At 34.4% G+C, this 72089-nt stretch overlaps 3 protein-coding genes across 6 annotated transcripts in view; all 3 read left to right on the forward strand.

Annotated features, from left to right (window-relative positions):
* LOC142353969 (broad substrate specificity ATP-binding cassette transporter ABCG2-like) overlaps positions 1-263 on the forward strand; it is a 21842-nt gene extending 21579 nt beyond the window's left edge. The window contains exon 4 of the mRNA XM_075406206.1: positions 1-263. This exon is cut by the window's left edge and continues 800 nt beyond it. Coding sequence (XP_075262321.1) covers positions 1-96 — 96 coding nt within the window. The 3' untranslated portion in view covers positions 97-263.
* A 45406-nt stretch (positions 264-45669) lies between these two features.
* LOC142354586 (acetylcholinesterase-like) lies at positions 45670-56753 on the forward strand. 4 transcript variants are annotated; one of them, XM_075406914.1, is made up of 6 exons: positions 45670-46042; positions 48098-48430; positions 51826-52260; positions 54351-54596; positions 55264-55429; positions 56143-56753. In XM_075406914.1, the coding sequence occupies exons 2-6, from the start codon at positions 48238-48240 to the stop codon at positions 56636-56638; spliced, it is 1536 nt and encodes a 511-aa protein (XP_075263029.1). In that variant the 5' UTR covers positions 45670-46042; positions 48098-48237; the 3' UTR covers positions 56639-56753. The 4 variants fall into 4 exon arrangements, with proteins under 4 accessions (XP_075263029.1, XP_075263028.1, XP_075263030.1 ...); XM_075406913.1 differs by having other exon boundaries at positions 45670-46012; positions 48069-48430; XM_075406915.1 differs by having other exon boundaries at positions 45670-46012.
* Positions 56754-67630: 10877 nt separating this feature from the next.
* Positions 67631-72089, forward strand: part of LOC142354751 (venom carboxylesterase-6-like) — a 17880-nt gene continuing 13421 nt past the window's right edge. The window contains exons 1-3 of the mRNA XM_075407133.1: positions 67631-67804; positions 70850-71040; positions 71342-71788. Coding sequence (XP_075263248.1) covers positions 70857-71040; positions 71342-71788 — 631 coding nt within the window. The 5' untranslated portion in view covers positions 67631-67804; positions 70850-70856. The remainder of the gene's footprint in view (positions 67805-70849; positions 71041-71341; positions 71789-72089) is intronic.

The raw sequence follows: 72089 nt of genomic DNA on the forward strand, positions 1-72089 counted from the left end.
GAAAAGTGGTTCAACCTTGGAATGGTCGTGGTGATTTGGGCTGTCATCATTATTATGTCATTCGGCAAACTTCTCACTTTAAAGAAGAGAAAATGATGAGTTACAAATTTTAGAAACAAAATTGCAAATGTTTATTGAAAAACAAAAATTGTGCGATCTTCATATTGCCACCGCAGCTAGCTGATCAACTTTAAGGACAGTAACGTTTGAATTTATTCGTCACATAAATATATTGCCTTATAACACGTACTTGAGCAGAACTTGATCACATCGACACTAAAAGAAAGTAAAAGTATTCGAAGGTCAAGTTGAGGTTAACAGTTTTTTTTACACAAATCCTATCCAATAAGACCTTGCAAGATTGTTGCTACAATCAAACAGTTCCTTGCGATAATTTGTTCTGTTTTTAAACCTACGAAACCAACAATTTTAATGTGGCTGAACTCGAAAAATACAAAATTTTCCTTTGTATTGAACTCACAATACTAAATTGACATTCTCGCAAATATTTCTTTTTTTTTTTCAAAATTGTTTTATTTTGTTTTTTTTTTTTTGATAAATTTAACCAGGGTTGACAAATCGACTGGTGCAGCAAATTTTTTTAATAAAATTATTGGCGCATGCCATGTTCATTTGGTTCAAATTTGAGCATTTGCCTTTTCCCGTCTGCGTTTTTTAGAAGCTATGGCTTGTCAAAATTCACTGGCAACATCTTGGACTTCCTTCAGGGTTGTTCCCAGTTCTGAGGAAAGCCGTAACAACATCTCAGCAGTTTCTGTCTCAACTATTTCGCCATGCAGGCTGGTGTAAAAAGAGCAAATAGGAACCATGATAATGTTTTAGCAGAAAATCACATTTGATCGTCTGAGTGAAGATTTAATTAACATAAAATGACTAGCAGTGCTTCAGTTTAGCTTTCGGCTTTCTGATTGACGGAAAAGCGTCTCTATAATTTTGACAGACAGTTATGTCACTCAGATTTTCTTCAATATGCATTTCGTGAAGATCCACCAGACCCACAAAACTTTAGTTCATGTTGGGTTATGGACTTTCGCAAGCGGAATAAAAAGCGTTTTTAACTAAGTAAAAGAATTAATGTCTCAAAAATGAGAGAATAACAAAATGATATTTTACAGTAGAATTTAGAGATTTACAGGAGAGATCTGATTATTAGATCAAGATGGTGATTTGAATTTGGCGATGAAAAAGGACTCAAAAATCAGCTGTATATATACCCATTATCAGTGTGAAAAAGTCAAGATACAAAACTAATCTTAGCACGGTGATTTATAGTGGGGGTTGCAAAGGTTACCCAATATGTTTTCCTTCTGCAAATCAGTCTCAAAGGGAGCCATAAATGGAATGCATTTGCACTTTTCTAAGAATTCATTCACACTTCCGGAGATATCATCATCATTTAATACATGCTGGGAAGATTTTACATCAATTAATCTAACTCTAATAATAGTTATCTAGATTCACCATTTTGAACCGAATATTGATTCTAAGCACCATTTCTTGACGAATCATATATATAATTTCTTTGATCGAAGTCATATTGCTTGCCTTTCTAATCTGGTAAGTCAAACTTTCTTTCTAATTCTCACTAAGTTTAAGTCTATAGTTTGATCGATATTCTAACACCCCCACTCAGACTTGAGCTGATTGCGTAGAGTCTGATCCCATCAAAACTTTGCTCCGAATGTTTCCACTTTCGAAACGGGTAAGGACTTTGTGAAGATGTCCGCTGCCAATTTGTCTGTAGGGACGTAATGAATTGAAATAGTCCCATCCTCCGTCTTGTCCCGGATGAAGTGAAACTTTGTTTCGATATGCTTGCTTCTTTTGTGCATGACTGGGTTTTGGCAGAGTCTGATACAACTTTGGTTGTCTTCTCCAATTGCTATTGGACATTTCTGTTGGATGCCAAAATCCTCTAGAAGTTGTTTCAGGTAGAGTGCTTCCTGAACTGCTGCTGTCATGCCCTGATATTCTGCTTCTGATGGAGAAAGAGCAACTGTGGCCTGCTTCTTGACACCCCAGCTGAGTGCTGCGCCACGTCCGTTGAGCTTGAAGTAATAGCCCGTTGTTGATTTTCTGTCGTTCACGTCTCCAGACCAGTCTGCATCACTTTCCCCCACTAAATCATAACTAGCCTCTTTTGTGTAATTAATTTTTAAAACTTTTGAGCCTTGAAGATATCGCAGAAGTCGCTTTCCGCACATCCAGTGTTGATTGGTAGGTGCATTCAATTGTCTGGACAGAATGTTGACTGTGAACATGATGTCTGGCCTCGTCTGTTTGGCCAGATACAGAAGGGATCCAACCAAGCTTCTGTAGATCCTCTGGTCCACTTCTTCGTCTCCGTTCTGTGCTTTCTGAAGTTTCAAATTCAAATCAGCTGGAGTTCTTGAGGGTTTGCATTGATCCATTTGAAACCACTCAAGCATTGTTTCTATGTAGCGTTCTTGGTCGACTGTGACTTTGCCATCATCTCGTCTGATTCGTAGACCCAGAAACCAGTGTAGTCTCCCTCTGTCTTCCACGTGAAAGGTTGCTTCTAGTGCCTTCTTGACATCAGAGACCACTGTCATACTTCTTGATGCTACTATGATGTCGTCAACCCAGACCAAGATGAAGGTGTGATCCTCTGCGTCTGATCTTGCGAACAAGCAGTGATCGTTCCTGCTTCTGGTGAACCCCTGTCTCAGTAGGAAGTTTGCCAGCTCTTTGTACCAGTTGTTAGCAGCCTGTTTCAAACCATAAATTGATTTATTTAGTCGACATACTAACTTCTTCCCATCTGATCCGCGTTTTACAAACTCCTGTGGCTGTTCCAGATACACTTCTTCCTCGATTGGTGAGTGCAGGAAAGCAGTCTTGACATCAAATTGGTGCATCACATGGCTCTGCTTCGTTGATAGCTGAAGTAGAATCCTGAATGTCTCTGGCTTGCAGGTAGCGCAAAAGTCTCAAAGTAGTCCAGTCCTTCCACTTGTTTGAAGCTTTTTGCCACATAGCGCGCTTTGTATTTGTCCACTTGACCACTGGGTCTCAATTTCACTTTGTAGACACACTTGCCCGGTATGACGTCCCTGTCTGTGGGTGGTCTCACTAGGTTCCAAGTCTCGTTGTCTTGGAGTGCCTTGACCTCGTCCTTCATTGCCCGATGCCATTGGTCCCAATCGTCACCTTGCTTGGCTTCGTAGACTGTTTTGGGTTCCACATAGTCGCCCTCAGTCACAGCAAGATGGGTCCTGACTTCTCCAAAAAATTACGGAACATTCCTTGCTCGTGTCCCTCGTCTGGGCTCTGCTCTATCCGCTTGTTCCAGTGCATCATCATTGAAGCCAACTGTCTCTAACTGTGAGAAGTCTTCTGTGTCACTGTCTTCCAGTGACTCTGAGTCTCTGTGACTCCCTCTTGTTGCAGTAGATCCTTCATCTAGTGCTGTTTCTCCAACATCCGAGGCCTTTTGTCTCAGTGTTGTTTCTTGAGTTTTCACGCTCCCTGCGTCATGCCACTCCTCCTTTATTGCAGTAGATGTGTCCTGTCGTTCTCTGTTGTCATCGTCTTGATGACCATCATCTCGGAGCCAGATTCCCAGTTCCGACCCATCATCTATTAGGTCAGCCGTTTCTTTGTTGTCAGGGATTGAGCCCACTTCAGACTCCTTGATGATCACATCTCGAACTGCCATCACCTTGTGTGTGTTGGGTATGTACACCATGTAACCCACAAACTCCCCTTCCAGTTCCTTGGGTTCAAGTTTGCTGACTTCTCTGTCCCTCTTCCTCATGAAGACTGTGCAACCAAAAATAAATAATTTACTAATTGGAAGCTTACGTTTTATACCTCTCTACAGCTCTGCTGGGCATTTTTCTTCTCCTCGTCTCACAACCAAGTTTCTGATCCTTGCTGCGTGAAGAATTGCTGCTCCCCATATCATCTTGGGAAGTCCTGAGTCAATGAGCAAACATCTTGCCATCTCCAGCAGTGTCCTGTTGCACCTCTCAGCTAACCCATTCTGTTGTGGCGTCTCTGGTATGGTATTCTCCTGTAGAATGCCTGCATCTAAGCAGTACGTCTTGATCTGCTCTGAGAGAAACTCCTTCGCATTGTCTTGCCTCAGCTTTTTGGGCGTCCCCACACTGAGAACAAAATTCTTCAGGCTGGCCAATGCTTAAATCTTTGCCTTAAGCAATTCCACAAACACAAACTTCGTGTACTGGTCTGCAAACACTATGCAGAACCGGAACCCTGACAGTGACTCTACTCTGAAAGGTCCCATCACGTCTGTTAACACCCTCTCCAGCTTCTCTTCTGCTTGGGTCTCTGCCACTCTTGGTACTGGAGTCTTTGTGATCTTGGCCAATGCACACACATTGCATACATCATCGAGTTCCCCCACTGTCTCTGGTGCTTTCCTGACCACATCCGCATGATTCAAATGACCCAATCGTCTGTGCCACTTCCTTGCACTGTCAAGTTTCACGCTGTTGGTACTCGTCTTGAATTCTAGAACGCTGCAGGGTAAGTAAAAAAAATATTTTCTTGTGTTAGTTTTACCCGAGTTCCCTTCTGGAGTTTCATGCAGCTGTTTCCTCTCTCGAAAGTGAAGCTACGTCCCCACTCCGTGCATCTTGAGACTGATAGGAGGTTTGAAGAATAGTCCGGCACGCACAGAACATTTTTGAGTTCGCATTGGAATTCCCCTTTGTTTGAGGGTATGCTGATCCTCACACAGCCTCTGCCCACCACTCTGGAAGCCTCTCCGTTGGGATTTCTGACCACTGATTGAATGGGCACAACGTCCAGGAACGCATCGATGTTCGTCATTATGTGATCTGTACAACCACTGTCCACTAGCATACCTGCTGTCTTCCACTGGGTAAGAGCTGCCCAGCATTCCTCGTCTGGTGTAGCCAATGTTGGACCCATTGCCACTGACTCATGTTTGCCTCCATCTCTTTGTCTCTTGCATGCCCTGTCTAGGTGACCCTTCTCACCACACTTGCTGCATTGTGCTGTCTCCTTCTTCCTGCAGTCCTTGGCAAAGTGTCCAGGGATCCCACACACAAAGCAGTTTCCTTTCTTGGGTCCCTTCTTGAAGTCACGCTTCACTGCCAGTGCCACTGAACCCTTTTGTCCCATGTGTCTCTGCACCGTGCTCTCATGAAAGTTCTGCAGCCTTTTCCTCAACTCTGTGAAAGTCGTTGCCGGGTTGAATTTTTCCTTTATAACAAAACTTTCATACCTCATTGGCAGACCATTGAGGACCAAGGCGTTGAAGAGGGTCTCTGAGACTGCTTCCCCTGCTTCTTGTAGCCTTGTGAGCAACTCCTGTCCTCTGATGATGAAGCTGTCCAAATCCTCAGAATCCTCGAGCTGCAGTCGGGCAAGCTGTGCCACTAAAGTCACTACTGTCGGCGTCTCCACACTCTGAAATCTCTCTTGCAAAAGCTTCCAAGCCTTTGCTCCATCTCCAATGCCATCATCTCCCACACAGTCATGTCTCATCAGCATGAGGATTGTTGCAACTAGAGTCAGTGCCAGATGGCACCACACATTGTTCCGTTTCTCCCTGATGTCTGCAACTTCCTTCTCATATGCATCCTTCGGCACCTTGTGGTTCTTCTTCTCATCATTGGTTGCCCCATTGGCCAGTGGCGCAGGCTCATTGGGTTGCTCCTCTGTCCCCAGTAGTGATTTGTAGAGTCCCTTCGTCTGCATCGTCGCCACAAATCTTGTGCTCCAGATTGGAAAGTCCTGTGCTTTTCCTGTGTAGGTCAGCAGCTTCACTGTCTGTTGATCCACTGGAGTTTGAGCAAGCAAAACAGTTGTGAAAAGAAAAGGTACTAAGAAAAGGATTATGACTGTCAACAATAAATTAGTTTTGTTTTGGAAATTAATTTGATGACTTAGAAAATTGCTGGGCCCATAACCTGTTGGGTTATGGACTTTCGCAAAAAGAATAAAAAGCGTTTTTAACTAAGTAAAAGAATTAATTTCTTCTTTCTTTTAACTAAGTAAAAGAAAGAAGAAATAAATGTGAGAATAACAAAATGATGTTTTTCAGTAGAATTTAGAGATTTACAGGAGAGATCTGATTATTAGATCAAGATGGTGATTTGAATTTGGGGATGAAAAAAGACTCAATAATCAGCTGTATATATACCCATTATCAGTGTGAAAACGTCAAGATACAAAACTAATCTTAGAACCGTGATTTATAGTGGGGGTTGCAAAGGTTACCCAATATGGTTTGCTTCTGCAAATCAGTCGCAAAGGGAGACATAAATGGAATGCATTTGCACTTTTCTAAGAATTCATTCACACTTCCGGAGATATCATCATCATTTAATACATGCTGGGAAGATTTTACATCAATTAATCTAACTCTAATAATAGTTATCTAGATTCACCAATTTGAACCGAATATTGATTCTAAGCACCATTTCTTGACGATTCATTTATATAATTTCTTTGATCGAAGTCATATTGCTTGTCTTTCTAATCTGGTAAGTCAAACTTTCTTTCTAATTCTCACTAAGTTTAAGACTATAGTTTGATCGATATTCTAACAGTTCATGTTTTCTCAGTTTTCCAGTGGGTTCATAATATCCATATTTGTTGAATTTATTGTATAACTACACACTAAATAAAGTTAAGGTATCACTACCTTAAAAAACACCCCAACTCACCTTAACTGATAAGGTAGATTAGCCTTTCCTTAACTCACCTTAACTACCCTAACTTTACCAGAACTTTACCTGAAAAGTTAAGGCCTCACTACCTTAACTAAATAAAGTTAAGGTAATTTTACCTTAACAGAGTTAACGTAAATTTTTACCTTAACTCGAGTTAAGGTAAAAATTAGGTAAACTTTAAAGTTGAAAAAAAATAATACAGTATATGCCAATGAAGAAAACATTCTGCAAAACTCGAGGAAATTAAACTAAACAAAACCTAAATTCAACTAGAGATCAATAAATGCAAAAGCTGCTCGCCTCAACTAAAATAACAAAGAAGTACAAAAGTTTATTAAAGTCAGTTTTTAAGTCTTTCGATGACTTCATTGAAGTGATTGGAGAATCTTCATTTGTTAGGTTTGATACAGCGAAAATTAAGAGAACTAGCCTTCCTGAGAACTGTAGCAAAATATAGAAGAGAACGGAAACTGTGAGCTTCAGCCTTGTGAATATGTTGTCCTTTTTCTCGTAACTACTCTCAGAATTTTCTCTGAGTTCTATCGTCTAATTTAAAACAATCAAAAAAGAGCGGGATTCTTTTTACTGATATCTCTCTCTCTCTCTCTCTCTCTCTCTCTCTCTCTCTCTCTCTCTCTCTCTCTTTCTTGCTCTCTGTCTCTCTGTCATTGCTGCCGTTTTTGGACCTCCCGAGATCTAAGTTTCCACTTAATGCAGAAATTAATTGAAGAGTCTGTCTAGATAGATTGAAATTTCTAAAAAGACAAAACAATTCTAAAAAAAATCAAAGAATTAAATGAAGAGATTCAAAATCTTTCACATGACCAGCATAGCAAGGCAAACAGATAGAAAAAAATCAAAAAATTACTGAAAAATACAAATTGATAGCATTTAAATTCTAGATATATTTAATTTGAAAAATTAACAAACAATGTCTCCTATTCTAAACTTTCAAACAAGGCGACTCGGTAATGTGCGATCGCACATAAGGTTCCGACCCCGTTCATCCACAAAATTGGCTGGATTGTCTGCCAAATGAGGAACATAGAAAATCCCAAAAATTCAAGTTTTTTTTAAAAAAAATGGTGTATGAACGAAAGGAAAATCTCCAATGCAAATAACTGTGGTGGAGTACAAATGGCACATTAGATTGACGAGATGTGCAAATATTAAGATAGAGAGTCAAGACGAACAGCAGAATCAAACAACAACAAAAATTAATTTTATCAAATAATTCATGTCCGTTTTAGAAAAACAAAACTTAATAACCTTAGTCAAAATAGCGTCAGATGAAACTGATATTAAACAAAATAACTTCTAATTCACCAGAAAAGATAAGGGAGTAGTCAAAAAAAATAATTGGTAACAATTAGACAATAAAGAACAAGAACAGTAAAGTTGAAAAATTCGCTTTTTTTAAAACAATTAACAATTAATTTCGAAGTAATGAAAATCATTGTAAATCAACTAAAAAAACCCATAGGTGTACGAATACCAATGCTTCTATAGAAGGAATTAAGAACTGCCAGTATTCAATTGTTTATGCGGTTACAAAAAGAACAACAAGTAGACAACAAACAAAAAGTCAAATAAAACTTGGCAGAAAACGCTTTTGAAACCGTAAAGCCATACTATGGTCACTAAATGTGTTCCATTGCACTTTCTGCGACAACCGATAATGTATTATGTGACCTTTCATTAATGAAGCTAGGTAACAATTTGACAAAAATGAAAAAAAATGCAAAAATAAGTAATACTTATGCAAAAATAAGTAAAAGTAATACTTGCGAAGCCCTTGAGAATTCCACTTAACCAAAATCCAAAATATGTCTTATGACTACCAGAAAAACGTTAAACATGACAAAAATCAAAAATTAATTTACTTTTGTTCCGTGTCGAAACCAGTAAAGTCAACCAATTCTTTGAAAGCATTAGATTGTGTGACACAAATCAACTTTTCAATACTTACCTCGACATCAGTATTGTCATTTTTTGACTGTAATTAACGAGACTAGATAACAAACAGACAATAAAGGGAACAAAATTGCGAAGTTAAAAAGTATTTTTTTTTAATTTGGAAAACAATTGTTTTCAGAGTCATGAAAGCCATCAGCTATCTATTAAAATCAGAATATCGGCACATCTGTTCTTCCATCAAAAACAAGTGACACCGGATCATTGTACAGGAAATTTCATACGACTAGAAAGACAAAGTAAAAAGGGCAGTTAAAGACAAAATTTAAAAAATTTAAATATATTCTTTGAGAAAGTAGTGTCGAAGCCGTTGAAATCATAATCTTTATCTTCAAAGATTTCAATAATATCAATTGTGCCTTATATTGAAAGCCAATAATGTGATATATGAACTGTCAATAACATGATAAGTTGACAAAACTGGATAACTTGAAAAATTGGCAAATACATAAAATTTAAGAAAATGTGAAATCTAGTTGTATCAAAGCCATTAACCATAAGTTTAAGCGTAAAACCGCAATAAAGATTGAATTCAATAGAAAGAAAAAGCACTCTTTCATTGCTGACAACAAGCTACAAGTTGACCAAATTAAGAGAAAAATACAGCAAAGTTCTATAAGTCATTATTTGTTTTAAAATCAAATACTTTTAAAAGTCAAAACGACCGTAAGTTTTCACATAATCAACTAGATACAATAATGTGGAGCTAATTAGGAACCCAATTATACCTATCATTAGTGAGCTTTGGTTTGAAATGTTCTGTTATTTAATTACTGTAGAAAAGATCGAATTTTTTTATAAAAAAGACCGACTGTTTACAATCCGAATTATTTTTGGATTATACCTGTCCAAGATTGGTACAAAACCAGCCCTGCTATTGTTGTTTGTTTATTAAGAACACTTAATTATTCGAACTTTACAGATATTGATTTTTTGTTTGTTAAAAAATCAAAAATAGATGCTGCCTTTCTGATAATCAACGAATAATTTTGGCAAAAACGGCGAAGTTTTAATTACAGAGCACTCTCAACGAAATTTGAAGTAGAACGAGCCCTCTTTTGAGTCCAAAAAATTGTGTTAATGGTGTTAGGGTCTGTACTCCCTGTAAATTGAATCAAAGTGGACTAAAGAAACTTATTTCGTGCTGTTTTTGAAGAAAAAGTCTAAAATTTGAAATATTTAACAAGAATTTTTGACAAAAAATTAATAAAAATAGCCTACAAATTTTTTTTTGTTTTTACAAATAAAAATCAACAACACTTTCTAAAAAAATAACAAATTTTAGCAAAATCGGCGAAGTTTTATTCAAAAATTCCGGAAAAAGTGAATAAAATCTCAGCGGAATTCACTCTATTTTCTCAAAATTCAAACCTCGATAACTCCCTGTAAAAAACGAATATAAAAAAATTCATATTTATTACATATTCTGCGCTGGACAAGCTTTCTAATGATACCAGTCTTAACTCTCTACGATGAATATATCTATTCAAAATTGACTGAACAAAAAAACCATTTGAGTATATAGTTCCTTCTCCCTCAAGAGGGGCTAGATTAATAAAAAATCCTGGCATTTAATAAATGTCTAGTATGACCTGTAAGAGACCTTCAGAAGCAGGCAAAATCAAAAATGAGAAAAAAGGACAAACTAAAGGAAACTTGAAAATCTGAAGAGTTCATAATTTCTTAGCTAAATTGAGACTTAGTATTCAGAATCAATTCATGCTCAGGGAAATAAAACAGCTCGTTGAACCCACTGCTTTCAAACGAACAATGAAAAAATCAGATAAAAATACAAAAATGGGCTAGAAAATTACCATTTTGGGCTAAAAACTTCAAAAGGGCACTCCCAACAATATCTGCGGACTTAACGATTCAAAACTTCGATGAATTACTAAAAAAGTCTAAGAACATTAATTCTTTCTCTGTTTTACACCTTGTTTTGGACAGCTCAAAATAGGTTTTAGACGTGCGAATAGAACGATCTACAAAAACACAGGGCCTAAGAGAACAGGAATTCATTAGATTGCGACAAAGTACATGATTTAGCTGATAGCTCCCACATTGACCCATCGCAGATTTCTATGTTTACACTATGTGTGTTAATCCCAATGCTATAGTGACTTTCAAAAGTTGCATATTGCTCCAATTTAGTTTTCTTGTTTTCCTAACAAGAGCAGTTCCCTTCATTTCTGTAATGTGGCATTTTCAAGTTTCCTATATGACTTTAGTTGGAAGCAGTTTTTTTTTCAAAATGAAATATTTTTGAACAATATTCGATTTTTTTGAAAGTTATCAATCAGTTCCACATTTGTTAGACAAATAAATGTGGTCGAGTTGGGTCATAGCTTTATATATGAACGCATTAACGAAACTCCTTGTTTTTTATAGAGTATTATTGATTAGTCTAAACGTAAGAAAACTTGCGGTCCAAATAGTTTTAGTTTTAGGTATCAAATAAAGAACTCCGATCGATCTTCTGTAAAATGAGTCTCCAACTGTGGGAAATGTTTGGTGTTTCTTGTTGTAACATACTGACTGACTTTTCTTACAATTTAAGCAGTTCAAAGTAATTTCGTCTGTTTTTAAACCAACGACGCCGACGATTTTTTAACTATTGAAGTCAAATAAAACGATGTTGTCTTGCCTAACATATCAAACAACCATTCTTGCAAATAAATTTTCTTGAAACTAAATTTGTTTTTTTATTTCACATGGCTTCAGAAATCAACAGGTTTAGCAGTTTTAATTCGAATGCATGGCTTATGTTCATGTCTATTTGATTGAATTTTGACTTTTTGTTATTTCCTGTCCGCATTTTATGGAAGCTATAGCTTGTCAAAAATCGCTGGCAACATCTTTGACATCCTGCAGGGCTGGTCCCAGTTCTAAGGAAAGCTGTTTTAACATCACAGCAGTTTTCGTCTCGAATAATTCGCCACAAAGGCTGGTATAAAGTGAGCAAATAGGAACAATGACAATATTTTAGCAGAAAGTCACGTTTGATCGGTTGAGTGAAGATTGAACTAATATAAAAAAGCTAGCAGCGCTTCAATTTTACAGTTTAAATTTAAGTTTTTTGCTTTGTTGGTTGACGAAAAAGAGTCTCTATAAATTTGACTGACAGCTATGACACTAAGCACATTTTCAATCTGCTCTTTTTATATATCCATCAGTCCAACAAAACTTCACCTCAGAAATTGTCTGTTTTCCAGCGTGCTCACTCCAGCTATTTATTGAATAACGAGCCACACAAAGGAGCTACTAGTGTATCATTTGTAAAGATAAACTGAAAGCACGCAAGGGGTGAAAGATTAAAATGAGAGTTGCAATCTTGATTTGCGCAACTTTTTTGATGATTTCTATGCTGCCAGCACGTTAGTAATTTAATCTGCTAAATTGATCTTTCACCTATATTTAATTTTCTCTCTGCTAGAAAAAAAATGTCAGAACATTATATGGCAATAATGACAAAAGTCATGCAAACTCGAGAAATTTGATTTTAATTAACTTTCAACTAAACTAATTTTCAACTAAATTAATATACAGATCTGCAAAATATGCAATAAAAATTTACGTCAAGTAAATTGATAAAGATTTAAAAAATTATATTGAAGTCAGTTTCCAAAGCTATCTATGACTTCATTTAACTGATTGCAGAAAATACATTTGTTAAAATTGATACAGAATAAGATAAGAGAACTAATTACCATGAAAAATGATGCAGAAGAGAGAAGTGAAACAAATCATCAGACATGTGTAAAAATTATCTTCTTATGACTTCTCTAAGAATTTTTAGAGTTCGGTGGTTTAAAATGAAATAACCTTGCAAGAGTCGAATCCTTTCTGCCAGTTCTTCTCCACCTCAATACAGCCATTCTTTTGACACCCCGAAATAAGTGTTGCAATTAACGGAAACACGTATCGAAATTCCTACAGAATCACAAGAAACTGGTCCAGTCCTGAAAAATATTTCAAAGAATTGAATGAAGTGCTTGAAAAAATTTGAGCTGGCCGGCCCTCCAGTTGAACATTGCAAGTCAAACAGACAGAAAACAGTTTTAAAACTTTAGAGAAGAATAAAAATGGATATCATTTAAATTGGGGATACGTTCACGTAGAAAGAAATAAAACATAATGCTTCTTATTCAAAACTAACAAAATATGAAAATTATGACATCTCTGAATTAATTTGCATAACATCTAAGAGACCCTCGGAAGCAGGCAAAACAAAAAATGTGAAAAAATTTTAAAAAAAGATCTGAAAACCTGCAGATATCATTGCGAATTTTTAAGTAATTGCAAATGTAATACTTCAAAGCCAATCAATTTTTGCTCACTAGGTTGAAACGAAGACTGGCCAAAACAAACAAAATGCAAAAACGATATTATTTAGAACTACCATTTGAGCTGGAGAATTTCAGAAAGTGGCCTTTTCGTCTAGATTGGAGGCTCTTGAAATAATTTATGTACACTAAACAATTCAAAAACCTCTAAGACTAGCAAAAAACTTCTAAACTATTTAACTCCATCCAGGTTCTACATGCTGTTTTGAAAGACCAAAGTCATCAAAAAAATGAATTCTTTAAAATATCTCTAACTATGTGAAGCAAACTTACACTGAGATCTATTCCTTGAGTTCAACTTTATGTGACCTTTGATCTATTCTCAATCATCTTATTGCAAGAAAAAAGGTAATTATTAGACAACGAAATGTTCATTTTTGGTTTAGCATCAAAACATTGAGTTCTATTTTTAAAAAAGATTCTTGTCACCGTTGCTCAGTATCTTTTTGAAAACCAAATTGAGCCATTGCTTAGTTGCTTGAAAAAAAAACTCTTGCAAAAAATGTTTCGTTTTGTGATCGTGTAATTTTTCATTTCCTGTGCATTTATAATACCATAGGTTAACATAAAAGGTCTCTTAAAAATAGTTTCACATTTTTTATTAATCACACCCTTTTGAGAAAGCTTGTATTTCGCAAAAATTTGCTCTTCCAGAACTAACTACATCTTATGAAATTTTTTGGAATGTGAAACCGGATGCAACAAGTCTTACGTTATTTTCGTGCATGATGCTTTTTTAACACTGCTTGAGAGTTTCGTACGCCTCTAGACCAGAGGCTGAAAAACATGAAAGCGCTACTTCATATTTGAGGATTAATAAATTCCAAAAACTCCTCAAAATTCCAAAAAATTCTGTTCATTTTCTTTGCTTGAAACCTTGTTCCTTAGTTCCTATGAGAGCGGCTGATCCGCATTCTAGATCTGGATACTGTGCGACTGGCTGTAGATATCTTCTAACAGCGAGAAATAATTAATCTTTGTTTATTTTTATTTTGTGGTTTACAAATTGTCGAATTTGATGTGAAACTTTGATTTGCTGTCTCACACATTACCAAAATATTCAGAGATTTGCTCAGCTTCATTTTTTGTCAGTGTAAACATGCTTTTCCAAGCCATTCATTTTTTTCGAAACAAAGTAAATTTAGTTTTCTCAGAGTTAAGATTCAATTTTTTCAGCCTTTCGGCTAGACTGCAGAGGGCTTTGTTATTGTGGTGGTTCGTCAAGAAACGAACCTCTAAATCTGAATTCTGTGAACATGTCATCTGCATATTGGACTATCCCGAGTTCTAAGGAGAGATCAATGCATTCGAAATTATTAATGTGTATAAACGAACAGTTGTGTTGAAATAACCTTTCTGATAGCCAAACTGAATTGATTTTGTTTCGATTGTTCTCGACCAGTTGAAAAACTTTTTTCCTTCCAAACATATAAATGAAATCAAAAGACAATAAAATGTGCCACAACAAGCAGTATTTTCAACTTTTTTGAAGTAATATGTTAAGATCTCAATTATCGAAGGGTTCCTTCTAGCAAAAAAGCGCTCTTTGCATCCGTCAACGTCAGTGTTGAAAATTGAATTCTATTTTTAAACAATGAGGCTCGGTAATTAATGTGCGTTTGCTCATAATGTTTTCACCTAGCTAAACCACGTTTATGACTTAATTGTCCACCAAATGAAGAAGAGATAGTAAAATTTCAAAATATACTTTTTTTCGAAAATAATTGTTTCATTCATTTGAAAAATCACTTTAAGCTCTAACCACTATACAAATGGCAATAATAAACTAGAGAGCCGATCATAAATACAATTAAGGACTCTAAGAGACAAGACAAACATTAATACCAAATAAAAACTGCCAGCAATAGTTCCGACCAAATCTAATTGTCTATCGATTTTTTTTTTTTGGAAAAACTTAAGGAAAAAATGAAAATAGCATAAGATAAAACGTAAATGAACTAAATGACATTCATTTCTCCAAAAAAGAACAACCTTTTTTAAGAACAAATAACCAGTACACAGAAAACAAAAGGTCAAAATTAAGAAATACGTTTCCACTTTTTAGACACACTTTTTGCAAGGAAACAGTGTCAAAGCATAAAAGATCAAAATCTATTCACTAAAAAATGAATAAAATCAATTGCAACTTAATTCAATGCCATTAAGTAACATCGACTTCTCATTACTGTTCCATTAACGTGTTTATTGGACAAGGCAGCAAAAAAGAACCTCGAAAATTGGAAAAAATAAAAACTATAAAAAAATATAACAAATCGCAGTATCAACGCTAGAAAACCAAAATTTAAATAATGAAACAGCAATTAAAACTATATTATAATTCGCTTCAAAAGAATCATGCAACCTCTCTCTTTAGGGAGAATACGCTAAAAAGTTGCAGAGATAAGACTGAAAGAGATAGTTCTATCAAAAACCCAATAAAAACCAACAATATTTTTCTAAAAAATTGTAAAACAGAAAACCGCAAGTGTTCGGCTAAAGAATGGCAACAAGTTCAAATTTTTACTGCTCAGGAAAACCACTTGTGAAACTAAGTGAGAAGACCACATATTACCACTGAATACAGGCAGAACTCAAAATTTCCCGAACCTATTTATGCAAAGTTTGTTGTAGCCAGAAAATCATATGCATTTTGCTGAAATTGTAATGTAAGCTCATTAGCCTACCCTTGCATGTAAAATTAAACTGCCTAAATTTGAAATTTCAAAAAATCAAAAGTATTTCAAAAAAATGTATAGAGCACCCCACTGCAACCTGAATAATTTCTGATTTGTGTAATTTCAAATCTAGGCCAAAACGGTTCTTGCTCTTTGGCTTCTCCCTGAAACAAAAAAGTACCAAAAGTTGGCGAAATTGCTGTTTTGACCAAAAAGTCTTTGGAGTTATGTTTCCAAAAAAATTATGCATCAATTGAAAGCATCGGATGGTCTCTTAAAAAGCTCCTGCAGACAGAATTAGAAATTTGATTAATTATACTCAGTCATAGGACCACCAAAAGAACATCAAATGCTGGCAAACCTCAAAAGTCTAGTTAAAACCTACGAAAACAGTTTACCGGAGCCATGAAAACTAAAACATTTACTCTTGAAACCCAATTTTTCTTAATTTGAAGGCATTGAGGGACCTCTTATTAATTGAACCTTCAAATGAGAAATGAGTTTTATGAAGAAATTGGAATGAAAACAATTGAAGAAAGTTATTTCAATATGGACAGTCCCAACATAAAAGCTGAATCCTTTTTATAGCAAGCCTTGCTATCTCTTCGCAACTGTTGAAAAGCGCAATTGCTCTGAAATGTTACAAATATCGGTTTAAGTTAGCGAAAAACGGCAAAAAATTGTTTTCAGAGAAAATTTTGAGGAACCGGAGGTACAATTAACCCATATATGAGTAAATGAAGATTGTGTCAGCAGTATTTATGTCTGCAACAACGGTCAGACTGGATAAATTTAGGCAAATAAGCATATTCGATTCCGTTTTGTATGAAAAAAAAAGGAAAAATTGCTGAAATTTTGCAGAGAATTGTTGACTCAAACAATTTACCAAATCTCTTCGATAATCAGAATTATAATCAAGGAGACTATGGGTAGCAATTTTATCATATGTTGGCAAAAATTGATCAAAAATTAAGCAAAAGTTACGATAAATTTGAACAAAACAACAGTTAGAATAACGTTCACACAATCTTTAACGCCCTTGAGCGATATTCAAAACAAAATTTAATTTGAAGCTCTACGCTTGTCACGCTTTCCAGTGATACTACGCACAATCCTGTACGAGAAATATATCGGTCGGCGAAAATTGACTGAGCAAAAAGAACCAGTTGACTATATAGTTTCTCCCACCACTAAATTGAGTCGGCACAATGAGTGCAATTGTTGCCGGTAAACATTCGTTATGTATTGCCAGTAAGCTATGAAATTAAATTTATCCACGTTTTGATAATTTCTGTCAAAAATTACACTTTCACAAAAGTTGCGCCGAATTGTTAAATGAAAGCTTCTGTGTCTAAAATATCTTTATTTTGTTGTTTTTTCTATCTGATCTTCCGAAAATTACACTTTGTATCTGAGTACTTGTTTAATTGTCTGATAGTTTGGTTTTCAAACAATATTTTCAAGAGAGTCATTAATTTTTTTTATTGATTGCAGGGCACAGGCACCACTTGTTTTCAATATTCTGTAATGATTTTATTGTATACTTGAAAAACATCTTCTGCAAGGATGCCTCGCATTCTAATGCTTTTTGATGAAAAATCCCTTTTTATCTCTTAACAACTAACAATTTGTGCTTATTGTGCACTGTAGGGATTTATTTTGGATAAACTCTCTTTATAAGATTGGGAGCTTCTGTTTAGGTGGTGCTTTACTTTTTTGCGGATTTTTAAACTCATTATCCAAAATCTTTTCCCCTTTTCCTTGAGATGTTTATTCACAAAGAATTTTATCTCATTTTTCAATTAATCGTTAAACTGAAAGACTAAAAGCGTTTTTATAATTGTTAAATTTAATTAAAGTTTTCTGTCTGTTAACAGATGAGCCAGATGAGGCAAGTGATTAGTTTTCATTTGATGTATTGTTGCGTGGTTATGTGTCATTTTTTAACCAGTTACTACCAATATTTACCCCTAAAAGGCGTTCACAAAATGTTTCTTTATCCTCAGTACATTAAAATTGCACGCTTTTTTCTGCTGCTTCTTTTGTAGGCCGCTAATTGCAGCACAGTTTAAGCCCGTTTCAAGAGACAGCGTCTAATAATTTTATTGCCCCCTTTTTGAAAAAAATGCCTTAAATTTATAGTATGAGTCATTATGAATATCGCAGTTGTCTTGCTTTAATTTTTGTGTTATCATTTGCTCAGTTAGCTGGCTATGTAAGTGCGTGACAATCAAATGGTACATGTGAAAGTTTTCATTTCAATTGTTTTCAGTTCGATGGAATCAGCATTATTTTGTTATCGGAGATTAAGAACTCCTAATCTCTTTTTGCGCTCGGAGGAAAAGATATTTTTTTTCAAATTTCCTTAGTTAGAAAATGTTTTCTAGTAAGATCTTACAAGAGAAACTTTTTGGCCTCAACTAGGGTTGTTTGAATTTTAGAATGAAACGTTTTTTTTTTGTGACAGTCATTGGCAAGCCACGTCTCTGTTAGACTCGTTAGACACGTGGTTACAGGATGACCTCCCAAATTAGCTGTATAGATTTAAACAATTCGTTCAGGTTTTCAGGTATGAATCGAAAAATCTTATTTGAGCAATCTCATTGGTTAAATGTGCTTCGTAAGTTAATCAAAAAGCTTTCATCGCTTTCTTGGAAAAAAAGGCGCATAACTCAGTGGTTGGCCGGAGCTGAAAAGGTTCCAGGGTTGCGAGAATACAGTTTTTGCCTTATAATGGAGCTTCGCATATAATAGAGCCCTCATGTATATTTAAACTATGAGATCTTGATCAAATAAAAGTCCAGAGAATATATGAATCCCTTTGTGAAAACTTGAAAATCGGAACCAAATCTGACTCCTGTTTCTTGGTTCAAACTTTTTCAAAACTGAGAGAAGAAAATCTTGTCCATGTATTGTATAACTCAACTGTTTCAGGTTTAGCTGGGTATCCAAATGATGGTCTACATATGCAGGGAGGTCAACGAGCAAAACGCGAATGGCCTCCAGTTATAGCACGTACGTGCATACTACAATTTGATGTTCCAACAAAAATTTAATCTAATAATTGATCCCTGATTACGCTATCCTTACGTTTCTTTTGAAATTTGGTCACTGCTCACACTGATTTGCTATTATATTTTGAGACTTGTTGGAGAAATATGGCGATTGATTAACAATCTAGGCAGCGCTTCAACTCAAATACGTTGGAACGCATTGCAGCGAAGCAGCAGAGATGTGATATAGGAGAGATCGGATTTGGGCAAATGAGCCCGGAAATACTTTCTTAGTTCCGTTTTTCAGCCGAAACTTTAAATTTCACTAAAGATTAGTACAAAGACACGTTTGACAACTTATTGGTCATTTTTGACCTTCTACAACCATTTTCAGCTTTTAACACCTGGCGAGTAATGGAAAAATGAGAAAAGAAGATAGCAAAACAGTAGGAATCAATGTTGACCAAAGTAAAACAAACGTAAAAATTTTTCACCCAGTTGAAACTGGAATTGACTTCAACCTGACGGGACCAAAAAATGACATCATATATAGTAAGTTGAAGTTGTTCTTCGTGCTCAACTTACGGAGAAAACACCACAGAACACCAATAAGGATATTTTTTAGATGAATAACTTTTGTATTGAAAAAGTTTTATAAGAATTATTTTCTGATTGCTTAGAGAGCTGCGTCTCTCTTCTTTTTTAAGAAAACTTGCGACTGTATGCAGAGAATGATATGAGGGAATGAGGGAATAGGGGAATACTTATGCTATGCTGGTTATTTCACAAGAAAGCAACCTCTTCAATTTCAATTAAATTTGTTGTTCCCAATTTAGAGTTTTACGAAAAATTACCTCAGTGGTTTTTATAAGTCTGTCATTTAGCCTCATTAATTACAGATATTTCATGCTGCATAATGATAATCTCAAGTTGCTCTTTTAAAAATACTGTGATTGCGCTTTTAAAATCAAGTCTAGCTGTTTTAAAGACGTTGACAATAATTTTTTTATATAAAAAAGCAGGTATTTTTTAGATTTTTCCAGTTTTTGTAGTTGTTTTAAGTTGATCAGACAATTAGTTTCTTGAATGATTTATCTCAATGGTTCTCTAAAAACATATTTAGGATTCCTTGCTGACAAATACCAGATTTCACAAACTTAACAACAACTGTTTTGAAAAACTACTGCTAAAACAACTGCTGTTTTGTAATTAATGCTCTCCACTTGAAGACACGGAAAACTTTACACCACCCAGTTATTTTCTGTCCTTTTAGATCTACTCAGATGTTATAACTCGGTTTCAATTTAAGGACGAAAAACCGTTTCTCAATTGGCTTGAATAACACCAATGTCAACACTCTGCTAGTCTTTGTTAAAGCCAGTAAAAAACTGACTCTGTAATTTGTAAAAAAATTATCTTTCCTAGCATTTTTGTTCCTCAAAACAAATTGAGAAATTAAAAGTTGAATTCTCTTTTCAACGAGTAACAAATTAAGTTTAGTTTTACATCCACAAAGATGAATTACAGAAGCAAGGAACTATAACAATAATGTACCAGTACATGAATTCTGCTTCAATAGGCACTGAAAGTTGGTAGTTCGATTTCACGTTATAGATTGAGTTTCGTTTGATGAGAAGTTATTACGTACTAATACTTACAACGAGTTATGATGAAAAACTTAAGATATCATATTGAGCATATGGAATGTAACATTAATTTTCATTTATTTCTAACTAATGTTCCTTTTGGCCTGGTGATGACATGCTTATTTAACAAGCTCAGTCTTGACATCATTTTTGGGTTTTAAAAATTTTTGAAGTTGTTTTTGTAGTTTTGTTACTTAGTTACCAATGGCAGGTCTTACTGGCTCCATAATATGTCTTTCGTTTAACTTATTCGTAACTATCTGTCGTGATGACTTTGACGAACCAATTTTGTAAAAAGAAAGGATGAAAATTTAGTTTTTGCCTCTTCTTATAGATGAGTTGTTAAATTTTTCCGTAGTGCCTTTAGTGGAAGCTCTTTTAGTCATCTAAAGAAGGTTTTTTGGTTATCTCAGTATTATAAAATTAATGGCTTTTTACAGTGAAAACAAACGTTTCAAAAAAATTTTCAGGTGTCAAAATTATTTTGAGGTCCCAAATTATTTTCCAGGATTCGTATCTTGAGGTTTTAAATAGTTGAGGTTCAAACTTGAGGTTTTTTCAGTTGATTTTGAAGATTGTTTCGAACCCAGTTGTCAGGGGGAAGAAATATATACTCAAATGGGTTTTTTTTTTTGTTCAGACAATTGTGGCCGATCGATATTTTAATCGTAGAGAAATGTGAGTGTTATTATTGAAAAGCTCGTCCGGCGTAGATTTTGATACTAAAAAGTTTTTTTAATTTCGTTTTTTCGAAGAGTTATCGAGGATTGAACTTTTGTTTGAACAGTGGATATTTGGCATGATTTTGTTCACTTTTAGTGTAACTTTTCTTCTTAGTGTAATTAATTATTTTTTATGTACATATTAAAACAAAATTACATTTCAGGCCACAAATTGATTCAATTTTGAGTTCCTAATATAAGAAAGACGATAAAAAAATACTAGTTTTGGTCTCATAGGGAAGTTAACTATAAAAAAAATTTATTTGACAGCTCTTTATTTAGAAAATGTTTCATATCTTTTTGTTTTCTTAAGTCACCTGGAGACTAGTCTTTTTTCAGATCGAGACTCCGTTAATAAAAAACCTGGTTTACAGTCTAATGAATCCCATTGAACAAAAAGTTCGTTTTCAAGCAATCGCTAGTATTTTTTTCTTTGACTCTGAGTTTTCGTAATTTTAATTGAAATTTTGCTTTTCTTTTTGTAATTTTACTAACAACTGGAGTCAATGGCATAGACTCGTTGACTAAAAAACAATAGGTTGTTCAATGAGTATTAAATTAACCTATCTAGAGCTTTGAGTGGACGGCTGATGGCTGTTAAGACTTTGGAAATGATTTTTCGAGAATATTCTTAACATTAACCTTACAACTTTATTCCCTGAACTGTAATTCCATCTCAGTAATGATCTAACCCCCTTCCTTTTTACTTCAACCATAATCAATCTAGTGAGCGGTTCTATTAACTATTGGTGTTAAGATTTCTATGCACTAGTTTCTTTTTATTAAAAATAAATGATAATTTTTTCGTGTTTTGTTCTTTCTGGAATGTTAACACATTATCCTAATATTGGTAGTTTCATTGGCTTCCAGAGGGACTTTAATGTATCATACATAAAGTTCTCAGAGAAAAGCTTATGGTTTAATCGGCTTCGACACTTTCTTCTCGCACTTTTCTACCTAATTTTTGGACTTTACCTGCATTTGTTGTTGTTTTCATAGTTAATGATTTATTTTAATGTCTTATTGATGACTTAAAAAAACAAACGTCTCTGTCATTTCATTGAGCCATAAATCAGAGGCGTAAATATTAGCTTCGGTTGAAAGCTATTGAATTTATTGGCGTTGATACTACGAGATTTCTCGAAATTTTTGTGGTTTTAAAGTATTTAATCATGTTTGTTGATTTATTGGAGTCAATTTGTTAAAAAGAAGAATCACACTGCTGTTTTGACTAAAAAATTTTTTTAATGGCTTCGACACATTTCTCGCTAAATTTTTTTTTTTTTTGAATTTGCTCTTTTTGCATGTTTGTTTTTTCTTTAGGTAGCCGTGATTGCTGAACGATCTCATAAGATTGTAAGTGAGGGTTAAATGAAGGATGTTAGCCCGAGGAGAAAAATAATAGCAAATAGTCTTAAAGTTTACGACATTAAACACTTTTTATATCAGTAGGGTTTTTTTCAATTTTCTCAATTTTAGTTGTTCTTTTAGTCAACTTGTAACTTATTCTCATCATTGACAGGTCCAATACAATTCCTTGCAATTTAATATTTAACATGTTTGCTGATATTATTACAAAACTGGTGTTTTGTTTGCTGGACATTATGTGTTTTCATAAAAAGATATGTGAGGGCTGTATTTGGGTTCCTTGTTCTCTTCCTTTGGAACAATGGCGTGTTAACAATGATTTTCAAATGTGGCCCAATTGAACTTATTTACTCATTCATTATACTTTCAATTGAACTAGTATAATTAGAAATTGAAATAATTATATATAGTATTCAGATAATAGCTAATGATTTTAATGGTTTCACTAATTTGTGTTTTTGCAGTTTTTGTAATTTTTTGTTCGTATTTTTTGAGTTTTTCTGCATCTTTAGTCCCTTTCTATTGCTTAGTCTACCCAAAAGCAGGTCATATTGGTTTCATTATGATTTTTAGGTGAATTTATCAAGAAACATTTGTTAAAAATTACTGATTATTAGGACTTTTCGAAACTCATTGGTTTAAAAAATGTTAATTGATTTTTGAATTGCGCATAATTATTTCTTTTTTTTCTGTCAATTTCTTACCTAGTCTCATTAAAGCAAAATCCCATCTGCGGTGTAGTTAGGAAAAAATAAGTTTGTGTAGTTAGGGTTTTGTCTGATTGTAATTTGACGTTGTGACTTGGTTCTTTTAAATTTAGATATTGAGTTTTTGCCGTGAAATTTTTTGATTTTGCTTTTTTTGTTGTTGTTTTTTTCTCGTAGTCTCTTTAATGGAAGACTTCGTTGTAATGAGGCATGGCTTTATTCATTTCAATTATTAGTTTGGTTGTGTGACAATTTTCTTTAATAACAAACGTCTATTTTCTATTATATATTTCAAAAATGTAAGTCAAAGGACAGTTAAGTCAAAAATGTAGATGAGCGCAGGTCGGAACATCATGTGCAAACGCACAATAACGAGCCTCCTTGTTTCATCATTTAGTCTCACTAGAGTCAGAACCCATTGGCTCTCTCATGAGTCACAATTGTATGAATCTGATCTTTTTTTCATATCTATTAGTTTTTATCTTCAGTTGCGTGTCTTAAAGACTTTGTTTGGCGTCATTTCTTTTCAATCCTTTAGTATAGAATTGGACTTTCAACAATTGTCAGGTGTAATTTGTCTCATTGCAATGATTGTGATTACAAAAAGTCTTACAAAGATCTTATAAGAAGAATTTTTATCGTGTAAGATCTTATAAGAATAGTTTTTATCGTGTAAGATCTTATAAGAGGAATTTTTATCGTGTAAGATCTTATAAGAGAAAGTTTTATCGTATAAGATCTGAGAAACGTCTTATAAGATCTTATAAGAAGATGTATCCCCTTACAGGCTATTAGCAAGATGGTTTTGTCAGCACTTTGTCAGATCTTACACGATAAAAATTCCACAATCACTGGGGTGGGTATACATACTGCCTTTTAAGGTTACTGTTATGGTTTGTTAATTTTCGTATTTTATTGATATATGGTTTGTTTATTATCAAAAACTTCGCTTCTGACGAGGCTTGAACCTTGATTTATGTTTGATTTAATATGTTTCTTATTTTGTTACACTAGAGTTTTTTTTGTATTGCCAAATTTTGCGAATTCTTCAAACTTTTTTTGAAAGATTTTGAGTTTTCTGGTCTGTTTATAGCCTTCGTCCATTCTGCTCAAATTGAGTCTAATATCAAGTAATCAGCAATTCCATTAAAAAATAAAGGGATTTATAATTAAAAGCCATAATCCAAAATAAAAACGGGTGAAACCCATCGATCAATCGTTCTAGTTTCACCGAAAAACCTGATTTTCGACTGGATTCAGTAATTCACGATTTCTTGTCTGGAAACCAAGAATAAACAGGTTGAAATGTATCTACTGGACAGTTCCTCGGACTGATTTTCAGTTTTTTGTCTTCAATGCATTAGGCATTTTAAACCTCGTCGTTCTTGCAGTTTTTTGTAGCTTCTTGGCTTATCGTGCTATGACGTCATACAATGTTAATGTTGAAACTTTGTGTGCAACGCAGAGCACTAGGCGTGCCTTCGCCAGATGTACATCGAAAGTGGAAAAATTAAAACAAATTTAAGAATTGAGGGAATTTATCAAAATCTGAGTGATGGTCGCAATCTTAGAAGTTAAACTGGCTTCCGAATGATGTTTTTCTATTTCAGAGTCGTCACAAAATCCTGGAGAGCCAAACGGCAGACAGCGTCAGATCCAACGAATGAAGAGGCGCATAATAATCAGGAAATAGGCATTGTGTTCAATGGTCTGAAACAAAACACACTGGTAATGGTGGAGGAATCTCACCTGTATAAAACACAAATAAATTGTAATTAATCATCATTATAGGCATTACACAAAAACCATTTCTCATATCTTGTTACTTACAAACATTATTTATGAAGGTTTGATTGATAGAAATTTTTAAACACTTCAATTCTAAGAAATATAATGAACTATTTCCCGGACCTGAGTATCGTGATACTTCGGTATACTGAATCATATAAACCTCATTATCTTTTTGGCTATTGCCAGAGTTCTGATCATGGCACTTTATAGACATTTCATGATAAAATTCAGGGCAGAGTTCTGAAGATAATGAGTTTCAATTCTGTATTTCATTTGGGGCAAAAATTATTCCGGGTCTTTCCCATTATAGTCCCCCCACTAATTTATAGCCCCCATAATGGTATAACTACCATGACTTGGGGCTCGAGGTTACAAGACTACTAAGGTTGTGGGAAAGGACATTGGCATGTGATGACCCGATACAATCATTACTAATCGTGAAGATATTGAGGCTGAGAATGTCACAAAATTTCCAAATTGAAGAAACATTCAGAAGAACAATGTCCTCTACTTAATTTCTGCGAGGCTCAACAGTGAGGGAACAACAATCACAGAAGATTAATCAAATAAATTAAAACAAATTTTTCAATTCGGTGAAGCAACCGCTACATTGTTACTCAGCTATTTCCCCTTTTTCAATCTTGTATGCACAAAACAACTCTCTGTTTCGATTGTGGGAAAGTATCTCCTGTGTGTCTCTCTAAGTGTGTCAATTCACTTTATTTTCAACCAACCCGCTCTTATCTTAAGCATCCTTAGCAAACAAACATTAAACTCTTAGGTAAATATTGCAACTTGCATTCGACATCTGTCAAATTCAATAGGAGGTCTATATTTACAGTTCAAACAAATATTCTCTGTCATTTAGCTGCTACCAACCACTGTTTACCTTTCACCTTATCTTAATTAAACGACCTTTGGACTCTTATGTAATCAAACCCACTCTGCTTTATCGCACATATGCACATGTAATCTCCATTAATGTTTGCTTAGTAAACTTTGAACGTTGTTTTGAAAAAGCTCATATCGTTCCATTTCAAAAAGCCCTTGTAAAACTGCACTAGCCCTTGAAAAACATTATTTATGAAGGTTTGATTGATAGAAATTTTTAAACACTTCAATTCTAAGAAATATAATTAACTATTTCCCGGAGTTGAGTATCGTGATACTTCGGTATACTGAATCATATAAACCTCATTTTCATTTTGGCTATTGCCAGAGTCCTGATCATGGCACTTTATAGAAATTTCATTACTCCAGATCTTTCCCATTATAGTCCCCCCACTAACTTATAGTCTCCATAATGGTATAACTACCATGATTTAAGGCTCTAGGTTACAAGACTACTAAGGTTGTGGGAAAGGACATTGGCATTTGATGACCCGATACAATCATTACTCATCGTGAAGATAATGAGGCTCAGAATGTCATAAAATTTCCAAATTGAAGAAACCATCAGAATAAAAATGTCCTCTACCTAATTTCTGCGAGTCTCAACAGTGGAGGAACAGTAATAACAGAAGATTAATCAGATAAAATAAAACAAATTTTTCAATTCGGTGAAGCAACCGCTACATTGTTACTCAGCTATTTCCCCTTTTTCAATCTTGTATGCACAAAACAACTCTCTGTTTCGCTTGTGGGAAAGTATCTCCTGTGTGTCTCTCTAAAAGTGTCAATTCACTTTATTGTCAACCAACCCGCTCTTATCTTAAGCATCTTTTGCAAACAAACATTAAACTCTTAGGTAAATATTGCAACTTGCATTCGACATCTGTCAAATTCAATAGGAGGTCTATATTTACAGTTCAAACAAATTTTCTCTGTCATTTAGCTGCTACCAACCACTGTTCACCTTTCACCTTATCTTAATTAAACGACCTTTGGACTCTTATGTAATCAAACCCACTCTGCTTTATCGCACATATGCACATGTAATCTCCATTACTATTTGCTTAGTAAACTTTGAACGTTGTTTTGAAAAAGCTCATATCGTTCCATTTCAAAAGCCCTTGTAAAACTGCACTAGCCCTTGAAAAACATTATTTATGAAGGTTTGATTGATAGAATTTTTTAAACACTTCAACTCTAAGAAATATAATTAACTATTTCCCGGACTTGAGTATCGTGATACTTCGGTGTACTGAATCATATAAACCTCATTTTCATTTTGGTTATTGCCAGAGTCCTGGTCATGGCACTATATAGACATTTCATTACTCCAGATCTTTCCAATTATAGTCCCCCCACTAATTTATAGTCTCCATAATGGTATAACTACCATGATTTGGGGCTCTAGGTTACAAGACTACTAAGGTGGTGGGAAAAGAAATTTGCATTTGATGACCCGATACAATCATTACTCATCGTGAAGATATTGAGGCTCAGAATGTCATAAAATTTCCAAAATGAAGAAACATTCAGAATAACAATGTCCTCTACCTAATTTCTGCGAGTCTCAACAGTGAAGGAACAGTAATAACAGAAGATTAATCAAATAAAATAAAACAAATTTTTCAATTCGGTGAAGCAACCGCTACATTGTTACTCAGCTATTTCCCCTTTTTCAATCTTGTATGCACAAAACAACTCTCTGTTTCGCTTGTGGGAAAGTATCTCCTGTGCGTCTCTCTAAGTGTGTCAATTCACTTTATTGTCAACCAACCCGCTCTTTTCTTAAGCATCCTTAGCAAACAAACATTAAACTCTTAGATAAATATTGCAACTTGCATTCGACATCTGTCACATTCTATAGGAGGTCTTTATTTACAGTTCAAACAAATATTCTCTGTCATTTAGCTGATACCAACCACTGTTCACCTTTCACCTTATCTTAAGTAAACGACCATTGGAATCTTATGTAATCAAACCACTCTGCTTTATCGCACATATGCACATGTAATCTCCATTACTGTTTGCTTTTGAACGTTGTTTTGAAAAACTCATATCGTTCCATTTCAGAAAACCCTTGAAAAATTGCATTAGCCCTCCAAAAACCATAAAGATGCTGCCAATACTCCAAGAGCAGTTCAAAGTCTAGTTTCTGCTGCACCGTCGTGTGGTAGTTCCATGGTGTTTGATCTGACTGCAAAAATGGATTCCCCGTTTTGAAATTAGTCTATCCAATAAATTTCATGTCAATCCAACTTCAAGTTTCCAGCAACTTTTATTTCAAAATCAAGAGCTTACAACCCTTAGTTGAAAATACCCTAATTTTATCTGCATTAAACAAACAAAAAACCCACATAGAACGTTTTGTCTTGTTAGTAGAATCAAAAACACAGCATGCTATTTGCTTTGAACCTATTTTTGAAGATTTTTTAATTCGAGTGGTTTTTCTTTAACCCAAAAATTCAAAAACCTCAAATCACGTTTGTCCGGTGTTAATAACCCGGGGTAGATGTTCGGATTGGCCCGAGGATTGTACCAGCCCCATAAAACTATTGGGTGTTCATGCCTTTAAAATTTGGTAATGGTCCGCTTAATGTAACTACCCAAAGGCCTTTTTTTCATAAAACTATTAGATCAGTTTATATCTCTTAAAAAATTCCTTCGCTTCAAATCCAATTTCATTTTCTCTTCAAAATAACTAGTTCAGTTCAAAATCTAAGTTTGTTTTCAAGTAGTTTTCTAAATTGAAGCGTTAGTCTGATCTCACAATTAGACTTTGACCCGATGCTTATGTACAACCTTTCTTATGTCTTTGAAATATATTGACAACTCAATATGCTTGTTCTCATCAATCTGTTTGATTAAAATATATCACTCAACTCCCACAGTGGCGCCTTGGAAAGGATAACACTTTATTACAGGAAGCTAAACTGAAATAGATAATTTAAATTGAATAAACTAACTTAAATTTTCTAACTCACTCGCTTTATCTGCTTATGCCAATTTTAACTTAAATCTATGCTTTCTACACACAGAATACAATAAAGGCAATCAATCAAATCTGATGATTCACTCTAGCTACAACTCTAATATATTCACGCCTCCTCTATCCATTTAAAAACATCCAACAATACGATCCTAAATACATCCAGTAGATTACTGTAAAGGCATTCAGTAAATACGTCCAGTAAAAACTCGACATTCTAAAAACTCGACTTTGTATACTTGTCACTGAGACCTGATGTTCATTTCAATCTTCTTCTTCTTCATTAATACGTTCTAGCATTAAGTTTGATCTCTGTCGATCGTTCTGAATACTTGTGTTCAAAATGGGACATCGCCACATCCAGGATGGCTGCAGGTATGAAGTTTCGGGCCCCATTGGTGCATGGGCAATACTAAGTATTGTTTATTGAACACTGTCTCACTTCAGGAGGCGTATTGGGGAAATTATAATACCTCCTTAATAGTATCCGGGCAAAACAGTCCCCTAACAGTTCCGAAATTGCAAAATAATCCCAGACGTAACAGTCCCAGACAAAATAGTCCCACGAAAGCTGACAAAATAGTCCCGACTAAATATTGAAAAACAGTTCAGAAAGTCCCGAAAAAACTGTAAATAACCTACAAACAATTTACAAACATAATTGATGAGTTAAGCTTCTGAGTGCATTATTTTTAATTGATATGAAATAGGTTTAAAACTTGTTTAAACCACGTCCAGAAGTTTCTTGAAGATTATTGAGGAAATCATCATTTGAGAAGAAAAAGTTTTGCAAATGGACCAGACTGTGACATCAAAAGAAACATTTTGAAAATAACGATAGCAACAAAATTCCATGTCCCAGGCTGTGGTGGGTGCCTGACTCGGGACCGTTTTGATCACTTTGATCACACACCCAGGTGTTGCACTGCAGATGATGTATACAAAAATCAATTCTCATCAAAATGACTTGAATCAAAGCTCTGGGTTGCGCACTGGCATTGCAGATCCACTTGAGTCTCTTAGTTTGGTTTCATACCAAGCAGAACCAAAGAAGATTGCTCTAATCACGATCTTCTAAAGCATGAACTAGACGTTTTATAGATTTTATTTTTTTATAGCTGCGAAGCTGTAAGCTGAGCAGAGCTATATTGCGGTGCTCCCGGTTTTTTTTACAATTCAAAGAATTTGAATTGTATTGGGGCGCTGTCTTTTTTACAATTCAAAGACTTTGAATTGTATTGGTTTGCTGTCTTTTTTTTAAGACTCGAAGAGGAGTATTGGAGAAGTCCTTTTTTTTAAATCAATTTTATTGGACTGAATTTTAAGCGGGAAATGAAACGCGTGAAAAAATTTGGAGTAATTTTGGTGCTGAACAAAAGTGAAGAGCGAAGCGAAAAGGCGAAAAGAGAGTGGTTTTTGTTCATATCGCTGTTTTTGAGAGGGTGAAAAATTGATGTGTGAAAAAGTTTTCTCTAAGCGAGCGGAATTTTTTCTTTCACGTTTGGCTTTTAAAAGTTTTTTTCGGTTAATTATGATATTGTATTAGTTTTAGGCTTGTTTTGATAGGAAATGAAGGTTTCAAGTTGTTATTTTGAGTTACATGCCAATTTGGAGGTTTTTGATCAGTTTTGCTGATTTTTAGAGGAAATTTAATGGTTTTTGCCTGTTTTTTTGTTTTAATGCTCTAAGCGGGATTTAAATAGAAGGTTGTTATTTATTCAGAAGAATATTCAGATACCAATTGACCAAAGTGTTCTTTGTATAAATCATTTTTTCTTTGGAAAATTGACAGAAACTTTTTTATTTTTTCTTATTTTCTTATTTTTCAGTTTTTCTCTTTTTAATCTCAGACAAGTTTCTTAGCCTATTATGACTTGTCCATTGTTTTTCAAATTTTTCACTGCTCTAATTGCAGAGGATTTTTTTCGGCTTTACGTTTCCTTGTACTATCTAAAAAGCCCATTAAGTTTTTCTAGTTTTGTTTTGTTCAATTTTTTTAACGCCGTTTCTATTTTTCCTCAAACTTTTATGGCATCTGTGGAAGTTCAGGGTTCACAATAGTTGTTCTAGTTGTTTAGCCATGAGTATAGGCAATTTTCTACTGCGATTAGTTTCCGGAATTCTTCCGGCTATGTTTTTTTAAGATCTGTTCACACATTTTTATGATTTTTGAAGTCAAATTGGGGTAGTGATTTTGGTCACGCCGAAACAGGATGTGGAGCAAAAAAAAACGACTGGTTTTGCAAAAAATACGACTGGTTTTGCTGGTTTTTCAAACTTTTCACTGCTCTAATTGCAGAGGATTTTTTTCGGCTTTACGTTTCCTTGTACTATCTAAAAAGCCCATTAAGTTTTTCTAGTTTTGTTTTGTTCAATTTTTTTAACGCCGTTTCTATTTTTCCTCAAACTTTTATGGCATCTGTGGAAGTTCAGGGTTCACAATAGTTGTTCTAGTTGTTTAGTCATGAGTATAGGCAATTTTCTACTGCGATTAGTTTCCGGAATTCTTCCGGCTATGTTTTTTTAAGATCTGTTCACACATTTTCATAATTTTCGAAGTCAAATTTGGGTAGTGATTTTGGTCACGCCGAAACAGGATGTGGAGCAAAAAAAAACGACTGGTTTTGCGCGGTAAAATGTTTTTGCTCTTTTTTTGAAGTAGAGTGAGAAAACGGTGTTTTAACAAAAATTCGTTTTCTTGCTAGTGGTTTTTGTGTTCACATGCGTTAATTTCACTTTGATTTCTACTGTTTTTTTATTTTTTGAATCTGATTTTTTTTAGAAATGTCTTTCCCAATTCACTCATAGTCCGTTCTAGCTCTAGTATTTTGTTTAGTCAATAAAAATCTTTGAATTGTACGTCAGGACTTGTCCTGCTATGCTTTTACAATTCAAAGAATTTGAATTGTGTTGGGGCGCTGTCTTTTTTTAAGATCTGTTCACACATTTTCATGATTTTTGAAGTCAATTTGGAGTAGTGATTTTGGTCACGCCGAAACAGGAAATGAAGCGAAAAAGCGAGTAGTTTTGCGGCCTGAAAATTTTTCGTTATAATTTTAAAGTAGAGTGAGAAAACGGTGTCTGAACAAAAATTCGGTTTCTCGGTAGTGGTTTTTTGTTCACATGCGGCAATTTCACTCTGATTTTCACTGTTTTTTCGATTTTTTAGATCGGATTTTTTTTCTAAATGGTTTTCCCAATCCATTCACAGATCATTCTAGGACTAGTTTTTTGTTTGAATTAAATTTTCATTTCTCGCTAGTGGTTTTTTGTTCACATGCGGCATTGTGACATTGATTTTCTGTTTTTTTCTTATTTTTTTATCTGATTTTTTAAAAAATGGTTTCCTCAATTCAATCATAGTCCATTCTAGGTCTAGTTTTTCTGTTTAGTCATTGAAAATTCTTTGAATGGTACGTCAGGACTTGTCCTGCTATGTTTTTTTGTTTCGTCTTCTGACGCTCTTTTTTCGTTTACATTTGTTCACAACTCAAAGCTGAAAAGTCAAATTTTCTGAATGACTTCTTCATCTCACTAATTGCTTTTGCGCGCGTGACGTCATTTCTCACTCTCTCTAGCAAATTTTTTTGCGTGATTCTATTTTGATCAAAAGTGACTTACATCACTCAATAAAATGATGAAACTGCTTAAACTCGGGGCTCTGGTACCCCTTAGACAATACAGACCATGATTAGCCTGGATCTACTCCTGCTGTCAATACAACGTGACTGTTGCTTGTGCACTGATCAGACTACTCAGACTCTGGACAGAGCTTGAACAAATCCTTGTCTGTCAAACCCAGACTCTGTCAAACTATCGAGGTTTACCTCCTGTGTGCAATTTTATTTCGTCTTATGGAGGGTGTTCTTGGGTCCTGTACTCAGCCTGTTGCGCAAAATTTTGTCAGCCTTTTGAAATAGGTTTTGAGATTAAAATTCTTAATGGCTATCGCATGATAAGATTCGGTATTATATAAAAGATTATAAGGGACTTTAATGCATTTAGCAAACTATGAACCAAAAGGATCTTTTTGTAAATTTAACGCCGTGCAACTAATTACTATTAGATACTAAAAAACCTGAGCTTGAGATTAAAAAAAAGAGGGATACTGGTAGATATATTTGACGGAAAATTTTTCTAACTACTGCTCACTCCTATTTAATGTGCTTGCCCAAAGAGGGCATTACGCGGCCAATGTCCGAAAAATCTAATATACAAATATGAATTTGCCAAAATTTTTCATGACCCATGTTTTAAGATTAGATTTGTAGGCGTGCAAGGGAACGAATGGCTTTAGGCTAATTTGGTTCAAATTTTTTCTACGATGACACCTTTCCTGCTCATACAAAATCTAAATACCGAAATGAAAGATAGATCAATTTGCGAATAATTTTAGAAGTAACCAACTCGATAATAAATGTGGATAGAGAAGACAATTATTGGTTTTGAATTTACCCATAGCACTGTTCACAACAACAATCAAGTCTTTGGATTTGGTCTGAAGTTATTGCTAATAGTTTTCTGGCAATGCATAAGTTTTCCATAAAACGCAAAAATTTATTAAAATTTGCCATTGGCGAACATTGAGCACTTAATGGTCAAATCTTGAACAAATTGTTGAAAAAATCAGGTTTTAAGAAAGGGTCTTTGAAAACAAAGAATAAACACTTGCTTTGTAAACAGTGGAAAAAAAATTTTTCTATCTTGATAAGAAAATTAAAACTTAATTACATCCAATCCGTTAAAACAAGTCCGAAAACGAAATAGCAAAGCACTAAATAGCTCTAAAAACGCATCATTCGCATTTTTATTCTTTCATAACATAGAGCTAAACTTCAAATTGTTTTTTTTATTCTGGTAAACATTTCCAAACGAAGAATAGAATGTTTTTGGATAAGAGAATCCAAATTGTAGAATCTGCATTTCCTACAGCACTTGCATTTTCTACAGCACTTGCTACATCCAACCTCTATTGCAGCAATTGCCAATATGAAAAAAATGAAAGTAAAAAAAACTCTTTTTCTTGTTTGTTTATTTTAAGTCCCTATCTGTTTTTGAAAATGACGTTCTTGTCCACATAAATTTTATTTACGTAAAAACAACACAGAAGCCAAGAGAACGAAGGTTTTCAGAAACTAAAGAGAAAGCACTTTTTGATAAACAGAGCAAACAAGTGAATAAAGGTTCCTTCCTCTATCTTGACTCAAAATTACCTCTATTTGGTACAAAATTTTTTCGAAACTAAACTATCAAATAGATTACAGAAACAGACAACTTTATTAATACATTTCATGTCTGTTTGTTCAAGATCATTCGGAAGATAGCATGTTTTGTTTTGAAAAAAAGTGCATCAAAACATAAACTAGCATGATGTGAACAAAATGCTGTCCAGGAAAAAGAAAAAATTAGAATAAATTACAAGAAAAGCTTCTTTAACTCTGGTTCCTCTATATTGAGAAGTAACCGTTAAATTTTTATCCCATCATTTGAGATCATTCATTTAAATGGAAAAATTACTTTTGTATGTAATGGAGAATCCGTAATGTGTATACTGATAAAACTGGAAAGTACGAATCCAAAAATTGATACTTATATGTTCATTTCAATTTAAGATTCATTTTTTCTTGGTAGGTCCACTCACAGTACGGCAAGCAGTTTTGATACTGTAACATCTCCAAATAAATTGCGTTCCTCTTGTTTGTGTATCTCATGCCCATGTCTGTTTTTTTGAAAATGACTATAAACTAGTTCAAATAATTCTTGATTTAAAAGAACAGCACAAAAAACAAAGGAATGAAGTTCGCAGACATCAAAGAGAAAAGAAACTTTGGTAAGCAAAGCAAAACTGAAAAAAATTCCTGTATATGGATTTCAATTTTTAAAATAAAATTACATTTATTGATCCAAAATCTCAAAAGTGATCCAAAAAGAAATATCAAAGATTTAACGGAAGTTGAAAACTCTAGAAATATATCATCTTCTTTTCTGATTCGATATGAATTCGGACACAGTTTCTTTATAAACAAATAGGCTTCAAAACGAAAACTACAAATTTGGGAGCAAAAGAGCGTGCAAGAGTTTGAAAAAAATGGATAAAGTTGAATGAGTACTTCATTAGCTCTCAATATATTTCTTCTATAATGTCGAACTAACAATCAAACAGTTTTTCTAATTTGGGAAACGTTTCAATCAAAAAAGTTGAATCATATTTCATTAGTAAGAGACATCACAATCTAAAAACTGAATGAATAGAAGATTTGGAGTATAATTTTATGGAACGAAAGAACTTCTCCAATAAAATTGACATGGAAGAACTTGTTTTTTGTTGTATTTCTCGAACACAGTTGGTTGATCTAATAATTGCGTTGTATTGGAAAATTATATGACAACGAAATTTTGAATTATTACGAGCTTCTTTTGTTACGAAAAGCAAATTTTTCAGCTACTTCACTTCAGGAATCATATTGATGAAAAGAACATACGGAGAAAATTAAAAGTAACAAAAAATAAACAAAAAGGAATTATTGGCCTTGAAATTACCCATAGAGCTGTTCACAAGAACAATCAAGTCTTTGGATTTGGTTTGAAGTTAATTTTAAAATTATTCTAACAATGCAAGAAATTTCCACAAAATTTGCAATTGGCCGTCTTTGGGCACTTAATGGTCGAATTGTAAACAAATTCTTGGATAAATCAATTTTTAAAGAAATCGTCTTTGAAGCCAAAGAGAAAACAATAGCTTCGTAAACAAAATAAAACGAAACAGAAAAATTTCTTCTTTGTCTCTCTGAATTAGAAAATTAAAACTAAATTACATAAAATTCATTAAAAGAAGTCCGAAAATGAACCAGCAAAACACTAAAGAGCAGTAATCACAAAACTTTTTGCTTTTTGATGCTTTTATTGTATCGAGCTGATTTTCAAATTGTTTCTCTTATTCTGGTACACAACTCCATTAAAAACTAAGAATAAATTTTTTGGATAGAAGAAGCCAAATGGTAGAATCTGAAAGAACTGAAAGGAATTTTTTCAGTACGAACTTCAAGTGAAACCTCTCAAATACTATTTTGATATTAAAAGTTGCATTTTATACAGCACTTGCTACATCCAAACTCTATTGCAGCCATCAATTGCAAATATGAAGAAGAAGAAAGTAAAAAATAGTCTTTTTCTTGTTTGTTTATTTTAAGTCCATATCTGTTTTTGAAAATGACGTCCTTGTCCACATAAATTCTTATTTACATAAAAACAACACAGAAGCCAAGAGAACGAAGGTTTTCAGAAACTAAAGAGAAAGCACTTTTGATAAATAGAGCAAACAAGTGAATAAAGTTTCCTTTCTCTATCTTGACTCAAAATTTCGTGTATTTAGTACAAAATTACTGTACTGATCAGACTACTTAGACTCTGGACAGAACTTGAACAAATCCTAGTCTGTCAAACCCAGACTCTGTCAAACTATCGAGGTTTATCTCCTGTGTGCAATTTTATTTTGTCTTATGGTGCGTGTTCTTGGGTCCTGTAATCAGCCTGTTGCGCAAATTTTTGTCAGCATTTTGAAATACATTTTGAGATTTAATTTCTCAATGGCTATTAGGCTATCGCATGATTTTGTAATTTTGTATTATACCAAAGATTATAAGCGGTTTTAAAGCATATAGCAAACTATGAACCAAAAGTATCTGTGTGTAAAATTAACGCCGTGCAACTAATTACTATTAGATACGAAAAAACCTGAGCTTGTGATAAAAAAGAGGGATACTGGTAGATATATTTGACGGAAACTTTTTCTGACTACTACTCACTCCTTTTTAATGTGCTTGCCCAAAGAAGGCATTACGCGACCAATGTCCGAAAAATCGAATATATAAACATGATTTTGCCAAAATTTTTCATGACCCATGTTTTAAGATTAGATTTGTAGGTGTGCGTGGGAACGAATGGCATTAGGCTTATTTGGTTCAAATTTTTTCTTCGATGACACCTTTCCTGCTGATACAAAATCTGATTACCGAAATGAAAGATAGATCAATTGGCGAATAAGTTTAGAAATGCCCAACTCGATAATAAATGTGGATAGAGAAGACAATTATTGGTTTTGAATTTACCCATAGCTCTGTTCACAAAAACAAACAAGTCATTGGATTTGGGCTGAATTTATTGCTAATAATCTTCTGGCAATGCATAAGTTTTCCATAAAACGCAAAAATTTATTAAAATTTGCCATTGGCGGACATTGAGCACTTAATGGTCAAATCTTGAACAAATTGTTGAAAGAATCAGATTTTAAGAAAGAGTCTCTGGAAACAAAGAATGAACACTTGCTTTGTAAACAATGGAAAAAAATTTTTTCTATCTTGATAAGAAAAATAAAATTAAATTACATCTAATCCGTTAAAAGAAGTCCGCAAATGAACCAGCAAAGCACTTAAGAGCTGGAATCACAAACTTTTTGCTTTTTGATGCTTTTATTTTATCGAGCTGATTTTCAAATTGTTTTGTTTTTTCCGGTACATTAAAAACTAAGAAGAAATTTTTTTGGATAGGAGAATCCAAACGGTAGAATCTGAAAGAACTGAAATGAATTTTTTCAGTACGAGCTTCAAGTGAAGCCCCTCGGAAAACTTTTTCAAAATAAGATTTTATTATTTTCCACAGCACTTGCTACATCCAACCTCTATTGCAGCCAACCACTTTAAATCTGAAAACAAATGGGAATAGATAACATTGTTTTTCTGGTTTGTCTATTTTAAGTATATCAATTTTTGGAAATGACGTTCTAGTTCACATTAACTATGATTTACATAAAAATAACACAGAAGCCAAAAGAATGACGTTCTCTGAAATCAAAGAGAAAACACTTTTTGGTAAACAGAGCAAAGAAGTGAATAAAGTCTCCTTCCTTTATCTGGACTCAAAATTACATCTTCAATTATACATTTTTCGTCTGTTGTTTTTCATTTGAGATGATTTGGAAGACAGCTTCTTTTGTTTTGACAAACACAGCAACAACACAATAACTACAATGATGTGAACAAAATGCTTTCCAGGAAAAAGAAAAAAATAAGAATGAATTGCAAGAAAATCTTCTTTAACCTGGTTGCTCTATAAAGAGAACTAACCGTTAAATTATTTTTCATAATATGAGACAATTCGATTAAATAAAAAAAATCCTTTTCGTATTGGAGAATCCGTAATGTCTAAACTGATAGAGCTGGAGATTACATATCCGAAAATTGATACTTCGTATAATTTCATTTCAATTTACGATTTTTTTCCAGGACAATTGCTAGGTCCAACCCACAGTACAGCAAGCAGTTTTGCAAATTAAAAATCTCCAAACAATTTACGTTTCTTTTGTTTGTGTATTTTTTGTCTATATCTGATTTTGAACATGACTATATACTGGTTGAAATAATTCTTGATTTTAAAAGAAAACAGAAACCAAAAGAATGAAGTTCACAGAAATCACAGAGAAAAAAATTTTGGTAAGCAAAGCAAAATTGGAAAGAAAATTTTCTGTATCTGCATTAAATTTTCAAACTAAAATTAAATTTATTGATCCAAAATCTCAGAACTGATCCAGAAATGAAATGTCAAAGACTTAACGGAAACTGAAAACTCTTTCTTTCTGGCTGACAGACTTTTGTGGACAATGGTGGACAGAATTTTTTTATGAAACGAAAAGGCATCAAAACGAAAACTACAAAGTTGGGAACAAAAGAGCGCACAATAAATAGAAGAAAATGGATAAATTAGAATGAATACTTCATTAGCTTATATCTGATTATATTCCTTCTGTAAGGTCGAACTAAAAGTCAAAAAGATTATGGGAAACATTTCAATCAATAGAAAAAGAACGATATTTAATTAATAGGAAAAATCGAAATCTGAAAACTGAATGACGAAATGAATTGTGGTATAATTTTATGGAACGATAGAACTTCTCCAAAAAAATTGACAGGCAAAAACTTGTTGTGTTTTTGAAAACAGCCTGGTTGATCTACTGTTTGCGTTTTATTGGGAAAATATATGAAAAACAAATTTGATTTATTGCTAGCCTCGTTATTTATGAAAAGCAAAGTTTTCTGCTACTTCAAATCAGAAATTTTACCGACGAAAAGAACATACCGACGAAACAATAAACAAATACCGATTTTTGCTGGAGACAACTAATGGTTTTGAAATTAACCATAGCACTGCTCGCAAGGAACAATCAAGTCTTTGGATTTGTTCTTAAATTATTACTACTAATATTCTGGCAACGCAAAATTTTCCACAAAACGCAAAACTTATTAAAATTTGCCATCGGCGAACATTAAGCACTGAAAGGGCAAATCGTGAACAAACTTTTTAAGAAATAAATTTTTAAGAATGGGTCTCTGAAAACAAAGAAAAGACACATATTTGGTAAACAAAATGGAACGAAACGGAAAGTTTCATTTTTCTCTATGTGGATCAGAAAATTAAAACTAAATTACATCTAATCCGTTGAACCAAGTATGAAAACGAACAAAAATAGTTCTAATACTGCATCTTTTGCTTTTTGATTCTTCTATTTTATCGAGCTAAACTTCAAGTTTTTTTTCCTATACTGGTAGACAATCCCATTAAAAACGAAGAATAATACTTTGTGCACAGGGCAATCTAAAAGGTGGAAACAGAAAAAACTGGAAGTAAATTCTTCAAAACGAACTCCAAGAGAAAAAACTTTTTGTTAAACGAAACAAAAAAATGAAGAAAGTTTTCCTTCCTCTATCTGGACCTAAATTAGCTCCATTTGATACCAAATTAATTCGAATTTGAACAATCAAAGAGTTTACAGAAACTAAAAACTACAAAAATTTCATGTTCTGTCTATTTGTTCGGGAGGATTTGGAACACAGCTTCTTCTGGAAGAAAGTGCATCGACAAAATTCATTCGACAAAGTGCATCAAAACAAAAACTACAAAGATGTGAACAAATCGTGTCTAAGGAATAGAAAAAAGTGCAATCAATTAAAATAAAAGGTTCTTTTAACTCTGGTTGCTCCGGAATGTGAACTAACCGTTAAACTAACTTCTCATTCTATAAAACAATTCAATTAAAGAGAAAAATAACTTTTTATGTGGATAGGAGTATGTGTAAATTGATAGAGCTGGAAAGTAACTCTCCAAAACTAAATCTGTAGTTCTTATCAATTCATTTCCATTTAAGATTTTTTTCGACAACACTTGGTAGGTCCAACTCAAAGTACAGCAAGCAGTTTTGCTAAGTTATCATCTCCAATCATATTGCGTTTCTCTTGTTTGTGTATCTTATGTCCATATCTGTTCTTGAAAATGACAATATACTAGTTGAAATAGTTTTTGATTTAAAAAAAACAGCACAGAAACCGACAGAAAGACTTCACGGAAATAAAAGAGAGAGCATATTTTGGTAAGCAAAATGAAAAGATGAATTTTTTCATAAATCTGGACTTAAATTTTCAAAATAATATTACATTTATTGCATCCAAAATCTCAAAATAAAATTACATACAAAATCTCAAAACTGGTCCAAAAATGAAATGTCAAAGAGTTAACGGAAACTGAAAACTCTAGAAAATTATCATCTTTATTTCTGGTTCGATTTGAATTTGAACACATTTTTTTGATCAAACAAAAACTACAAAGTTGGAAACAACAGAGCGTACAACGAATAGAAAAAAAATGGATAGAATAGAAGGAAGTTTTCATTAGCTCTCAGCAATTTTTTTTGCTATTTCAATTCATGAATAAAATCGATGAAAAGAACATACCAACAAAATTAAAATTAATAAAATATTTAAAAAACACTAGAGACAATTGGTGCTAGAGACATTTATCGGATTTGAAATTACCCATAGCACTGTTCGCAAGAACAATGAATCCTTTGGATTTGGACTTAAGTTATGCAAAGTTTTCCACAAAACGCAATTTTTATAAAAATTTGACATTGGTGAACATTGAGCACTGAATGGGCAAGTTGTCTGCAATATTTCTATTACTGCCTTAATTTTATTCGCTCATAAAAATTATTTGAAAACTAATAGCAAGATTTTGGTGCCCTCTTAAAGAATTATTTTGGTGCCCTCTTATTGTGTTTTAATTTATTCTTATTTTTGCCGTTTCTTGGAAAATTTCTGTCGAAAAGATTTTTAAGGACCTTCAACTTATAAAAGCACTTTAATTCCAACTAGCGTTTTATGTCATTTAACACCACACAACAGAATCCATGCAAGTGGCTCATTTGAAAAGCAGACGAAATGTTTTGTAGACATCACACATCTGTTTTATAATTTATTTGCCATAAAATTTTTTCATTTGAAAATAATAAGTCATTGATAAAAGCTTATGAACAACCTGCGCAATCAACTGTAATTATTTTTTTCTCTAATTTAAGGCACATCTGAGAGCAGTTACTCAAACTATTCAATGAAAACATAAATAAATGCATTTTTCGTTAAATTCCTATCCCAAGTCTTATTTGTCAGCTCAGGTTGTTTGTAAATCAATGGAACAACTGAAAGATACTTCACCCATCAGCTTTCTAAAAAGTTTTGTAATATCGATGACTGCAAAAAACTCTCGAAATTGACAAAAGAACAAAAATGGCAATGACTATTGGACGGTACTAAATATCAAAATGAACTCAAAAGTGCTTAGGACTGTTATTTTAAATAATACAGGCACTTTACTTTTTACGTTTTTTTCTTGTTTCTTTAGTTCTGTCACTTTTATGCTTTACGTTCATTTCTCCATAGAACCTCAATTTACTGAAATATAGCGGTTTTTTAGGATATTGGCCGAAGTTATCATGTTTTCCTTTTTCGGAATGGTAATATAGGTTGGTTGAACTCCAAGTTTTACTAAGAAAACTTCCATTTTACAAAAAAAAAAGAAAATAAACTGTAAATTGTTCCTTATTTTTTATCAATTTCTTAGTTTTGAATGTTTGTGTAAAAAGGGCAGAAAAACTAAATTCTTCATTTATAAACTATTTCTAGTTATTAGTATGGAACCAGTTCCCTGATTGCAGGTAAAACATTTTGGTTACGTTAAGAAGTATGTTTAGAAAGTCTATTTAATGCATAGACCAGCTCGAGGCGTCCTGTTGGTTTTTGTTTCCCATCAATCTAATAAGAGTGAGATATATAATTGAACAGCATTTAGAAAACGCCTCGATCAAAATTATGACCGATTTAACAAAATATTGGCTCTTTTACACATTTAATTTAATAATTTTTTATCATTGGTAGTATAAACAACGGAAATTAGCCATCACTGAGCCCCATAACAAACCCAATTACAATTAACAAACCAGAAGAAAAGGAAAAAAATGATTGTTGCACGAAGACAAGTGCGAACTATTTTGATTTCCTTCCGCTGTTAGACAAACTCTTCTTGTTCAGATAATACAAAATCAATAATCAAAACCATTAAACATTGGAGATGGCAGTGAAGACATATAAGAGAAGTGTTCATGTTTAAGTAGCGGGGATCTAGAATTAGGCATTAATGGTTGAACTCGATTCTAATTTTAATTTCGATTTTTGATACAAATTTTGATCATTTTAAATTGCTTTACTGAGCAATTGTTTTTAAAATAGATTGAGCAAAATCAGCAAAAAACGATAAGAACAAAACTGTCCTAGAGGGGTCAAAACGATGACATAAAAAATGTCGAAGAAGCGGCAATATGAGAAGCAGTGAAACAAGTTTTTGTTCGATGAAGTAAAAACAAAAAACATCGAAGAACAAGTCCTGACATAATTCAATTTTTTCACCGGGCAAAAAAACTAGACATGGACGGATTAGGAAAACCCAATTGAAGAAAAAATCAGATCCATGAAGATCAAATTAACAGTAAAAAATTGTGTCAAAAAGCCGCATGTTAACAAAAAACCAATAGGGAGAGAATTTTTGCTCGAACACCGTTTTCTAACTCCAATTTCTGTTTAGGTTTTAAAAATATCACTCCGCAAAGCCACTGCCTTTTGCGCTATACTTCTTGTTAAATCATGAATAAAATCATTGCTACAATTTGTCTCCGAAAAGCAAGAAAATAAGCGAACAGATCTTAAAATAAACATAGCCGAGAGACCTCACGGCCGACTAAAAGCATACACTCCTGTCAGCCCCAGCCAACGAGTCAATGAATCAATAAAATGAGAATAGTACTCATATCTACCATTCATTTTTAAACAATAACAAGAAAGATGATATGAGAAAACCCAAAAATGATATCTGGAAAAATATTTGATAAAATTTTACCACAAACTGCGCCACTGAAACCACTATGAAAAAGAAACAACCTGCAACAAAGCCGTTCATTATCCATTCACTATCCGCCCAACTTTTGAATAAAAAACGGTTCATACAGAGAAAACCCGGGAAAGCGGAAGAAAAAGAGAAAAAAATAATTTAAAAAACTAGTTACGATTCCAAAAAAATTTAAAGATCTACCTCGAATGTTAATCTGGGAAATCATAAGTAATTTTTACTGTTTTATTGTTTTATTTGTGCACTACGGAACTACAGTCAGATAAACTCTAAAAACATCAAACTTTCGGAAAGAAATCACAAATGTGCTTTTCAGTAAGCACGCTATGGACAACCTTGGTCTATCAAGTCTGAATAAGAGTGCCTATAGAATAGCTCTAGTTCATATATTAAATAAGAAAAGTTTTTGCCTAGAGTATGATTTGGGAAAAAACGGCAAAAGATATGAAAATGGGATGAAAATTGTCAAAAACTATATTAAAATCACCCCATTGTTTATCAACCAGAACTAAAAATTAAAATCTACTAATTCGAAGGACCTCCTTCACCCCTAAATTTACTAATTTCAGCCAAAAGGAAACTCAGATGCCTCAAATTGAAATTAAACTACAAAAACTGCTAAGAGAAAATGTTCAACATGTCAAAATTGCGCCTAAAAGTTTAATATTACTACCGAATGATCAAAAATTCTTACAAACAAACTAATACTAGTTTAAATAAAAGAAACAAACACCGTCATGACATCAAATTACTATAAAACTATCCAAGCCGCTTTGAAAAAGCAGCACTTGATCAAAAAAATTCGCTCACTTTCTGAAAAACATTTCTGACTCTCTCTCTCTCTCTCTCTCTCTCTCTCTCTATATATATATATATATATATATATATATATATATATATATATATATATATATATATATATATATATATATATATATATATATATATATATCTCTATCTATTTATCTATCTCAGAAAAATGCAGGACCAGAAACGACTCTGCGTTCTTTATTTGGTTTGGTTTTGATTCAGCGGATTAACCTAAATTTTTTACTTGCGGCAATTGACTTCCTCTAAACACACTTTCTCTAATATAGCTGATTAAAAAAGAAGGCCGCAAAAAATCCGGAAACAACTCGAAAGAACAAATTGACCACCCTATCTCAGATAATTATTATCCTACTAAATAACCGTGATCACATTGAAACAGTAACATAAAAATGAACAAAAAAATTATTTGACAAGTTAAGATGATTAGACTTCCCATAAAAATTTCGTTGTAAGTTGCAACTACAAAAGAACTATTGGCAAAAGACCATGCGACACATTTTATTTCCACGCATTAAATAACTACAATTTGACAGAAAAACCAAAGAAATATAATTCTAGTAGAAACAATGGAGGTAAGGGAAAGGGCATGAAACGCAAAATACAAAAAAATATCATCAACAAAACTTCATGAAAAGTTGGATACACATAATGGACAAAATGCTATTATTCTACATCAAGCTTTTATTTCAAAAACACTCTTAATACCGCTTCTGATCAGGCATACACAAATTCAACACCTTGCCTATTTATACAATAAAAAAATCGAAGTACATAAGAAAACAGAATAAAAATTAGAAAGTTGTTTAATTTTGCAACCAAACGTGCCCAGTCTAGCTTCCAGTGACTTCCAACAAAACCTCTGCATAAACTTTGAAAAAAATATTACCCGTAAAAGGTATCAAGACGCACAAAATCAGAAGTTAGCGAAAAGAAGCAAAAAAAACAAACACAAATCCGCCAAAAATCTGATAAAAAATTCCTTTATTATTTTTACAAAAGTAACTCAACATTAAAATCAAAACCATCGAAAACAACTAATTTGAACTAGCAGAAAAGACATTTTAACTACCAAAAACCCTCAATCCTCGAAACAAACCACACTTTAAAAAAGTATTCATAATCAAACTTTCAAACCAAAAGGTTAAGAAAAAACTGTTTTAAAAAGCCACACGTGAACAAAAAGTTTTGCTCAATGACGGAAATTTTTTTTTCAAACCTCAATTTCTTGCTTTCTCGAAAACAACGGCTTGAAGAAAAATTGCTCCAAATTGATTGAAAAGAACTTCTCCATTGCTCCTCTTTGAGTCGTAATAAAAAAGACAGCGCCCCTATACAATTGAAATTTTGCGAAGATTAAGGCGGCTAATGAAAATGTTATTGTTATCTTTGCTCGGCAATTTTAGGCAAAATGAGTTGTTTTATTTAACCATTTAATGGTTATTAAGTTTCCATTAGACCATTCATTTACGTTTCGATAACTAGCATTTTTTTGCAAGGCGTTTAACTGGGTTTGTAGAACGAAAAACGAATTGACTTATTCTCTCCAGGACTTTTCTCCGAAGGATGGAGACATTTCCTCTCTCATCTAGTTAATTTGAAATATACTGCTGAAAAAGTGGTCTGCACAGCTTACAATACGAAAATGTTTCCTTTTTATGTGTAATATTGCCAGTATATTTGTGCGAGCATATACGCCAACTAAAAGACAGGATATACATTCAATGTATTATTTGTAAAACGCATGTTTTTCTTCACAGCAGCGCTTTTAAATGCATCGACTGTTTTCAGTATTCTACTACAGCCGTGTTTTGATGTATGTTTAAACGTCACAATTTATTTTATGAGACTAACTTACAATAATTTTACAAAAAAAAATACTGCGATACAAAAATCTGTTCTAGTTGACAATTTAGATAACGTCAAATAGTGTACATAAGTTACAGCTTCTTTATTATCAGATTGATTTTATTTTATTCAGTCAGTAACCATTTTGGCTGTCATTGTGTTGTTGTTTCGGGAGTATATTTTCAAAGTCCTCTAGAGCTGAGTCTTTTTCGAACTACGCTCACTTTGTTTGTAGCGTGTCACAGAAGTTCGTTGCTACAAATCTACTTATAAACACGTGATAAAAGTTACTCGGGAAAAATAAATTGTTTTGCATTGAATTTTTGTTCACTTGACTCTGTTCGGATTCACTGAGAACTTCTGACGCTTATCAGGAACCTTGTAGCGTTAGAAGCCGTTCAAGGTGTTCTGTCAGAATCTCAAACTGACTGCAGAGTCACGTAACCGTGCTTAAAACACGCAAATTACAAAATTGAAAGGGTCGAAAGTTCATGCAAGTCAACTTCTGGCTTTGTATATAACCGCACCTAACTCCAAGTGCATTTCAGTGTAAATGCAATTCCTCATCATTACTCAATCATAGACTGATTAACGTCACTTTTTTTGACTTCTCAGACGTGCCTTCACCCTGATTTTACAATGGCCAGACTTGCGCCAATTCTGATTTTTTACCTGCCAAACTGGCACCAATTCTGATCTTTTACTCAAAAATACGTCAACAATAGCCGTAAAAACGTTAAAAAAGCCGAAAAACGTCAAATAGAGCCGGAAAAACGTCAAAAAAAGCAAAAAAAAAAACGACAAAATTAGCCCGGAAAACGTCACAAATAGCCGTAAAAATTGTCAAAAATAGCCAAAAAAACGTCAAATATAGCCGTTTAAAATGTTAAAAGCATATATGTCTCTGTATTTTGACCAGTGGTTTAGGAAAAATTGGTTTTCGTGCACAGCGCAAGTGGACCCGTATCGATACATGTCACCCTGTGCTCGTTCGGTAAATTTTCAGTGAAATCGCGACTCAACTACTTCTGATCTTTAAATTAAGTTAGCACACACGATGAGCTCACTTATATCAAAATTTGAGCCCAAAACATTTCCTCAACAAAAAGTTAATAACGAACGAGCACTCGGCATGACACAGTTTTTCGTGGTACAAAGTCTGAAATCTTGAATAATTAACAACATACTGAACGAATAATGTGAACGAAAATTATGACCATAGACTACAAATTAACTAACGGATGGCAACAGCGGCTCTTTTACTAGCTGCTACCCAAGGATAGAACACTTTTCACAAAAATTTTTGCCCTGAATATCTTCGGGTCGAGACATTACAACTCTCTGAATAGTAAATTTTGTGAAGTTCCGGCCAAAAACGGGCTAAAACGGCTTCAAAACGGCCGAGAACACTTGAAATTGTCTCAATTGGTCCAGATTTGGGCAAGCAGGCTCCCAGGGGTCATAATTTACCGTTTGGTGTGCCCCTGGCATCATTTCATAGCGCCCCGGAAAAGTGATCAACAATAAAATCGAAAATCGTGGCACGTTATAAAATTTTCTGGAATTCGAAATTTTCACTTTGACATTTTTTGAAAAGATAATTTACACTTGCCACGTGTAATGCAAACCTGATACGACTAATACAATTGATATTGTAATGATTCAGTGCTGATTTTTGTAAAAAAAGACTTGCATTTATACTGGTCCAGTACTGAGACACACTTGGCGTTAGGTACGGGTTGAAATTTCACATATTTTAACTTCTGGTACTGATTACTTTCGGCAGTTTAACCCTTGCTCCTGCGTGATTTAATTTTTGTTCAGATAGTGATAATGGTAAATTTAATTACCATTAAGGTGTAGCTAAGTTTCATCAAGACAATGTCTTGATGAAAATGCTGTTCTTATGATTACAATAACTTTAAAAATGTGATTTCTGCGTAAATCACAGCAGAACAGAATTTACTAATGCTGTTCCTCTGTGATTTACGCCGAAATCACATTTTTAAAAGTTATTGTCACTAATCATAAGAACGTAGCATAATCGAAAGTGGCCTAGGCCACTACGACCTGGTCCCAGGTGCTCTTTTTCTGATTATTGGTTACTGATCCTAGTGATTAGAGACTCTGGTCCGTTCAATACAGACTAGTGGGGTGGCCAGGGGCAGATTAACAATATGTTTCATCATGCTTCTTTCGAGACTATTAAAGTTTCATATCAGAGTGTAATCCGCTGCCTCCGAGGTACATAGGAAAATAGTTCTTCATAACTTACGCTCGAACATTAGAAAGATATTCTTTAGTGATACCTCTATAATAAATATAACTTAAGGCTTATTCTCAACATAACTCTTGTTATAATACAACGCTGGTTATGCGTCTCAGTTCGCTTTAAACTATATTCCAATATTTACCTAAATACTTATTCAACCTTTTACATTCTCGAGATCTTCTCAGCAGAGTGTCTTAAACATGAGTCCCAAGGAACCTAATGAAACAATTACCCTGGATACCAAATTGGGGCTGATCAGTGGAGAGATAGTACAAGTGGGAGATGACTGCAAAGTGGCCAGGTTCCTCGGAATCCCATATGCACAACAGCCAATAGGAGACCTCAGATTCGAACCACTCAGACCTCTAGAGGGCAAACTGGACAGTGAAGAAGGTAAGCTCGTTGATAATTAAACGATGATGCCCGCAATTCCGTATCGGACATTAAGACCCAATACCCCTCCGAAAAGTACCACAATAAGATTGTCTAGGACTGTCTAGGATTTAAATTTGGCGCACCGAACCGATTTCTAGAAGTTGCCTATTCAAATCATGTTCTCTGAATTACGTAAGAAATTGCGTGGTACGTCAAAAAACTGTCTATTAAAATTCCACAAACAGAAATCCTTAAGTCAAACAATGAGTTGAAACAAATGGCCAAGGAGGAAATCTTTTTTTGGTAAACGCAAAAAAAAACTTTAAACATTTTTTCAAAGATGACAACGTATGCTTTGATCAGTGCAGATCTACTTTTCGAGAGATAATATATAAAACAATTGCAAGAACTTCTCAGCAGTTTTCCCTAATAATATTGGTTAGTTGATATTTTGTTCACTAATACATTATGGAAATTAGGAGAGTTTGTATGTCAATTTTTCTTCATACAATCAGGAAGGAACAATTTGCTCAACTGGGTTTTTATTGATCAATTTTGGCCGATCGACATATTTGTTGAGGAATGACACGAGAGGTATCATCCCGTAGAGCGTATAATATTATAATTGGAGGGTTTTTTGGATTTTGTTTTGTTTCGGAAGAGTCATCGATCATTTTGAACAATTGGTTTAATTTGCTCACTTTTTTATTTGCCATTGAATAGCAAGACAAAAAATGTCAATTCATCAGTAAATTAGTCCTGCAGTTTACGGAATCAACTAAGAGAAAAAAGTGGCCACTAATCAGTTCAAGCAACAATTCTACGTAAAAAGTGTTCAGAAAAAATCTGAACAACTTCCTTTTCAAATAATGGCTTTGGACACCTAAAGTTAACCGACATTAATCCACAACCAATAAATTGGCAAAAAATAGAATTGTTGTGAAAGCCAGGTTTTTGTGCCTGAATTCCTCTTTCAGAGTCTTCGGCGTATGTTTAATGTTCTGTCTGCTCTTTTTAGAGAAACTGGTCCCCGAACGAATTTCAAGTCGTGATCAGTACTTCTCAGGTGAAATACACGTCTTGAATTGACAAATAAGTACTAATAACGTCTTATCTCAAGTCTTAAGGCTTGCAAAGACATTCAAAGACTTTCTCAGGACTTTTCGAGTCTAAGTCAAGACTTGGCAAGTCTTGAATCAAGGCGTGGCCAAGAGTTGACAATTCCTGACCAAGACTTGACAAGTCTTGACTATTTCGCCCTTTGGCAAAGTGGAGTTTTAACAAAAAATTATTTATAATAAAGGCATTTCACAATTACCAAAAAATTGGTAAATTTTTCCAACGAGAAATTTGCTTAACTGACCAATCTATTTCTGAATTAAGCATATACAATATCAAACGTCCCATATAGTCACCCCGAAAACAAATTTTTTCACTGGTCAGAAAAACTGGCCATGATTGGCATCTTTAGGGAATATCAGAATTTTTTTCATTCTCTATCAAGTTAACTTTGTAGAAGTGCGCGTGTTGCATCGTGCTTTTTTTGCATTGGAGAGTTTTTGAGGCAGGCCGCAGTACGTGGAGGCCTTCTTCTTTCGTTACCAAATGAAAGCAAACCAACAATAAAAAACTGTGCTCAATAGTTGACTCAAAGTTTGTCAAGTTTTGGCCAATATTTGCGCAAGATTTGTCAAGTTTTTGCCAAGACTTGCCATTTCACTGAATCAGTACTAATTAAGACTTGACGTTCAATCCAGGATACTATGTTGGAAAAACCTTAGTTGATATTTTTGTTGAGAATAAGCTGCTAATGCTCTCTACTATCGAGCAATCATCTCGAAAATTATCATCATACTTTTAATTCACTTCCAAAAATGAGAAATTTTTCAATTCAATCGTCAATCGGATTTTTTCCGAATTTTTCTTTTCAGATAAAAGTATTATTTCAACTTCTTGGCTTTTCAACCTCAATTTATTCGGCTCCTTTACGCTATATTTCAAATAAGTTTTCCAAACAGTTTTTATTTTTGGAAGGTTTTCTGTTTTCTTTTATAATCAAAACCGATCAGATCACTTAACGCTCTCTATCCTCCGTAGAGATAATTTGATGCGCTAACTGAGGTTTCCAATTGAAAATAGTAAGATACAAATGCTGATGATTTTTGACATCTTTCTGCGCAGAAGTAGATAAAAATTAAATATAGATTTTGCATTTCTGTAGTAAAGTTTTTGTTTCACTTTTGTGCTTTTTCTTAGGGAGACACTCAATCAACGAAAAAATGAAGACAAAAACGATTGCAGGCAAAAACTTCATCCAAAATTTTTTTTGGGAAACCGCAAAAAACATTTATAAAAATCGTCAGATTTTTTTTATGCATCGAGGTAGTCGATTTTTAAATTTCATTGAATGAAGCGTAATAGATGACACATTCACGGCTAATTAATTCATTAGTTTCGCAAAGTAGCAGTTCATTTTTGGGAAACAGTCGACATATGATAGATTCGAGCAATTTTTTACAAGAGTGAATAAATTTAGTCTGGGTTAATTCAATGATCTTAATAGAATTGTAATGACGAAAAAAATATTAGTCGCGATATGCAACGTTTTACAAGTAAATTTGGTTTTTACCATTTTGAAGTGAGTTGGTTCAGCCCTATTATGCCATACTACCGATGTCCTGGTAATTATATTTTAATTTAATCCAATATCCTTTGGATTTTCCTCACAGAGGATTATTCTCTATTACACTAGATTGTAACGCATATTCAGAGTGGCAAAAGATAAACGTAAGCGAAGTCCTGAAACGCGCTTTGCCTTTATTTGAGTCATTTCCGACCCCGGAGACTTTGTTTGATTTGCTTGAATCTGTTCTCGCCGGCATAGTCAGCGATTGCTTATCTTTAGTCAGATTTAAATCTTATGTCCATAGGAGAAATCTTATTTTTGGTTAATTTTGCGCAAAAATTATCTATTTATCTCAACCAAAAATGCTTGGCAGTAAACAAACACCCTTTTCAACTTCCAGATGAAACCAAGTATGTACAGACCAAAGATGAACGCACAAGAGGGACGTCGTCGGTTCAAAGCTTCTTAGTCTGGAAACATCGAAAAACTCGCAAAAGTTAGGACATGAACGCACAAAAGCCAAGATATAAGCATTTGCTTTCCGGAATGGTCTGGACATATATATTTATATATATATATATATATATATATATATATATATATATATATATATATACAAATTTTCCCTATATGGGACAGTCTGGTCATTTCAGTTCCCGTCTTGCACCTCAACATGTCATCAATCAAAAATGGGCTACCTCGATGATTATTGACTAAGCCCCAAATTATCAACTTAATTTATTTCATTTAGTACTTTTTCATATTGACAAACTTCTGATATTTTTAGGCCCATTCCTGGCAAACAAACACGGAAACTCAGCATACCAATCGAAAGCAAGTTTTTTTGCAACACACAATCCGATGTCCGAAGACTGTATCTTTCTGGACATTTTTGTCTCCCTAAGCGACGGAGTTTTGAAGAACTCTACTCTGATCGCAGCCGAAAACTTGCCAGTTGTGTTTCACATCCATGGGGGAGGTTTTAACATGGGTAGTGGAGGCGAACGTTACTACGACATGGGCAATGTTGCAGCAACGCACAAAGCAGTGGGAGTGAGTATAAACTACAGACTGAACTATTTGGGGTTCATAAGTATAGAGGGGGAGATAGAGGAGAATCTGGGGCTGAAGGACCAACAGTTTGCACTCAAATGGACACATGAACATATCGGAAGTTTTGGAGGAGACCCCGAAAATGTCACTCTGTTCGGATGCTCAGCAGGTAAAATAGGAACAAACCTTAAATTTATATTTTAGTAATTTATAGTTTTAATGGCTATTTAATCCAATTCAAGCCACTTTCGCGCACTTTATGAAATATCCTGGTCGATGGAGTCAGACGGGATGGTTATCTGTTAAGATCTTACAAGATGTATGGCTGTCTTGTAAGATTCTTGAAAAGTCGTTCCGCTTGTGCTGCAATCTCATCGACTCCTTTGTGTGAATTATTCGTCATGTAATGCATTATAAAAGTGAAAGAACTGCGCATATTTGAGAGTTGAATATCCATTTACTTATCTGAAAAATGATTTTCAATTTACAAACCAATTTTAACTGCCTTATTATAAAATTTTTAATGTTTAATTTTGCAATATTGTCAAAAATTGTAGCTTCCAAGAACATGACAAAAATATTTTGATTGTGCTGCTCTCGATAAAAAATTGCTGAATTGATTGTTTTTACTTTTATTCTTAATTTTGCGACAATCATTCCGGAGAAAAAAAAACCTTTAAACTCTTCTTTTTAATTTTTATTGGTTCATAATAAAATTAGCTCAAAAATTGTGTGCATCGTTGTCTTTAACGTATTGCAATTTTTCATTGCTTTCAATAACATTTGATCATTTCCGGTGCGGTGTTGTTTATAAACAATGTGTTTTTATAGGTTGAATAAATACCTTTCGAAATTCTTGTAAGAAAAAAGTCAATTTTGCAGGAATATTTTAAGACGCATGTTTATCTTTTAAATTTTTTGTTTTATAAGAATTTTGTACAATAAATGCTTACCTTGAAGATTTTGTCAGAAAACTTTGTAAGACTATGCATCCATTTGTAAGATTCTGATAGATTGTTATCGATCATACAAGATAACCATCCCCAGTTCACTCGGGTCGACAATGAGAACACGCTTATGAATCAAGGACTGTTTTTTGAGAACGATGGTATTTATTTTTTATTATATACCTAATAAAATTGTCAAATTGGTCCTTAATTAGGCACATGTAATAAGAATTCTGCTTTGAAATGCACTCTCTCGTTTTGAGAGCGCAAAAAAACATGATTTTGAGCTCTAATCTTGGTAAATTTATTCGTATCGACGTTGTTTTAGACCGTAGGCGAGTTTATGTAGTGTGCTAGGAGCTTAATAAGGTTTAAAAAAATAATCTTTTTTCTTTTCAAGGAATTCATAATTGCAGGGTTCTCCTTTTTTATTGGGTAAAATTAGACAAATTTCTAACAAAGCTGTTCTAACAAAGCTGCACATCAGTTAAAGCAGAGCACAACAATGACCGTCTAAGGCACTTTTTCAGATCATACTTGAGAATAAATCTGCCTTAAATGACCTTAGAAAATAATGTCTGATGCCTTTCAAAGAAATTTTTATATTTTAACATCTGATAGAACGAAGTTTCAAAAGTTGTTTAAGAAAGTTGAGAAAGATGTCTTTTCCTTTATGAAAGCAACCCTGAAATCTATGATATCAAAGGCGTGTTTTATGTTTCAATCTTTTTGAGATTGCAAATTTTTTTTACTTGCAAAACATGTTCGTGTACAACTTCTGGGATTTCAATTCAAGTACCCTTTTTAGTTCTTGTGGATGAATTATTTTGGATTTAGGCTTAAATTTATTTGCATACATATGCTAACAATAGTTTTCACAGTCAATATATCTATGCATCAATTTTCTAAACAATCATTTGTAAAGCAACTGTCGTTGGTAATGCAGGAAAAACCATTTTTCATTATTAAGACGAAAAATGAGAAGTTTTCTCTCGGTAGGAGGTTATAGATACACATTTATTTTTTGGTACACATTAAATGTTCCATAAAGAGTCAACAATGTAAAAATGGTTTACAGTATTCTGAACTTGTCAAATGGGTTTCTACAATTTCTTGAAAGTGCTGATCCCAATTATCTCATAAGAAATTTATAGAACTCCTATCAATTCTTAAATGATACAAAAAAATTCAAAATTATCGTGGAAGGATTTTTATGTTACGCCTGGAGTTTTAAGATTTCGCAATTTTTTATAGATCAAGTTTCAAGTTCCGTTTGACCAGAAATATATGCCCATTTTGATCTAATTTTTAGGCGGAGCCAGCGGTCACTACCACATGCTATCCAAAGAGAGTTCAAAATACTTCAAACGTGTGCTGGCTCTCAGTGGTGTTATGAGTAAGGCTTGGAGCATGTGTTCACGCGAGACCCAAAAAGAGAGAATGAACAAACTTCTGGCTAAATTGAAGTGTCCCAAAAATGCAACTCCTGCTGAAACTAAAAAGTTCCTGAAGTCGCTATCCATGGAAGAGTTGTTCAAATTCTACCCGGAAGGAATGTCAGGAAAGGCTAATTTCTTGTATATTTTTACTGTATTTCTTGCTGTGGTGATCAAGTTGATGCGTCGGAGAGTTTTCAATACCAGCAAGTAAGATGTGGCTGGAAATGAAAGGTCATTATCTTAAGTGGATGGATTGTTCAGAGGATTATGGTTCCGTATACTGGTTAAAAAAATCATAAAATGCACTGAAGTTCCCCATCGAGGATAAGGTCCTCGACCCAAAACAGGTATGGGCTAAACGTACTCGGGTCATGGACGGGGGGAGGGGGTCCAGACCGAAGAGAACCAGTAAATCTATTGGTCTGAAAGTATGTGCTTGACTAAGCAGCTTTATTAGTCAGGACCTCAAATGTGAAGTCCATGCAAAATAGTATAGATGATGGGGAGGTTTTAACTCAGGTTGAAGTCCCAGACGGAAGCGACCTCTGACCAGACCCAAATCGAATGCACACGATGGGTTTCCAGACCAAAATTACAGGGTCTAGAAATTGGTTCGAGCGCACAAAAGTGTAGACAACGGTCTGATTTTAGTCTTATAATGGTATAATCGGTCCTTTTCGAGCGCACAATAGTATGACCAGAGGTCACCTCGGTCTGGGGATGGTCAGGAAGTTTTTTAAAATAGTTTTTAAAAAATTAGCAAGAAGTCAGCCTCATCGTTGTGTACAGTCGATGGGTCCCAATTTGGGCCTGTGGATGAGTTCGAACGAGATGTCTTGTCGAGTTCTGACGTCATCGCCAACAAGCCATTTATCCTCGGCTGCTGTTCGCAAGAAGGAAACATGTTCCCAGACTTAGTCTTCCCAAGGAAAGACACCAGCAAGCCAACACGGTTAGAGCGATAATCTGATATGTTGGCAGGTTATGATCAACTGTGTCAGAAAAGCGCTGAAATCTTGTTGTTTCTACGTTCTCTCAAAAGCGCTGAATTTTTTTACGGATGGGCTGAATTTGCACTAAAACTTTGTAAGAAATGCGCTGAAAAAAGAGCTGAAACTTATGCAAGAAAAATGCGCTTAAATTATGTAAAATGCGCTGAAGATGCCCTGAAATTTTGAATTTTGGCGCCTTTTCAAAGTTTCAGCACATTTCAGCGCATTCAGCACCTTTCTTACATAATTTTTGCGCATTCAGCGCATTTCTTACATAATTTCAGCTCCTTCAGCGCATTTCTTACATAATTTCAGCGCAGTCAGCGAATTTATTACATAGTTTCAGCGCATTCAGCACATTTCTTACGTAATTTCAGCGCATTCAGCTCATTTCTTACATAATTTCAGCGCATTCAGCTCATTTCTTACATAATTTCAGCGCAGTCAGCGAATTTCTTACATAGTTTCAGCGCATTCAGCTCATTTCTTACATAATTTCAGCGCAGTCAGCGAATTTCTTACATAATTTCAGCGCAGTCAGCGAATTTCTTACATAGTTTCAGCGCATTCAGCGCATTTCTTACATAATTTCAGCGCATTCAGCGAATTTCTCACATAATTTTAGCGCAGTCAGCGAATTTCTTACTTGATCACATCATTTCTATTATTTCAGAGCTCGACGAACTCTGGGAAAGGCAGGAGGCGAGGCGTTGTTTTACGAACCACTCCGAAAAACCCTTTCGGAACTCGTAGAAATACCTGAGATCCCGGCATACGTCTACATGTTCGACTACGCGTGCCCTGCCCGAAGCGAAGAGTACCCTGAAACCCAATTACGACTTCATTACGGATGTTATCATTCTCTAGATAACGCGTTTGTGATGTGCATGATGCGAAAAGACGCGTCAGTTTTAAATATCAACGAAACTGACGTCAAAGTTCAAAACAAATTCGACGAAATTGTCGGCGCTTTTCTCAGAAGTTCAGACATTCCTTCAGAAAAGTTTCCGCTGAAGAAGTACGTAAAAGGAGATGAAATTGTGAATAGAATTACAGAAAATGGAATCGAATTGGAATCGAAGGATTGCTTGGAGCGATATAAAAAGATGCCAATGGCTAAAGTGGTTGCTTCAGCCCTTTTAGTAAAAACTTTCCCCAACCATTTCTAGCGTGTGCTGATTTTATAATACTTTTTGAAGTATGCTTTTTATAGCGTGTCTTTGACGAAAACTGCGATACTATTTTTTTAATCTGGTAGTTTTAAAAACAGAATACGAAACACTGCTTCCTTTTTGAAAACTAAGTTTGTATGAGAAACTTCAAGTTCAAGGCCAGTTTGCCAGTTTACCAGTTTGCCTTCTTTGACTTCATAAACTTGGTCTTATTTTTTTATAAGATGTCTTTTTTTATTAGAAACGCCAAAATCAATTATTTCTGATTTTGTGTTAGAAATGTACCAAATGCGATACCCTAATGATTGAAAAATAATTTGGAACCTGTTTAAACATATTTCTCGTTTCCGTAAATTTTGCAATCAGGGCGCCTACGGGTTTTTTTGTTGATACAAAATAATATTTCATAATTCCATATAGTACAAAACTTTTATGCAGTATTGCTGCATTAACTCCTGTTGTCTCGTTAAGATCTCGCTAAATTCTTCCGACTTAAGATTTACATCACAAGATCTTGCAAGATGAATTTTGTCCACTAATTTTATTGCATGTCTGGGCAGCTAACCGCTGTCCCCTGAAGGGTAGTGTGTCAATATTGTCAACGATTGTCGTAAGATCAACGAAATAACTGTTAAAAAGGGAGCAGTTATCAAGATTGTGAAATCCAATGATATTTTTATGCAAAATCGATGGTAATCGACCCTGGTCCAAAATCGACAATCATCTTGTAAAATTCTCGCCAGACTATTGTAAAATCATTTATAATCATACAAGTGTTCTGCCAGAAAATTGCTGGATCTGGTACGAATCTTGCAAGATTATAAATAATTATACAAGAGTCTTGCAAGAATCTTGCCGGAACTTGCAAAAAAAATCGTCTTTTGGCAAGAGTTTTGCATGACAACCGTCTTCCTCGCAAAAGTTCTAACAAGATAGCAGTCTGTTTTGCAAGATTGCTGCAAAATAACCGTTTATTGAAAAATAGAAGAGAAAAAATATGAACTAATATAACCTTGATAGCTATGAATTGATAGTTTTAGTTCAAAGAGTTGATGTCGTAGCGTCAAAGTTTGATAACATAGGTATAACAGAGCAGTCCTTGAAAAGCCGACAAAACGAAGAGGCCATTGAGATCTTCAGAAATTTGACTAAGTTATATTAAATAAAGGCAAAGGGCTTCCTTCGCAAGTCTGTTGTAAACTTACAACGAGCCAAGTAGAGTTTTTCTCAAGAAATTGATTGCAGCTTAATCTCCAATACTCTCCAAAAATTTACCTGCAAATACGTTTCTAACTACATTATAATCAGTTTTTGCCGGCTGGTCATTGTTGAAAAAGTAGGTTTTTTTTCATTACAGCTGTTGGATAAATTACACGACACGCAAACTTATGAGACTGACTATCTTATCCGGCACGAGTGCAAATGGCTGATTGCTCAACAAATTCTCCATGTTTTAAAATAGGATATGCGTGTTTAAGTAAAATTGCTCAGAAATCGCGATGAGCCAAAATAGAATACTTATACTTTTTTGGGGGGAAACTGGTATCAGGTTCGGTTGTGATAGATTCATATCAAGTCCCACGAGCCGCGGAGGCATGAACATGGCCCATGAGGCACGTCCAGATGCGGTAAAAATTATAATCTAGCATTAGGCTAAGTCCAATTTCGGAAAATTGAACGCATAAAGGTACAGTGTTTTAAATTTCTTAATCAATGACATTGTGTTTTAAATTGTTTAAGGTACAGTGTTTTAAATTTCTTAATCAATGACATTCAATGAAATTTTTAAATATTGGTATGTCTTTTTGTTAAGACGTCATCTAATCAACTTTATTGTAGTATAAGTTATGCAACTGTTGTAATGGTAATTGTAACGATATTTTTTATAAAAGAAAAATTCGCTGTTATTATGGCCCTATCGAAATTATCCAATGTCAATATCTTTGAAATGTCAGTAGCGGCATGTGCAACCAATTTGAAATGTACTCTCTCAGTGATTACCGCAGTTGCTTAACTTACTCAGTTCTGCAGCCGATTAGACTTTATTGACACCCCCACCTCATTTCTCACCGCCATTCGTTATCTAGCAACAGTGGCGATAAAAAACAGTCTAAACCCAAGGCACAGTTTTGCCATTGTTTCAAAATCTATTGACGCTTTCAAAATTTGAAGCTCTTGTTATTGCAACGATAGTTGATTAATTGTCCTAATGATATGACATTGCAATGTCTCATTGATAAGTCAGTTCAGTTTCAATTTCAAAAAATTGAGCGAATTGCTACTGATGGTAATGAAATCGATGGTAAGGATCTAATAATTCTGATCTTCAATGATTCGATAATTCTGATCTTCGATGATTCTGTGATTCGATAACTCTGATCTTTGATGATTCAATAATTGTGATCTTCGATGAATCTATGATTCGATAATTCTGACCTTCGATGATTCTATGATTCGATAATTCTGATCTTCGATGATTCGATTATTCTGATCTTCGATAATGACGCCTCTGTGTCTCCCGTTGCAACGATATATGATTAATTGTCATTATGATATGGCATTGCAATGTCTCAATGATAATTCAGCTCATTTTTAAACAACTCGGTTCAATTTCAAAAATTTGAGCATTTTTTGTTGATCTTCGATGGTAAGGATTTGATAATTCTGATCTTCGATGATTCTATGATTCGATAATTCTGATCTCTGATGATTCGATGATTCAGATCGTTGATGATAACGCCTCTGTGTCTCCCGTTCTAGCGAAATCAATCCAGAGCAACATTGCACAATCTTATAAACGTCTGAATAAAGAGCCTGTGTCCTGCTGTTCTTGATCAGTTTCTTCGTCTGTACCTTCATATCGGAGAATTTTTTCGAACGCTCGTCAGAATCATGCACGATAAATTAAGATATTGTATAGTACTTAAGATGCAGCTTCAGACATAAAACAAGCAAGAAACTTTCAGGCACATAGGCACTATGCTTTCTTCAGTCTATATTTAACATGATTTACCTTTACATATTCATGCATTATTTTCTGGAGCTCTAAATCTCAGAAGCCTTAGTAAGCTGTGTTTACCATTCTAACGAAATCAAACCAACGCAAATTGTACAAACTACACACTAAAAAAAGTTCAAATAAATTTTCCTGAACCAAGTTCAGGTAAACGGAATTTCAGGAGAATTCCAGGTATAAAAGCACCTGAAAAACACCTGAACTGTATTTCACGTAAATTTTCACCTAAACAAGATTAGGTGTGGTTACCTGAAAATAACTATTATAGCATTCAGAAGTGAAACAAAAATAAATAAAACTAAACTAAAACACAATACAAATACAAATTTTAAGAGAAACATTAACACATTTTTTTGGTAATGTCCAGTCTTTTATAAGCTTTGCAATGTTACGGTTAAATTTAAAAACGGTTAAGTTAAAAACCTGAAATTTTCAGGGAAAATGCAGGTAAAAATACCTGAACCAGAAAAACTACCTGAACATTTCAGATAAATTTCGGGTAAATTTCAGGTGAATTACAGGTAAGTCCGGTTTAGTTCAGGTAGTAACATTTTTCCTGAACGGGTAAATTCAGGTAAATTCAGGTGTTTTTTCAGGTAAATTTACCTGAAATTTATTTAGAGTGAAATAAATGTTGAACAAAGAACCTGTGTCTTCCCGGGTCGAGGTTTGACGGTGAATTTTTGTAAGAAATGCGGTGAAATGCGGTTAAAAAAATAATTTTCAATGCGTATTTCCTACATCTTTTGTGGTGAATGCGGTGAATAGTTGTGAATTATTTATTTTCACCGCGTTCTCTGTATTCTTACAAAAAAGAATCGGCCCTACACGGGTTCGAACCTCTGACCTCCTGAACGCCTTCAAATATTTATTCAACTGCGCCACCTGTTCCTTAGTTATTCGCTTTTTCTTGTGAATTTAAATCAGATTGAGTAAATGTTGGAATGCAAATGCGGTAAATTTTTGTAAGAAATGCGGTGAATTTCGCGGTGACTTTTTGTAAGGAACGCGGTGAAATGTGGTGAATTATTTTTTTTCACCGCGTTCACAGCTTTCACTGCATTTCTATCATTAATTTGCCACAAAAGTCGATGCAGTGAACTTTTGTAGAAATGCGGTGATTTTTGTAAGAAATGCTGTGAAATGCGGTGAAACATTTTTTTTTCACCGCATTCACCGCAATCACCGCATTTATAACAAAAATTCACCGCATTCACCGCATTTTTTACAAAAATTTACCCCAAAACCTCGACCCGGATTGCTATTCCTGATCAGTTTCTTCGTCTGCACTCGTATATCACGGAATGTTTTTGAAGGTGCGTTACGGTCATATACGGTAGAGTAAGATATAGGGCGGTAGTTTCAGACAAAAAACGAACAAGAAAATTCTCTTAGGCACATGTGCACTAAAACAACTGATGGTATATCAGAAACTGTCCAGACGGGTTTCTTTACGATATACTCATCCCTTACCTTTACATATTCTTGTATTATTTTCTGGAGCTTTAAATCTCAGAAGCCTTATCAAGAGAAGGTGTTGGATTTTCGGATCTGTTGATAATTGAAAATCCAAATAGATAGAAGTAGTTTATAGTATGTATTATCCGGCCACCTTAAAAATAATTTGTTATAGAACCAAGTAATTTGCGTGACTTTAAACTAAAAACATAAAACCAAAAACTATACCTAATCGGAAGATTTTTCCATTTTATTTTTTCATATAAAATCTTGAAAATTGCTCGTTTTTAGTTATCTTCTCTCTTTCCGCTGGAACTACCATATGCACTTTACTGACAGAGAACGAGTTACAGACTAAAAAAGTTGTACTTACAATCTACAGTAAAAAAAAACAAATTGGTAATAGAAAGAAATTGGGATCTATTTTAATTAAAACCCTCAATTTAAGGACATGTAAATTCATCCTACAAACCGCGGTCATGGAATCAGCTAATTTTACACAGTAAAGTACTAAATATTTGTGGGTGAGAAGCAGGTTTCAGGACAATTAAACCAATTAGATATTACCCAATGTCATTATACCACCCAATGCCGTTTTGCCGTTTTATCCAACCTGCCATTTTACCACGGGGTCGGAACAGAACGAAGCATTAAATAACGGGGTCGAAACAGAACAGTTGTGAAAACAACAGATCCAGATATTGAAATAAGGCATTGTATTATTCAGTTCAAAAGCAAGCAAAGAACTGATAAGAACTGAAGCTGCAAATGGACCTGAATACGTACGCTTAAATGTTGACTAAAGCTTTTTTGGTAGTGGAGCATTTTGTCTGTGATTTATGCAGACGAACTCTCAATATTAGCTCGAGAGAACTGATAGAAATTAAAAATGCCGAACACTTGTGCACACTTCAAAATTCCAAACGTCTGCAGTGCCAAAAATTAAAATGCTAGAAGGGGGTACTTAGCCAAAAATTGACTTCCACTGACTTTCGATACTTTAAAACGTGCGCCTTTCGTGTTTTAAGCATTGTAACGTGATTCTGCAGAAGTTACGTCACAATTCGGACATCGGAACATCCCCTCTCTCTTTCCCCAGGAAAGCTTACATTAGTGCGTTTTCATTGTGGTAATAGGTTGGTAATACGCTCAGATTAAACTGATAAAATTGCAAACATCTCCCATATTCGAAAGTTTTCTGTAAGATCTCAACGAGTCTGAAAAGATAGTCGTCTAATAAAGAATGAGTTGTACTACCTCCTCGAACAACCGACAAACGATGAAAATCCCCGCAAGTTGTATGGGTCTAGTAAACCTGATACTCACGTGCAATTTTGAAAGGCTAGTTTTTTGCAATGCAAAAATAAAAAATTCAAGAAACTCCCAATATATTTAGCCAGAACATTCACCACATGAAACAATAAAAAAACATATAAAATGCCATCGCCATTTTTTTGAAAGAAAACTTCACGGCTGTGAAAGCCCAGTCGAAAAAATTTAACATTAATATTTTTGAGAGGTCAATAGCAACCTTGTAGTAATAATTTGAAATATAATCTCTCTCTTTCTCTCTCTCTCTCTCTCTCTCTCTCTCTCTCTCTCTCTCTCTCTCTCTCTCTCTCTCTCTCTCTCTCTCTCTGATTACCGCAGCTGCTTAATTTACGCATTTCAGCAGCCGATTAGACTATTTTGACCCCCTCATTTCTCGCCAATAGCAACAGTGGTGACAAAAACAGTCTAATACCAAAACACAGCTTTACCTATGTCTCAAACTTTGTGGTTTTTATTGACGCTAAAATTTGCAAGTGTTGGTGTTGCAACGATATATGATTAATTGTCATTATGATATGGCATTGCAATGTCTCAATGATAATTCAGCTCTTTTTTAAACAACTCGGTTTATTTTCAAAAAATTGAGCAATTTTTTGTTGATCTTCGATGGTAAGGATTTGATAATTTTGATCTTCGATGATTCTATGATTCGATAATTCTGATCTTTGATGATTCGATGATTCAGATCTTTGATAATAACGCCTCTTTGTCTCCCGTTCTAGCGAAATCAAACCAGAGCAACATTGACAATCTTATAAAAGTCTGAATAAAGAGCTTGTGTCTTGCTGTTCTTGATCAGTTTCTTCGTCTGTACCTTCATATCGCAGAATGTTTTCGAAGGTTCGTCAGAATCATGCACGATACATTAAGATATTGTATAGTACTTAAGATGCAGCTTCAGACATAAAACAAGCAAGAAACTTTCAGGCACATAGGCACTATGCTTTCTTCAGTCTATACTTAACATGATTTACCTTTACATATTCATGCATTATTTTCTGGAGCTCTGAATCTCAGAAACCTTAGTAAATTGTTTGAAAAAAAGAAAGTGTTGGATTTGCAGATCTGTTGATAATTAGAATTCCAAATAGATAAAAGTACTGTACAATGTGTACTATCCAACCACCTCAAATTTAGTTTGTTATAAAACCACGTAATTTGCATGAATTTAAATTTTAAAAAAGGAAAAATAACCGAATCGGTAGATTTTATCATTCTATTTTTTACATAAAATCTTGCAAATTAAATGTTTTTGTTTATCTCTTCGCTTTCCGCTGGAACCACAATGTAGACCTTACTGACAGAGAAAAAGTCACAGACTGTAAAAAATGAACAATCTACAGTAAAAAAGAACAAACTGGTAGCAGAAAGAAATTGGGATCTTATTTGTTTCGAATCCCTGTTGTTTCAAAACTTTGTGGACTTGTTACTTCTTTTTACAAACTCTGTTCGGCGCTCATACTTATGATTACACAGTGACGCACTAAAAAATTTGTAAAAGAGAGGCAGGTGTCAGGACAATTCAACCAATTCCATTTTACCCAAGGCCATTATACCCAATGCCGTTTTATCCAACCTGCCTTTTTACCACGGGGTCGGAATAGTAAGAAGCATTAAAACACGGGGTCAAAACATAGCAGTAGTCAGAACAACAGATCCAGATATTGAAATAAGGCATTGTATTATTCAGTTCAAAAGCGAGCAAAGAACTGATAAAAGCTGAAGCTGAAATGGACTTGAATACGTACGCTTAAATGTTGACTAAAGCTATTTTGGTACTGGAGCCTTTTGTCTATGATTTAAGCTGAAGAATTGTCAATAATAGCTTGAGAGAACTGATAGAACTTAAAACACTCATGTGCACACTTTAAAATGCCGAACGTCTGCAGTGCCAAAAATTAAAACGCCAGAAGTGAGTACTTAGTCAGAAGTTGATTTCCGTTGACTTTCGATATTTTAAAACTCGGTGACTTCAAAGAGAGTCACGTAACAATTATTGAAAAGATACATCTGAACATCCCTCCTTCTCTTTCCCCAGGTAACCGTACAACAATGTGTTTTCATTGTGGTAAAAGGTTGGCAACACGCTCAGATTAAAAAGGTATATATGGCAAACTTCTCCCGTATTCGAAAATTTTTTTGTAAGATTTCAACAAGTCTGGAAGGAGAGTCGTCTAATAAGGAATGACTTGTACTGCCTCCTCGAACGACCGACAAACGATGAACCCCCCCCCCCCCCCCAAGTTGTATAGTACTAGTAATTCTCATATTCACGTGCAATTTTGAAATAATAACTTTTTGCAATGCCAAAATATAAAATTCAAGAAGCTCCCCATATACATTGTCAGAAAATTCAGCACATGAAATATTTTTCAAAAGTCATACAAAATGCCAACTAAATTAAACAACGAGCTCTAGCTGAAGTGTGTGTAAACAGTTTGTTTTTTACTGCCATTCCAATCAATGTTATCACAAACATAAGATTCAAATTCTTAAGTTGAGAGCTGACAGGTGCAATGTTTTGCCAAAAAAATTGGTGCACGAATTGCGGAAAATAACAGTGAAAAATAATTGTTGTCCCAGCAAAGTGCCCACATCTTTTAGCGATTAATGGAGTGAACTTCATTGTGGTTTTTAGCGATGAATATTTCCACGACAAACAATTTGTGGAGGTAAAGTTTCCATTTTCACAATTTAAGCAGTGAAAAAAATGTTTCACAGCTAAAAACCGTTATTCTGACAACTGTTCACCGCGTCTACCTCAATTCTTGCTTTTCGAGAGGTTTTGAACGTTGATAACTCCACCCGTTTGAGTGGTTGCAAATTCCAATTTTTTGTCATTCCATCAAGATTTTCCTTGATGTATAGTATCCATGTGATTTGCGAAATGACTTCAAAACATATGCTAACATTCGTTTTGTATTACGTGGTAGTCACTATTCGATCAAAACACTAACGAAAATCAGTTAAAAATTGTGTCCTATTGGTAATTACTTTACCCAAGTGAAAAAAAATTGGTACTTTACCCAAGAAATAGAATTCGAAGTTTTCCTCAAAGCACAAAAGTGCCAGATTGAAATTGATCCTAGATTGCACTACAAGAGTGCACAATGTCATAAACCCTCTTGACAGCAAGAAACTGACTTTGCATGATCTTTTGGTATTTTTACACGAGCCAGATTTTGGCAACCCGATGTTAAGTGACCCGACTGAGACCACTTTGAATCTGTCTCTTGTGAACCTCAACAAATGCATGAATTTTTAATAACTTTAGGTGGGGTTCAAATTATTTCCCCTTAAGATAATCATTTTAATTAGATTGCCGCTAGATGTGGTTTAAATGAAGATATAGTGCTTTACAACTTTTCTTTCCATTACGACGCCGAAATTTCGAAAACAAACAAACTTGCTTGATTTCGTTGGGGTTTTTCATGTTTTAAGACTAGAGTCGTGATTGAACGCAGAAAACTAAGATAGACCGATGAAGTTTGAAAAAATCCACCTCGCTCGTACCAAGTTTGCTTTTGAGCTAAAGTCGAAAAAAGTGCTAAAATTCAAATTAAAGGGCAAATTGCTGGCTTGAAAGCACTCATAGCAGTATAATTAACAAAATTTAGTTTGTAAACTTTTTTTAATAAATCATTAATATTAAAGTCGGGAACTGTAGCTCTAGGCTGAATGAATGCAAAAAAAAACGTGGAAAATAATGACATAAAGTGTGGACAAATTTGAAAAGCTATAGTCACATTTGTCCACCATTTGGTCAATTAATCCAAAAAAACAGATTCACGTTTTGCTGTGTAATGTTTAGAAAACCTGAAACGTCTGGCACATAATTAAACTTTGAAAGCTTATTTGCTCTGACCTGAATATTTTTACTCTACTTTCTTGGTATATGTTCAATTAATTAATGGCCTAGATTCAATTAAATCCAAAGCTGGTTTCTAATTACAAATAACAATGCCTATTTTAATCTTTTATTAGGTATTGTTCAATTTAATGAGAAAAAAACTGTTGTTGAGTGTATAGGAAGAGGTAATCAATAATAAACGCAGAAAAAGACACCACAACTGCAGTTTAACAAAACTTTTAGTTCGACTAAGAATTCATTTGGAGCAAAGATCGTATTTGACAATTACCATTAAGAGTGCTTTGAGTAATTACTGAAATCAAGTGTTTATTTCATCTAACATAGAAAAAAAGCAACAAAAGTGTATTTTTTTTTAAAAAATTGCCATCACAATTTTTTCAAAAATTAAATCACAATTCGTCTCCATTTAATTATATAACAAAGACAATACATATTACTAAACCAGAATCAAGTTTTCATCATGTTCTCGGGTCTTTTGCGTCTGTAGGTTAGTTAACATAACTATTACTAATCTTTTGGGGTTAGATGAGATGCTTAGTTAACCACAAAAATAGCATAATGAAAAGCAGTGACAACTAGTCCGGAAGATGTATTAGTGCCGCATCAACACAGTTTATAACGGTTTCGTGAAGTTCAAACAAGACTTTGATGTTTTGCATTTTCAATACAAACAATACACAGACGCACAATTCACAAAGGAGCAACAACAACTTTCAATCAAATCTGAAAAACACAACATATGAAGACCATTGAGTCTACTATTCAGACACTGGAAAAAGATAAATTGAAACGGACTGATAAACAAACACTGGAATTGACACCCCACGGGCGAAGCCCGAAGCTTGTACTACTAATACTACTTCTACTACTACACCACATTTAATTCTGACTCGCACATCAAACTCCGTCTCCGCCTCCACCTCCGCCTCCACCTCCGCCTCCACCTCCACCTCCGCCTCCACCTCCGACCCCCGCCTCCACCTCCGACCCCCGCCTCCACCTCCAACTCCCGCCTCCAGTTACATCTTATTGCTTTGAGACAAGTAAATTTGTAATATCTAATTCTATTTTCGGATCTTTTGGCTAGATAATACTCCCTGTTTATAATTACTAACGATATTTTAAAATTGCAATTTACGACCGTACGATATGGCATAGATTATTTTGAGCTTATTTGCAATTTTGGATATAACATTTCGTTAAGTAAACTAACACCGCAATTTCGATCATTCGAACAATACCGTTTGAGGTAAAGTTATTTGATTGTAACATTGCTATCAAATATTGGACTCAAACTTCAAATTCCAAAATAGTTAAACTTTCATGCAAAGACAGAATAAGATTTCAAATAGCATTAAATACATAATCAAACTGTTTCTTTGTCGGCTGTATTCGATGCGTGGATTTCAACTAAAATAGTGAAACTTATTCAATTACTTAGTTACTGAGGCTACAATCACTTCTCTTTTATTCTGCCCAACGGAAGGTATTAATATACATTTTATCACCTGTGATGCGCTAAAACAGTTAAAAACGACGCCAGAATTTTTAAATTAGTCGAATTACGGCAATCAGTCGGATTACGGCATGTATTATTTATGGCAATCCCGTCTGCTTTCAATGATTTGGTCTATGTTCTATTGGGTTCTACCTCTTTTCACCCCGATTCATTTTAGCGCATATATTTTAACCGGCATATTATAACACCACGTCTAGTCAGCCCCTATCAATTCACCCGCACATAATTGTCTCCCCAAACGCTTTCCCAAATCCCTACCTATCCCTAATTTTGGTTGTTAATGCCGAAACTCTTTACCCAACCCATACGTAGTCCTAGTTTTTAATGTTCATACTACCAGATATAGGAAGGAACAAAAAATTGGTGTGCAATGATTGGGGGTGAAGTTGATACGTTCTATTGTTCTGAATCTGTTGTCTTTTAAATATTTGGAGACTGATTGAAAAATATTTTATGTTTGGAGCCTTTATAATGGATCAACATACGCATGGTTATGAGCATTATAATTTGAGACCCACTCACAATTATCCAACATGTGAAAATGAATCGCAATTCAACCTTTCGCTGTCCAACCTTTCTTGCAATTGTCTGGTTTTTGTCAAAGCAAAAGTTTAAAATTAGGTTAAGAAGCGCTTCAATGAGAAAAATTGTTGAACATTAACAGTGATGAAACGATGAAACAGGTGATGTTGTATGTAACATATTCTGAATTAATATGTTTCTATTGTGGTAAAATAGACCAGCCATTGCTTTCAATCCCAGTCATTTGATAAGGCTACAACGCTGCTTGTGCGCTTGAATTAAAGATAAAACGCTATTATGTAAAAGCTTGTTGTCGGATATCAATTTCGTCGAATCGGAGGAGAACCAAGGTGTCAGTAATGCCCACAAAAAAGAATATCACAAAAGATTGAAGAGATTAAGTTTTTCTATTCTCGAGTACGCCCACCTTAAGGCAAGGAAACTAAAAGTTTGCTGATTTCTGAAGATTTCGTTGTGATAACAATTCACCGACAAAAAAAATGCAAATCTATCATACAAGCGAATCACCATTTTATCCTAAACTTTCAGTAAACTTCCTAAACTGTTTCAGTATAAAAGAAAACTGCAAAAAATTATCAATTTCATGACAATAATTGTTGTCAATCATAAAAGGAAAAAATGACATCTTTTCTTTTGATCATTAAAAATGTTGACATTCTGAAGCAGTTAATGATAGCCAACTATAAGAAACGCCAATCAATGCTATTTTTTGTGACTATCTCACTACACCAACTTGACCTTGAATGGTTATCTTGCATGATCTCGTAACAGTCTTGCAAGATCTTGCGTGCCGAGGCACCGAATTGCATTCATATTGCAAAGACGCAAATCACAAGAACAAGTTTGAACATGACCTGCATATTACGCCAAAGGCATATTAAGTTAAAATCAAAACCAATTAAAAAGAAAAAATTTTTTATCCTTGGATGAATTCATCTAAATAGCTCCATTAAATTGAAATTTATCGTTCAGATTAATGTTAAAAAAATTGTTGCCTTGAATTATCTATTGAAACACAAGCAACCATATCTTGCATAATATCTGCTTAAGATGAGATGTGCAAATCAGAACCAAAGAGAGCAAAACTCAGCCGAAATGAACTTGCAAAAACCTTGCAAGATAAGGTTACCTCTTGCAGGATCTTGAATTCAAAAACCTTGCAAGATAGGCATTGCAGGATACTGCAAGATACCCATTTGGCCTGAATTTACAAGAAAATGCAATATAGCCATTCGTTTATGACCCGGGCTAAGCTGCTCAAAATATTTTCAACTGAAACGCAGGAAAACTTTTCGGAATATTCACAGTGGTTGTTAATTCCATTCATTGTGAGCCATATAATATTTGTGCCCTTCGTTTTGTTCTTTTTGCAAAAATCAAACTGAGTTTTTTATCAAGACGCTTTTTATCAGATTAACGCAACTTAAATTTGAGCATTTTTAAGTTGGGGTCATGAAAGCACTGGGGGTCGGCAAATTGATCCGACGATACGATAAGATAATTGAAAAAAGGCCCTCTCAATTGCAAGTTCAGATTGCTAGTTACAACTCATCTATTTCCCCACTTTGATTTTGAAGCCTAAGCCATGTATTCATAGTTAGAAATTTCAGAGAAACCCCAGGATGAGGTCTTCGTTCATAAATCCTTATGAAAATACCCATCCAGATCTTTTTTGCCCACGAAAATACCCAGGAGAACAAAAATGCCTATGGTCCAGACTTTGCCTCGTTCAATTGGTGCGTTCTTGTGCTCGTTCAAAAACGCTCATGAAAAGATCCGTCCAGATCAAAATGCGATATGCTGCAGAGTTTGGCTCGCTCAATTTATGAAAAGACTCAGAAGACCAAAAAAAGTTCATGATCCAGACTCTACTCGTTCAAGTAATGAAAAGACTCCAGTGAACCAAAAAAAAATTACTTAAGCTCGCTCATGATAAAGTTTCTAGCTCATCAATGGGGAGCCGACGGTGGCTCGTATATGTGGCAGAACGTGTCTCGTCTTTTTTTCCAGAACTGGTGCGTCTATGGTGCTGACTTTGGCTCGACCGTAAGTACCTGGAGCGTTAATGGTGCTCGACCGTAAGTACCTGGAGCGTTTATGGTGCTCGACCAGAAGTACCTGGTGCGTTAATGTTGCGCAACCTTAAGTACGTGCTTCTTTATGCTGCTCGTTGAACAAGAATCCTCGACCATGTATTTATTTGTGTGTGTTCGAAAATGGTCTGCGACATAAACGAGGACAAACTAAAACCTCGAGCTGGGACAGCTTGTTGTCTTTCACTTTCTTAAAGCTATCCTGGCATTGGTTGGCATTTGTTTAAAATTTTATTAGCAAGTGCAAAAAAGCATAAAGCACAAAATTATTTTTGTAAAAAATTGCTTACCAACTATTAATTTTATTTGTTTTTGTTTTAATTTTGTATTAAGTTCTTTTTTTCAGTTATCAATAGGGTACACAATTTGTTTACAGTTTTATCATGGGCTCCGAAGATGAAGTGGAGACTATAACCCTGGATACGAAATTGGGTGTGATCAGTGGAGAGATAATACAAGTGGGAGATGACTGCAAAGTGGCCAGGTTCCTCGGAATCCCATATGCACAACAGCCAATAGGAGACCTCAGATTCGAACCACTCAGACCTCTAGAGGGCAAATTGGACAGTGAAGAAGGATAGTTTTAATAATCTTTTCATTCGGTGAAACGTTGTGAGATGAATATCAAAGTGTTAAATTTGTTCTAAAGTTTCTACCGAACTTGTTATTTTTTTCAAAATAACATTAGGTAAAACAACAGGCACAAGTTCTCTAATGTGATTGTGAGTAGCTGGTTAGAACTATTTCACGAAGAAAAAATTTACATCTATAGAAATTTGGAAAACAATTTCTCTATTTTTCTACTAATTGTTCTACGCTATCAATAAGCAAATGCAGATCACATATTAAAACCAGATTAAATGAAAAGATCTATTCAAAGGTCCGTTTATGGCAAACAAACAGGGAAACTCTGCGATGCAAGAAACTAAAAGTTTCTTCGCCACTCGAAATCCCGTTTCCGAGGAATGCATTTATCTCAATATTTTTGTTCCTATAAACGAAGACGCTGAAAACAATCATGACGTAATCAGCTCACGGACACTTCCTGTTTTCATCAATATTCATGGTGGTGCTTTTGCTATGGGCAGCGGAGGTGAAGTATATTACGACATGGCAGTATTTGCAGCAACGCACAAAGCAGTGGGAGTGAGTATAAACTACAGACTGAACTATCTGGGGTTCATTAGTATAGAGGGGGAGATAGAGGAGAATCTGGGGCTGAAGGACCAACAGTTTGCACTGAAATGGACCCATGAACATATCGGAAGTTTTGGAGGAGACCCCGAAAATGTCACTCTGTTCGGATGCTCAGCAGGTAAATTTTTTTTTGTTAAAGTTGACCTCTTTTAGTCAGCGATATTTTTCGGCAGCTGATAAAAATAATTGATATCTAAGAATAAAATTGGCTAATTTTTCTTTACTTATCGGCCCTGTGTCTGGTTTAAGTAAAGTTTGTTCAAAATCAGTGAGACAACAATGCTTGACATCTACGTAATTTATCACGCCAAGTGAATTAAATAGTATTGAAAAAAAGATGTAGACACGAGGCACATCGCCAAGTTTGTTTCTTCAGTGCAGATGTTTAAATTCTTTAGCTACATCTGAGATATACAATT

Source organism: Convolutriloba macropyga, chromosome 15 (genome assembly GCF_964194025.1).
Source record: "Convolutriloba macropyga chromosome 15, txConMacr16.3, whole genome shotgun sequence".
Classification (NCBI taxonomy): Eukaryota; Metazoa; Xenacoelomorpha; order Acoela; family Convolutidae; genus Convolutriloba; species Convolutriloba macropyga.

Excerpts from the sequence above, each read along its gene's own strand:
- LOC142354586 (XM_075406914.1), top strand. The coding sequence starts at position 48,238 with ATGAGTCCCAAGGAACCTAATGAAACAATTACCCTGGATACCAAATTG. Across the intron at positions 52,261-54,350 it reads TCTGTTCGGATGCTCAGCAG|GCGGAGCCAGCGGTCACTAC; the intron begins GTAAAATAGGAA and ends TCTAATTTTTAG. Across the intron at positions 55,430-56,142 it reads GACACCAGCAAGCCAACACG|AGCTCGACGAACTCTGGGAA; the intron begins GTTAGAGCGATA and ends CTATTATTTCAG.